This window comes from Saccoglossus kowalevskii, chromosome 5, assembly GCF_978046115.1.
Source record: "Saccoglossus kowalevskii chromosome 5, keSacKowa6.1, whole genome shotgun sequence".
Lineage (NCBI taxonomy): Eukaryota > Metazoa > Hemichordata > Enteropneusta > Harrimaniidae > Saccoglossus > Saccoglossus kowalevskii.
The window spans coordinates 32,897,609-32,969,697 of NC_140645.1; the positions used below are offsets into that span (position 1 = coordinate 32,897,609).

The 72,089-nt window shown below is 37.9% G+C and overlaps 3 protein-coding genes across 3 annotated transcripts; 2 read left to right on the forward strand and 1 right to left on the reverse strand.

Moving 5' to 3' along the window:
• Positions 1-4,014: 4,014 nt before the first annotated feature.
• On the reverse strand, positions 4,015-11,692 carry LOC100378207 (uncharacterized). Its single transcript, XM_078006805.2, has 10 exons — positions 11,544-11,692; positions 9,743-9,876; positions 8,695-8,862; positions 8,438-8,584; positions 7,850-8,227; positions 7,428-7,537; positions 7,198-7,293; positions 6,159-6,443; positions 5,028-5,123; positions 4,015-4,352 (listed from the first exon to the last, which is right to left on the reverse strand). The coding sequence occupies exons 2-10, from the start codon at positions 9,870-9,872 to the stop codon at positions 4,191-4,193; spliced, it is 1,572 nt and encodes a 523-aa protein (XP_077862931.2). The 5' UTR covers positions 9,873-9,876; positions 11,544-11,692; the 3' UTR covers positions 4,015-4,190.
• Positions 11,693-13,292: 1,600 nt separating this feature from the next.
• On the forward strand, positions 13,293-19,993 carry LOC100377460 (pterin-4-alpha-carbinolamine dehydratase-like). Its single transcript, XM_002731912.4, has 3 exons — positions 13,293-13,364; positions 18,197-18,334; positions 19,505-19,993. The coding sequence occupies exons 1-3, from the start codon at positions 13,332-13,334 to the stop codon at positions 19,688-19,690; spliced, it is 357 nt and encodes a 118-aa protein (XP_002731958.2). The 5' UTR covers positions 13,293-13,331; the 3' UTR covers positions 19,691-19,993.
• Positions 19,994-30,781: 10,788 nt separating this feature from the next.
• Positions 30,782-54,466, forward strand: LOC100378057 (uncharacterized). Its single transcript, XM_002731916.4, has 4 exons — positions 30,782-31,003; positions 46,172-46,290; positions 52,825-53,009; positions 53,468-54,466. Exons 1-4 carry the CDS (start codon positions 30,853-30,855, stop codon positions 54,297-54,299), a joined length of 1,287 nt encoding a protein of 428 aa, XP_002731962.2. The 5' UTR covers positions 30,782-30,852; the 3' UTR covers positions 54,300-54,466.
• Positions 54,467-72,089: the final 17,623 nt, after the last annotated feature.

The window sequence follows — 72,089 nt, forward strand, 5'->3', positions numbered from 1 at the left end:
TTTTTTCAAAGCGTGTCGTCCGTTTTCTTTTCCAATGGAATGCTGAATGCTGGTAAATCACATTACCGGTAATAGTTAAAAAATAAGTATTCCTTGTATCGCAGATTAAATATAGCTCATGAATTTAATTTTATGAACGAGCCATGAAGCCCAAAAACATGAACGAAGCTTACTATAGTGCAAGTGTAGATTAAACAAACGACAATTGACGCACCCCTGACGGTGACGTGACCAAGTTTTTGTCCTACTCAACAAATCCTACACAGAATTAATGTAGCGAGAAGGGAAATTTTCACTTTTTTCTTGATTTTTCAAAAATTGATAAAACGGTTACTTTAGACCTTGATACATCACCCCAGGTTTACAAAAGATCGAAATTGCGAAATAATGTTGCTCAAATTAGTGTTTTAAAACACTAGCAGAAAAGACTACAACTGCCGTTTCGTGGATATTTGCATAGTGTTTATCTTTGGAAGGGATTAAATGATAACATCTTATCTGTATACTCTGTTGTTGACAATTCTGATATAACGGGTGATAAGCTTCCAGTTGCAAACAATGCGTGTTTATCTAACGTCCATTGTCAGCATTATTGTCAGTCGAGACTTCGTCAAAGAAACATGGTCATACAGTACTCATTTCGCCCAACCTTCCGCTTTTACATCGACCGCTTATCGCTTAATTTCCGACCACGCGGTCTTGTCCGACCGGAAACCGACCGCATTTTAATCGCGTTTTTTTTTTTCGCTCGGTCGCTCATTGAAAACATTGACCGCTCGCCCAAACACTGAAAACTGGCACATGGGTGGTCGAAATGGTGGTTTTGATAGTAAAGTGTGAACATACAACTAGTATTAACTATTATTACATTCTGAACGACACTTCAAAGCTAATAGCTGTATTACACTTGTATCGTGAAAGCAACTGAACTGGGACTTCTTGTTACGTGTTTTGGGTGCTTGTTCTAGATGTAATATTTTTATTTTAATGAGAGTTACGTGAAAAAAAGCCTAGGTAACTCCTTTTGACAGAGCAGAGAAACGAGGAAATGTTAGTGATTAATTCCAAAAATAACGATATCGAATCCACATCGGTCTACGTCTGGTAAAATTTGACATTCAATTTTTAAAATTAAGTCACGATCATTGAATGAGCTCGGTCTATACCGTATACGTACCGCAAAAGTGCTCCCACAAAAAATATTTTCGACTAAAAACGGCCACATGCCCTGAAAAAATCGAACAGAGCTTGACATGTATGAATAATTTATTGGGCTTAAATGAAAAACGTGTCAAATTTAGTTATAGCCATAACTATTTGGTGGCCAGTCGATGAACAATTCAAAGTCCTTCAGGGCTGAAAATCATCGACGCTACTCTGGTTTACTTTATTTCACAACTTGCAGAGAAAACTGATTCGCGTGAGCTCTAATGTATCTTAGCCTAGTATTTTCTTTTTGAACTAAGGTCAAATTCCATCAGTTTGTCAAAATATATGTTTTTCAGCGAATAATTTTGAAGCCTGTCACAGCACAAACAACTGTGTGAATCGACGCCGGTGATTGGATTGTACGACGACCCTTCAATTAGCGTCAAATATGCTTTGTTACAACATCATTGATTGGCTGAGAGTCACCTGATCGGAGCACGAACTGGGTCACAGAACCATATTTGTCCGTATTATCAACAGGACTTTGCAAAATAACCACACCCACATTTTCAATCATTTTTAGCGCGGAAGTTGCCAACAAATGTAAAAAAAATCGTGAATTTCTTCGAATTTTTATTTTTTTTATTTCAAGGTAAGAAATGGCTAGCTGAATTTGCATCGTCTTCAATGCGGTTGTTTCACCGCGAACAACTCTAGCTCTGTTTTGGGCGTGGTTTAGTTTTGCGATGTAAAATAAAATATATATTAAAATAATAATACTTGATTAATTATTTGGGGTTTCAGCCCACAAATTACGGACATGATCTCCATGAATTACGGTCAATGTTTGTCTTCTCGGCTGATTGACGTGTTGATCGACGCCCTTCCTAAACTCAGTATGGAGAAACCAACGGGGATCGACATTCCAAACAAACAATCGAAATTATCAACGAAAGACGAGATTTTTCTAGATATTTATTAACAAATACACAAAGAGGTGTAATATTAGGTTTTATTTTAGGCTTAGAAATATTTTCTTTCACTCGGCCCATGCACGTAACTGCCATTTAGCTTTACGGTCCTTCAGCATCGGGGGAAAACAACAATAATTATACAAAACACATTGCGAAGACTCAACAATCAGGAAAGAAACCCCAGACAACCCTGTCGTACTTGTGTTGAAATACATTTTGTATTTCACGTCAGAATATTGTTTAAAATAAAATATTCAGTCCAAGCCAAATCGAGGTTAAAGGGTCAGGTTGCGTGCATATAATTATATATAGTTAAAACAAAAAGTATTTGAACTTTTGTCAGCTGTTCAACATCTATAAAAACCAGAAAGACAATTATAAGACAATGTGAACCTCGGAAATTATTCTGTTAGTCCGAATTTTAAATGCGCGCGAGCGAGCAGGTGGGCGGTGATATTTCGGGGTTTGCGCGGTCGAAAATAAAGCGGAAATTGTCCGGTTGAATTCAACAAGCGGTCGCAAAAGCGAGAGAAAAAGGTGATTGGAAAGCGCAAGCGGGCGGGAGGTTGTGCGAAAGGAGTACTGTAACTTTGCACAAATTTCTTTTAAATCGTTTTATTTTCCAAGTCAATATTCTATTTTACTAATACATTTTTTTTCTAACGCAATGGCGAAGAAAAGAAAGAAAGCGTTGACAGACGAGGCAAAGAAAAATCTGCCACTCAGTGTGGCACTCTGACACAGCAATTTTTTTTCAAACATCGGCCATTTTGTTTCACCATGAAAACCGTTTTATTAGATGTCTTATCTGAGACACTTGAAGGATTAGCTTGTTTGTAAACTGTCAGCGTGTACAGTGGGACAGTAATGTTTGTCAGAGGATTATCCTTCGTTGTTCGTTTGCATAACAATGGAAAACCCGAACGTTCCTGGAGTACGGACTCAAATGCCAGCAGTTTTCTTCATTTTTCGCGCTCGAGCTTGAAATTATTCATTATCTGACACTCTTTATGAGTTCTATGATATCAGTGATTAATATGTTTGGCCATTTTTAGTGTATATTTATAATAATGCAGCAAATCTACAGTGTTTTATTAACCAAAACTGTTTTTCGCGTTTTTCTCGAGTTGAAGTTTTGATCGAGAACGACTCATTGGGACCGCCGCCAAATCAAGTGCGTTCGGACTAGGACATTCAAACTCGCAGTTATCGATCAAAAGATAATGATGGTGTGAAATATGTCTGTGTTTTTAAAGAAAATGCTTTGTCACAGAATAATAGTCTGTTAAAGGTGCCAAGTATGAAATAATTTGGGGACAAAAAAACAAACCTGCATAGAAATCGGAATAATAGGTCTTTTGATTATCGGAGACGCATTTCAATTGACTTGATTACGGACAATGCATAACTTAAATTTCACCAGGAAATTCCGCAGTGTGCTCTCGCAATCGCGTACTTAGTCATTTTTACAAGGTTCGCCATTTTTGATGTCACGTGATAATTATGTAAACAATGTCTGTCCAGTTTGTGCGAACTTGCACCTCTATACTTAGTCTTTTGATATATATAACCTAAATTACTGTTCTGAACGAGACAACAGACAGAGAATGTTTTATTTAAAAACGTCACAAAACCTTCTCGCTACCTTAAACTGCAATAGTAAACATTCCTTCTGTTTACTTATTTATCACTGTCTTCCATTATCTTGATGTTTGACTTAATAATATTCTTATCTATATCAATCGAAGAAGGTTAAAACAAAAACAGGCCGATGTCACGCGTGTACGTTGATTTTGAACAGCGGTGTCTTGTTTCATTAAAGTTTTGTTCTGTGTTAATTTTTGCATTGTGTTATTGTGTGTTAAAACCAACAAGGACAATATAATGGTAGTACAGTGGCCGACATCCTGTGTTTATTATAAACAAATAGAGTAGTGTCGGTTGATAACTTCTTCTCCTGGTCGGAAATTCTGAGTCCAAGACGCGGCCGTCCGGAGTGGGGAGAACCATATGAAGTGACTAATGCTCAGTGTAGAGGGACTGTGATCCGGGTTACATTTCCAGTAATCAGTTACTTGCAGGTTTCACTTCATCTGCAGTACACCAGGTGTCCCAGCTTGGCCCATAACAATCGTAGCGAACTTTGCACACGGAAGTCATGATTTTGAGAACAGTGGCTTCGTACCAGGTACCGCCCCATAACACCTGTAGTTTGTCGCCTTCGTTCACCTGTAAATACGTATGTGACCATGTGTTAAACGGAAGGTTCCTGGTGGGAGGGGAACAACCATTCCCTGTCCTGTCAATTTTAGCGGAATGTAAACATTTGAGCCACATAGCCTCCTCAATGTCGATATTTTAAAGTGGGAGGGTCGTCACCTGCACAAGCGCGGAAATTGAGTTCCAAGCGACAATAACAACACACGCTAAAACGCATGGGTAGACGCTTGTTTGTAAACATTGACACGCTATGGCCATCTGACGCATGCGCAGGTGACGACTCCCACGCTTTAACTGGTGATTCCCGGGATTGCAATATCATCATTACGAGCCCCCCCCCCCCCGTTTGTTGTTATGTTCTTCACATGTGACCTCTAAAAGTCATACACCACGATACTGGACAGGAAGTGTTTTATAGGAGAAACCCGAGACAGAGTATACATTATGATGTTTACTTTAGTGGTTTCGTACTGCAATTGGGTTTCCAATCCAATCGCCAATATACCCCCACGTCTTTGATATACGACTGATAGTTGTCTTATGTCTTACTGTATATATATATATATATATAATATTAGAAATTAATATTTATTCATCATTCACTCTGATTGATGTGTCACTTTGAAGGTATATTACTGAAAGTTCGTTACATATCTTCCTTGTTGTGCAATAACGTTCACTGACCTCGTTCTCGCTTTTAATCGCGATTCCATTGCTGCGCTTACACACTGACAGATCTACACTCTCGTCATAGGAGTTGTTCCAACCATTGTAGTGTATCTGTTATGCAATGTAGAACGAAAGGGGTTATTAAGATTGCGAATATACAATATAAGCCATACCATACACCATCTTTAAATCGCACCCTCTAGTGACAAGATATTTCAGTGATGTCAAAATGACGCACATGGAAGAAGTCAATGTCGTTCAACCTGACAAATGTGTTAGGTTTTGTAGTTTTCTGAAATTAGGTAAAATATCTCAAAAAAACAATGTTCATTGACAGATAAAAACGATATCGACGCACTGAACGCTCTTAGTGTCATCAATTTGCGTCATGGAAAAGCTTCGTCAATAGAGGGCGCGAAAAAAGATGTGTTCGCATAGCTCGGCTACTGCACAGTCAGTGATTCACAGTCTCACGCTAACTGGCCGAGATCAACGTGGGCTAGTGTAGATACTGTGTATCTATAATAAAAAACCAGAAGAATAAAGCTTAGTCCCTCTTATCGACTGAGGATTATGGTACAGGTACTCGTATTATTTAGATAACACACACTGCCATGTCTGCAGCTAAAACGTTATTCACCATTTACAATAAATCATTAAAACTATTCTAATATACTCAGAAATGCCTAAAGTTATCAGACAACATTAAAAATAATTACATGTTTCAATCAATATTGGACAGCGGTATGTTGGGCAACCACTAAGATCATGGATTATGTCATTTCATTCGGTATTTACTGGTATGTCTGTTTTTGTGTTGGTTAAAATGAAGCAAAATCTCTACACAATTCCTTTATACGGTGTTCTACTTATACGCAGAGCTGCATTCGTTATTTATGCATACTGTGTGACGTCATAAATGTTTCAAGAAAAAAAAACTCAATACTTATCATGATTGATCAGCTTACGCGGCGAATTACCAATAATCACGCGATCTTCAATGTCTACATTTTTATTCATATTTATTCATCAAATCTACTGAGAGACATTACTAGCACCGTATCTGGACACTATGTGGCATAGATTCTAGGCCAGCATCCCGTGTCAAACCAACCCACAAATACGTGAATGTAAGCGTACATTTACCTTGAATGAAACGTGTGGTCCTTCTTCCAGTACATATCCAGTATACCACGAATTAGCCCAACAAATCTTAACCCTGTCGTTAACTTTATAGACGTGTTTAGATCCCACACTGGCGGTCGAGTCGGGTGCACGTGTCTTCCTTATTTCATCAGGTAGTACCCACGTGTCCCATTCTGAACCGTAACCCTCGTATCGTATCTGGCATACTGCGAGTAATATATCTACAATCGACGCGTCATACCAGGTACTTCCTGACCTCACCTCCAGTTTATCGCCGACTTTCACCTGAGAATACAAACATAGCGCATTGATTTACTGGTATAATATTTGGTATAATAGGTTATTACGTACGTATTGGGGCGAATGTCGAGGGGGTATTTACAGTCATGCGGCTTTAGCTCGACAATGTACTATATCAGTTGGAACTAACATAAACACAGTGCTATTAGTTGTTTGCAAATTCTTAGTGCATGGCGATTGTGGTCGTCGCGTCGCGCATGTGCGACATTTGTGTTTATAAACATTGATTTTCCCATAGTTCAATGCGCTCTTTTGCGGAAATCAGAGTACGAGTTTTGAATCCTTCGAAACCTACCAATCAGCAAAAAAAATATCTAGTTGAAGTTTGGTAACGTCTTAGTTTGTACTCGTCAGTCTGCGCTCATAGTCAAAGTCCCCTTCTTTGTTCATATGAGACACATATCTCGCGCATGCGTGGCGCGACGACCACCGCGATTTGCCTGCATCGAGAAATACACAGCTAACGTGTAATGACGTTTTTATGAGGGCGAATCCATACATAGCTTACACACAAATCGAGATTTGTATTCGTTTTCTAATTAAAAGCAGAACAAAATTTCAGAGGTAGTATTCACCCTTAGTGCGACATATTGTTCGCAGTACATATCGCGTGGAGCCACAGAACGACTCATATACATGTATAAGTACATTGCATAATCTGCTCATCAAAAAAAGTTACAAATTCTATCAAACAGTTTTCCCAAATTGGGTTATTATTCATACAAATCATTATACTTACCTTTTCTGGGTTTTTAATTTTTGACTTATCTTTCCATCTGCAATCGTCTACATCAACCTTTTCATCGCTAGAACTGTCATAGCCATCATAGTTGATCTGGCAAGTTGTAAAAATCAATGGAATTTACGATAAATTGAATGAAACCATCTTGTAAGAAGGACAAAAACGCTCATATTTTATCTGATGTAGGTAAACCTTGACTCCAACGGAAATCATGAACCACCTTTTACCTTAAATGCATATCTAGGTCCTGTTTGTACAACTACCGATGGGAACCATGACGACGACCAGTACACTTCACAAGCATCGCCCTTTTTATACTTGGAGGCCGCGGCAATGGCTGAAATGAGAGACGTACGTTACAGTTTGTTTCAGATAGTTTTACAGCTGAGGACGTAAGAGTGTGTCATTTACATGCACGCGTACAGTTTGTTTCAGATAGTTTTACAGCTGAGGACGTAAGAGTGTGGCATTTACATGCACGCCGCAACGGAGATGCGGGTAATATACGAGTTACCAAATGAAAAAAATAAAGTGGACGAGACATTTGAAACAGTATGACGGGAAACAATGGATGAAATATGAAATCTCAGTGGCTATATGTGTCTAAGGTATGTTGACAAGGATGAGTCACCAAATTATGTTGTAATACCTTCCTTTGTAGAGGGAGTTTTTGGAACTGTCACGGTATGTGTGGTGGTTGCGGCGAGTTTGTCTTTTCTGGTTGCAGCCTCTCTTTTACTTGTCCCAGCGCTGTCATCCGGCATGGACTTGCCCATTTCAGACGGCGTACTACACCTGGCTGTTATGTTTAGTGGAAGCATCCCCATCGCTTCGTCTCGGTTGCGCAGAATCTTGGTAGCTACGAACGGCCTGATTTTGAAATCCTCGCCGATTAATTCCTCTTTCGAAAGTTCTGACAAATCTTTACCAGTGACGCAATTGTCTTTGAATATGTTCACAGTGACGGTGTCGATTTTGAGATGGCGCAGCCATTTTGCCAGGTCGTCGACGTCATATTCAAGAAATGCTGGAAGATCAAGATGGTAAAAATGCATTTTACTAAACATTTGGAGGGCGTCCTATTTTATTTTCGAACACTATCTTAAATTTAACATAATACCCAATACAAGCGGACCTGAATGTGTGATATTGAAAGTTTTTCGGGCCATGTATTATTATTATTTAAAATAAATTTTCATAAATTATAAAATATCAACAGTACGGAGAAGGGTATTACCTAATTGGGGCTCTCGATATTTCGCCTTCTCCTTTATTCCATTCAAAGCCAGCTCAGCGTCCAGTGCTTCGATCTTTTCAGTAAACTCATTTTTATTGGAAAAATCAAAATATAATCGACTTCCAACTATGGGACCAACCCAGCCATCTACAAATAAAAATAGTTGAAACATCCAACAACAAAAATAAAATAAAATTATAACTTGAATAATAAATACTCCATGACGCATAACTTTATAGTATACTGCACATACTTACCAAATTTACATCCGGGTTCTAGTCTCAGCGGTACTATGGGTTTACGTAAGGAATCTGCATATCCTGCTTCCTTCTCACAGTTAAATGATTTTTTATATGATTGCGTCACACACATCAGCATAGCGCATGCGCCCTCTACACCTTCTGCCATTGCTCGGTTTATATTTCCTACATGGGGATATACAGTTGTATTTTAGTTTTCGTAGGAATTTTAGAAAGACAACTATGTGGATGAATTTGGGTATTTGTTGCAATAATAATTAGTATAGCATTAACAATTATATACGCCACAATGTGATCTAACATATGACCCTGTTTTTAGTGTTTACTGTGTTTAAGTTATTCAACCAATGAAGAAAACATTTCAGAGATAAACATGATATTTCTGGTTACCGGATACTACATGATGTATTAGATAAATAAACTCAAATCAGATCACATATTTTGTTTCCCTAAGTTAAAATCAAAGACAGATTTTGGCGATCAGATTAAATAAAAAGTCGTTCTTATAGCTAATTTTCAAATATAAAGTTGTATTATAGAAAACGAAAACATAGTATTTCTGATTTGATCTGATCTTAGTATACCAAGTACGTACCAATAATGCACAGAACATGTGTTGTTTGTTGGACCCAGTAGCATACGCACTTGAAATTCCAGGTACGTACCAGTAATGCACAGCGCATATGCTATTTGTTGGATCCAGTAGCATACGCATTTGGAATACCAAGTACGTACCAGTAATGCACAGCGCATGTGCTGATAAGCTTGTTGGATTCAGTATCATATGCACTTGGAAGTCCAAGTACGTACCAGTAATACACAGCGCATGGGCTGCTTGTTGTTCATATAGTTGATTGTGCCATAGAGCGCCGAACTTTATATTTGGGGTCAAGATAACGTATTTGGATATAAATTATAAATAAAATAAATTATTATAAAAACAATAACACATCAAATATTCATAGTTATTCGTATCGTCCCTATAGGACACAAGTGAACATTGGTTGTATCGTAATTGTATGACGTCAGCATCCGGGTACTATACCTGACATGTTATCCAGGTCAATCCACGTCTTGTAACCTTTCTTTTCAAGTTCAACTTTGATCCGCATTGCTAATGGTTGGTGGTCCCAGTTATAAGATATCATAACGTGCATTTCATCGGAATCCGTCATCTTGCTAAAATAATATCAACATATAACATCGTTTGTATTCATCATTCATTATATCAACGTGTTCGGCCTGACTGACTCGTAAATAATATGGTACCTGACCCCGACCCATGGGACTTCAACTTGAATTCATGTATGAGCCACCGTCATGACCAAATTGAATCTTTTTTTGAGCTAAAATTATCCGGAAAAAGGGGCTTTGGTCGGTTAAAAGGGAAATTTCATTGTTTTATGTGATACATTTCTTTAAAACTGAACGAATTTGTATAATATCTGGTTCTGACGCGAAATTTCGTGTTGGACCAAGATTTTAAAAAGTAAGAATTATCATATACAAAAATGAAATTTACACGGCTGGGCCAGTCTAATGACTGATATCCATTGTTATTAGTACGTCACTATATTTAGATTTTTTATTGTGAATCAGTCAACACGGGGTTGTTTGCGTCACTTTCTCTGAGTGTTTTTTTTTTTTGCCAAGAAACACATGAACATTTTGTATTGCGTTGTCGTCGTCATATCACACAAGGCTCACGCAATGCCACTATGCGCTAACTGCGCATTAAGAATCCCACTTTACTTATACACATTCTAATAGTTTCCATTGCAGATAAGACCAACCATTAAAAAAGTTTGTGATAGAAGCAAATGAACAATAGATATATAAATGTGTATATCATTAATTTCGTTTAATTTTCCATAGGTTACTATTACAGCAAGTATTTGTTACTTAAAGCTGAAAAAAGGACGTTCGACCTATTTACATTGTCGTCGCACATTCTTTGTTTTCATGACCTACATCGAGGTCACCATATGAAACCAGTTATAACGTCTATTCATCGGACCGACATGCATTCCAGTTTGTATATGATTCTTCGTAAAGCGACAGCCTTTTCGATCAGTACCCTTCGCGTAGTTGACTACCAACTTCCTTTCTGTGCTTTCACATGGATAGTGGTACAGACCAATCCCAAAGTGACTGCTCTCAGTGAACGCACATAAGTAACACTTTTAGTTTACCTTGACATTTATGACCACAACACGGTAGCCAGAAGCACATATACAATTACATTGTAGACTCGGGTACTTCTTACAATATACTGCTCAAATGCTACCTGGGTTTATATTTTCGATGAGCGCTAATTACGCTAAATTAAAACCCAGTGAGTATGCAAATTTTATAATATAAAAATGTTTGCTTCATAAACCAGTGGATTTAAAAACAAGTTAATATCACAGCAACACCAAATCCGATGAAATTAAACGCAGCGACTGTCTGTCACTACAAGTACTATAAGTACATGTTTGACATGGATTAACACGTAATACGACAACTCTTGGTAAATGTCTAGCTAGTACGTTGTTCTTATGTTTTGAAAATACTTTAGTTCTTTTCACGTGGCGTACGACCACCGCAGTATGTTATACTATAGTTGTCTGGGATCATAGTGAACATGGCCGATACAACTGACGTGACGTGGTAAACCAACATCGAGTTGGGTCTATTGAATTACTAATATTAATCATTCGTCAATAATATTGATTGAATAGAGAATACGTTATGCCACAGTCGCCCTCCACATTGTGGGACAGTGGTTATGCACGCAATACGCACTCACAGCAGTCGTAAAAGTGAAAGTATATCATAGAGTCGACGAAACGCCACATACCCACCTTATTCACCCTTGCCCTGTCACTTGTGGATATGTAATCACGTGTTAACAATAATTGTAGTATAATTTGCAGAGCTACTGTGAAAACAAATGTCGCGTCTCGATTATATAATAAGGTAGAGGTAGTCGCAGACCTTAGCAAAAACCAAGATGGCGCAGTTACCCTGGCAACATATATCGCAATCACGTGACGATATCAGTTGTCCCAGATTCATGAATGATTGCGGAGATGACTGCGTTCAGTCCGGTCATGCCGTGCATGACGTGTACTCTCAGGCGGCCACTCCGGTAGCAGACTCCGAATCTCAGTGGTGCCTCCAACAGTGGTACCACAACAAGGTACAACGAAAGATTTACACAACAATCAGTTTGCAAAATTGACAATAAAGTAACTGGGTAAAATAACATAAACCGTTCTATACACCGTGACTCTGATTACCCCCACCCGCCCTTTCTTCGTTTTTTTTTAAGTCGACACTGCGGAGACACTATTGCATATTTCTATTAACCAAGTTAGGTACTCTTAATACACCGCTTGAACTTTGGAATAAGAGCTGTATGGAATGCTGAATTGTTCGAGTTAATTTAAATAAAAAAAGAAACCCACTTCTTATTTTAAAGGGGGAGCCAACACTTCTACGGGGGTGGTGCAGGTTAACATTTTCGGGCATATTCTGTAATTATGTTTTAAGTATGGGGCGGCTTTTTCACAACACAACTCACTAACTATATTATGTGAGTCACGGTTACCAGCTGAACGATTCTTATATATTACAGTCCAGGCATTATGCACCTTCTATATTTCCACGAAAGTGAAGTTCTTCATATCATTCACCACCCAAAGGTCATGAAAAAAACCTTTATAAACCAGAGGTTGAGCACAATCTAACGGCGGTGTAACACTCTGTACAGATCTGTGATTGTGTGGGTGCTCGTTATTACAGGGCCGTCAATTCTCAATGTAAATACACGGGCTAACAGCATTGTAGTAATTACTGATGTCACATTTGCACGCATGTGTGCACGGACACGCTAAATTACCATTTATGGGACTTTGTAGTCAATTTCCTCTCAGGCTGTTGCCCTGGGATAACTTGTATTATCAGAGGTACATTACTTGGGGTTTGCAACTCGCATAGTACTGTATGGTGACATCATGTGTCAAGATCCCATTCAAGTCTCTTCTCGTAGATAGCGAGACTGAGGCTACGACCTTCTGACATGACACATATCAATGTTCAAGGTTTGTAATGAAAAAATAAAACTTTTCTTGTCACTATCATAGTGAAAAATGTAATACATCGAAAATGTACAGAAAATATAGTTCTCGTAATCCGTCATATCGTGGGCAGCTATTTTGGTCCACCTGGACATCCCAGTATCCTAGTTACCTCGGGCATGCGCATTCGCATTTGCATTTTTTTGAGTTGGAACGCTTATGCGAGAGCGAGATTGTGACGGGATCTTGGTATCATGTCACCGTAGTTACAAACCCCAAGTAATGTACCTCTGGTATTATTTATAAATATGCAGCACCCATTTTTGGTTACAATCAGGAAATTTGAGAAAATTTTCAACAGAAACCCAGCCCGTATTAATATACACTAGCTCAAAATCATGGTACAATGGGGTAAGTAGGTAGTAAGTAGGTAAGTAATGGGATAAGTAGGTAAGTTTCAACGGCCGCACTACCCTTCCCGCGGAATATATTGATGGGGACATTACATTGAAGACAGCCGTATTGCATTTTAACCTTCGCTTAGGGGTGCAACCAACCCACGCTCTCGTTATGCGCTTGTACTTCCGGAGTTTAGGCAGAATGGTAAGTGTGCTCTTTTCTAAATTTCTGTATTTCTGTGAGTAATGTGGGCAAAATTTCCCGCACCAATATATCTCCGGGCACGGGTTTTCGACTAACGTTGTCGAGGAAGCTTCTACCCAGTTGTATCCGTGCACACTGGCGGCTGTCACGTCACGTATGCGGCGTAAACTGGGTCGGGTTCCTTTACTAAATAATACGGCTCACGCGTTCAAATACGTATTAATCAAGTACGTGTGCAATCATCCCCAAAACAGCCATTGACGGCTATACTATTATGTTATTTTACCCTCTGGACTGGAAATACTTCCATATGCGTTCACTAGTAGTACCCGTAAGGCAGTAGTCATATTTGCAATGAACCCCAGACTAATTATATATTCAGTCGGAGTACTACGAACGCAACACGTGATAAGGGATCTGCCATTTGAAATCAAATGGGGGTGGTTGGAAGATTTGTTGAAAAAAATTGCTTGTTAGACACCGACAGAAAAAATGCATGAAAGGTCTTGGAAGGAAAATATGTAAGTACATTCGTGAAAAATAAAAATGACACTGTACAAAAAAAAAAATATTTCACTGGCCCCCATAATTTCAAATGGTGACTTCTAATGCAGGTCTGCAACCATGTTAGGGTCAAACCATTATTCACAGGGAGGGAGGACTTTTATTAAATGCACTAGATGTTACCCATTAGAACTATGCCTGTGATGGGAGATTATAGCTGTACTGTACTTTTTTAGCTCCGCTGTCGACTTTGTCGAGCGGAGCTTATCATATGAGTGATTGTCCGTCGTCGTCGTCGTCCGTCGTCGTCGTCCGGCGTCCGTGTCAACGTTTTACTTTTTAGCTCCGCTGTCGACTTTGTCGAGCGGAGCTTATCATATGAGTGATTGTCCGTCGTCGTCGTCGTCCGTCGTCCGTGTCAATGTTTTACTTTTTCGACTTCTTCTTGAAAACTACAAGCCTGAATGCTTTGATACTTGGTGTATATGTACCTTGGGTAGACCTCTCTCAGATTTGTTCATTTCATGATGATATCTTCAATTCTCTAATTTTGGTGAATATTTTTGTCATTTTTAGTAAAAAGTGATATTTTCGACTTCTTGTTGAAAACCGCAAGTGCAATTGCTTTGATATTACATATATAGGTACTACATGTGGACCTCTCTCAGATTTGTTCATTTTGTAATGATATCTTTAATTCTCTAATTTTGGTGAATATTTTTGTCATTTTTGGTAAAAAGTGATATTTTCCACTTCTTGTTGAAAACCGCAAGTCCAATTGCTTTGATATTTACATATATAGGTACTACATGTGGACCTCTCTCAGATTTGTTCATTTTGTAATGATATCTTTAATTCTCTAATTTTGGTGAATATTTTTGTAATTTTTGGTAAAAAGTGATATTTTCGACTTCTTGTTGAAAACCGCAAGTCCAATTGCTTTGATATTACATATATAGGTACTACATGTGGACCTCTCTCAGATTTGTTCATTTTGTAATGATATCTTTAATTCTCTAATTTCGGTGAATATTTTTGTAATTTTTGGTAAAAAGTGATATTTTCGACTTCTTGTTGAAAACCGCAAGTCCAATTGCTTTGATATTACATATATAGGTACTACATGTGGACCTCTCTCAGATTTGTTCATTTCATGATGATATCTTTAATTCTCTAATTTTGATAAATATTTTTGTAATTTTTCGTAAAAAGTGATATTTTCGACTTCTTGTTGAAAACCGCAAGTCCAATTGCTTTGATATATTATACATATAGGTACTACATGTGGACCTCTCTCAGATTTGTTCATTTTCTAATGATATCTTCTGTTCTTTAATTGCCATGTGCATTGCTAACAGCGGAGCTATCTCAGCCGACAGGCTGCTTGTTTGACTTCTTCTTGAAAACTATAAGCCTAAATGCTTTGATACTTGGTGTATATGTACCTTGGGTAGACCTCTCTTAGGTTTGTTCATTTCATGTTGATATCTTTAATTCTCTAATTTTGGTGAATATTTTTGTCATTTTTGGTAAAAACTGATATTTTCGACTTCTTGTTAAAAACCGCAAGTGCAATTGCTTTGATATTACATTTATAGGTACTACATGTGGACCTCTCTCAGATTTGTTAATTTTGTAATGATATCTTTAATTCTTTAATTTTGGTGAATATTTTTGTCATTTTTGGTAAAAACTGATATTTTCGACTTCTTGTTAAAAACTGCAAGTCCAATTGCTTTGATACTACATATATAGGTACTACATGTGGACCTCTCTCAGATTTGTTCATTTCGTGATGATATCTTCAATTCTCTAATTTTGGTGAATATTTTTGTCATTTTTGGTAAAAACTGATATTTTCGACTTCTTGTTAAAAACCGCAAGTGCAATTGCTTTGATATTACATATATAGGTACTACATGTGGACCTCTCTCAGATTTGTTCATTTTGTAATGATATCTTTAATTCTCTAATTTTGGTGAATATTTTTGTCATTTTTTGGTGAAAAGTGATATTTTCGACTTCTTGTTAAAAACCGCAAGTCCAATTGCTTTGATACTACATATATAGGTACTACATGTGGACCTCTCTCAGATTTGTTTATTTCGTGATGATATCTTCAATTCTCTAATTTTGGTGAATATTTTTGTCATTTTTGGTAAAAAGTGATATTTTTGACTTCTTGTTAAAAACCGCAAGTGCAATTGCTTTGATATTACATATATAGGTACTACATGTGGACCTCACTCAGATTTGTTCATTTCGTGATGATATCTTCAATTCTCTAATTTTGGTGAATATTTTTGTCATTTTTGGTAAAAACTGATATTTTCGACTTCTTGTTAAAAACCGCAAGTGCAATTGCTTTGATATTACATATATAGGTACTACATGTGGACCTCTCTCAGATTTGTTCATTTTGTAATGATATCTTTAATTCTCTAATTTTGGTGAATATTTTTGTCATTTTTTGGTGAAAAGTGATATTTTCGACTTCTTGTTAAAAACCGCAAGTCCAATTGCTTTGATACTACATATATAGGTACTACATGTGGACCTCTCTCAGATTTGTTTATTTCGTGATGATATCTTCAATTCTCTAATTTTGGTGAATATTTTTGTCATTTTTGGTAAAAAGTGATATTTTTGACTTCTTGTTAAAAACCGCAAGTGCAATTGCTTTGATATTACATATATAGGTACTACATGTGGACCTCACTCAGATTTGTTCATTTCGTGATGATATCTTCAATTCTCTAATTTTGGTGAATATTTTTGTCATTTTTGGTAAAAACTGATATTTTCGACTTCTTGTTAAAAACCGCAAGTGCAATTGCTTTGATATTACATATATAGGTACTACATGTGGACCTCTCTCAGATTTGTTCATTTTGTAATGATATCTTTAATTCTCTAATTTTGGTGAATATTTTTGTCATTTTTTGGTGAAAAGTGATATTTTCGACTTCTTGTTAAAAACCGCAAGTCCAATTGCTTTGATACTACATATATAGGTACTACATGTGGACCTCTCTCAGATTTGTTTATTTCGTGATGATATCTTCAATTCTCTAATTTTGGTGAATATTTTTGTCATTTTTGGTAAAAAGTGATATTTTTGACTTCTTGTTAAAAACCGCAAGTCCAATTGCTTTGATACTACATATATAGGTACTACATGTGGACCTCTCTCAGATTTGTTCATTTTGTGATGATATCTTCAATTCTCTAATTTTGGTGAATATTTTTGTCATTTTTGGTAAAAAGTGATATTTTCGACTTCTTGTTGAAAACTGTAAGTCCGATTGCTTTGATATTACATATATAGGTACTACATGTGGACCTCTCTCAGATTTGTTCGTTTTGTGATGATATCTTCAATTCTCTAATTAATTTATTTTGGTGAATATTTTTGTAATTTTTGGTAAAAAGTGATATTTTCGACTTCTTGTTAAAAACTGTAAGTCCGATTGCTTTGATACTATTCATATTGTTCATTTTCTAATGATGTCTTCAGTTCTTTTATTGAAATGTGCATTGCTAACAGCGGAGCTATCTCAGCCGATAGGCTGCTTGTTATTTTCACAGATGATGTTGCTGTGAAAATTTATTTTCCTCACCTATCAAATGTGCTTTTTTTGTTTTAACAAATATTTTTTGTGTTGTTTTCCCTGTATGATATTTTTCACTTTTTTTTTCTCTCTGCTTATATTTTTCTTTCCAGTTTATCTCTCTCCCTCATGTTTCAAGGGGGTAATCCTCTCATTTTAAAATTGTCAGCTATTTATAAGTCACTGGTACCAGCCAAAAATGATTTTAATAAATTGAATATTGAACTGGTTCAGTACAATATGGCTATGATATGATATACCCCAAGATATCACCTGACATAAATATGTTTTTTTGTGCAATTTTTAAAGAAAGTTATGGTTGATCACCAGTGAAAAACAATAGATACTGATAATTTCAGCCAAGTAAGAATGCAACTAAAGTATAAAAAAAAATGTGTAGACTATGTAAACATGTTTTTAACATATTAGTATTTTTGTGATTGTCATAATAACTGAATGAACAAACACATGACTTTTATTTATGCAAATCATTATAAAGAGAGATAACATTACTGTAAAAGGATTAATTATTCACTGAGTTTTAATTTTGCTTATGTCGCTGACTGGAGAATGCGCTAAATTAAAACCTAGTGAATATGTAAAATTTACCCAATGAATATACCTGAAATGGTAAATCAGCTAAATTTAAACCCAATGAAAATTGGTCATTTTACATTATATAACTGTGTATTGTTTTTTGTTTTGTTTTTTAACCAGGCATCCCAAGCAAAACGTGTCAAGTTGAGCGGTGATGATCGCACTAGCAAGTTGTCTAATCTGAAGTCCACTGGATGGTCAGAGGTGGATGGCAGAGATGCTATTTATAAAGAATATTTATTCAAAGATTTCAATCAAGTAAGTCTAAAAGCCTGTCAATGTGGTTTCCCCATTTTGATCTTAAAATAGGGTGCTATCGCATTCAAATATTGTGAAATTGAACAATGTATTTTACATGCGTTACAATACATGGCATGAGACCCATATATCACATGATATGACAACTATCTGGTACCTTTAAAATTAATTGATTCTCAGTTTTGCAAGTTAACAGATTTGTATTAAATATGGTATGTACAATTTATTTTGAAACAGAGCGAATAAAATCCCTTCTTTCTTGTAGTTTCACAAATGTCCACCATTTTGTATTTTAAAATGACCACTTACAAATCCTATAGAAATGGGTTTGATAATTTCTTCTATTCTTTCGCTTTTTCAATGAACTTGACAATACACATAAGGAGTGCGAGTCACTTTTAAAAATGTTTTCTAGAAAATGAAAATGATTTAATGCATTGTTGATTGTCACACAAATTTTATGGCCATAATGCCATAAAGTAAATATTCATGTTTCTGGTCCTAATTCTTATCTATCTAAGAGTCCCTAACTGTATCATTATTCCTAGTATGAGGGTTCCTAACATAATCTTTATTTCTATAATGAGGGTCCCTAACATAATCTTTATTCCTATAATGAGGGTCCCTAACTGAATCTTTATTTCTTGTATAAGGGTCATCAACTAAAATCTAATTCCTAAAGGGAAGACCGTATCTAAATCATTATTACTAGTATGAGGGTTCCTAACTGAATCATTATTACTAATATGAGGGTCCCTAACTGAATCATTATTACTAGTATGAAGGTCCCTAACTGAATCATTATTACTAGTATGAGGGTCCCTAACTGAATCATTATTACAAGTATGAGGGTCCCTAACTGAATCATTATTACTAGTATGAGGGTCCCTAACTGAATCATTATTACTAGTATGAGGGTCCCTAAATGAATCATTATTACAAGTATGAGGGTCCCTAACTGAATCATTATTACTAGTATGAGGGTCCCTAACTGAATCATTATTACTAGTATGAGGGTCCCTAAATGAATCATTATTACAAGTATGAGGGTCCTTAACTGAATCATTATTACTAGTATGAGGGTCCCTAACTTAAGTATTATTACCAGTATGAGAGTTCATAAATAACTGAAATGTTATTTATTTTTAATATTATTTTTTTCTTTTATAGGCTTTTGGTTTCATGAGCCGTGTGGCACTAAAAGCTGAGAAGATGGATCACCACCCTGAGTGGTTTAACGTCTACAACAAAGTTCAGATAACACTAAGCACACATGACGTAGGCGGACTCTCTGATAATGATGTAACATTGGCACAATTCATCGAATCTGTTGCCGCTACAGTGCCAGAGAAATAGATAGCGCCCTCTACAGATTTCATTGGTGATCGGAGTGATGCCATGTGATTGTGGTTTTGTTTTAGAATTAGCATATGAACTGCTATATGAAGTTAACTGTCTTTTTTCACAATATGTTGGTATAACAAATGACGTCAAAATTGACCTATGATTAATTTTGTTTTTGATTGAAAATAATTTCCATGTCAGCTGTAAGGCTCTGAAAATGTTTCTGGTTGTTATGCTTTCCCAAATTGTGGTGTTTTTTATTTTTCAAATTGTGATTAAAATTAGACCAAATAAAATTATTTGGTGTTTCCAGTACCGGTAATGGTCTAAAACAATACTTGGTTAGGTAGGTAGGGATTTTTTTTTTAATTTTTGCCAACGAGTTGTACTCTTGATTTTGTGTTAAAATGATAATGCTTCAACTACAGATGTGAAAAATGATATTCGAGTTAGTTTTCATGATGTATTTTCTTAAGTGATAGTGATTCAGTAGATGGAAGGTAGAAGAAAACAAACTCAAAGTATACAATTTGATGAAATGCCAAAGCTAATTTGCATAAAAATAAGTAATAAGTAATCATCTGCATAATTGGAACTTTTGAATTTTCCCAAAAGTGTGGGTGGGTAGGAGGTAGGGTTACCGGAAACACTCAATTGATATTAATTGACTTTTATTTTATTTTTGTTATGATTTTAATCTGAAGTTGTGACATACTCATTTTTAACTGCCAAAAGCAATGACCAGAAACATGAATATATTTTTTTCTAGGCCTAAAACTTTTTTGAACAAGAAACAAAATGGTTGAAATGTTCATAGTAATGATAATTTCAGTTGAAATACAGTTTCTTTGTTTTAGTAGAACACAAGTATATGTATATGATAGTATTTTGAGTAATGTCATTTAGAAAACTCGTGTCGAACTTAAAGGGGAACCACTCAATCACATGGATTGCATCACATGCTCATGGGTAATTAACTCCGCCTCCATCCACTAAATAAATGAATGCTTATTATGCTCGCTTACTAAAACTATGAATGAAAGGCATTTTGCATAAATTAGCCGCCATTTTAAACTCAGGATTTTACTTGTCGCGGCACATTTCGACCGAAAACAATAACATTTTTGCATCAAAAGCCCAACCAGATGAGTGTAATCGCTAGCGTACATATTCATGCCCTCGTAGAAATGTATTTGGAATCACCTCTTGATCTCTATATATCGTAAATGGCATATTTCTTGGAGCTCCCGCCACGATATGAGCGGCTTGGTTCGGATTAGCATACTAATTGCGATGGCCATCTTGCCCCTATTTATAGTATCGGTTCCCCTTTAAGTACTGTAATAGCAATAACAGTTAAACTGGGGTTTGTGACTGTATGGGACTTTACCATGCTGTGATTCTTTTTGTTTTGAGATGTCTCTTCTATAGAAATGGATGGTAAACTGCTCTGATGTGGACTTGTAGAGAAGTTAGAGTCAACTAAAAATAGGATAGTATGCAGTGATATATGTAAGAACTATAACATTTAAAGGCACTGGAAATCTGTTCAGTTTTCAAAAGGTGTTCAGGAATTGTTAGAATTTTGCTGGAGTGACTCCTGATAAGAGAAAATGAACTGAAACTTGTTTTATTTTCTGTGTACAGATGTGGACCTCTTTTTGTATTTAGCTGAGGACTCCTTTTTAATATTGGAGCCCGGTTGGCAGAATGGAGCTGCTGATCTGCACTGGCTCGGAAGATGAATTCTGATTGGCTAAAAAAACAAAAGACTTGTGGCGTTGAATGCACGTTCATTCTCAGTAATGTTATGCAAATTAGAAATTCAAACTAGCTAATCATTTACAACCTTCCGAGCCAGTGCAGATTAGCCCGAATGGAGGGTTAACGTCAGGGATTTTTTTAAACAAGGAAACAGGGGCACAGCGCCTTCATGCCATGGCCATGCACCTCCTTACCCTGGGTAGCAGATCTTCTGGCAACCATAAAATTCTGATTGACTAGGGATCATATGTGGCAACAGTCTTCAACTGTGACTTCAACTGTCTCATAGTCATTTTGTCATTTTAGTCACCCTTAGAAAGCCATAGAACGCTCCATTTTAACTTAGAATTATCAAAAAATCTACACCCTGGTAGGGAGAACCCCATCTCCCCCACTTAGTGGTGCCACTGAATTGCAGTGCAGTGCTCCCTCTTTTTTTTCTTGAAAAAATCTTGGTTATCATAATCCCTTGTTTCACCCCTTTAACACTGTACAGATACTTTTTTTATCCAAACATCACCTTGAATATAAACATTCCATTTTTGTTGCAAGCTTTGTATTGCGATAGAGTTAATGAAATGTTTGTATGATATATTTATAACTATTCTATCACGCACTAGAATTAAAATACTATCTATGCATATCACCATGTGTCATTGTGTAAAACTGATTCACACCTGCAAGTTAAAGTGTATTGTTTGATGTTTGAAAATCAATTTTAGGTTTTACTCGCCTTGTACACAAAAGGGGGAACATAAACCCAAAATGTATTGTATGCTCGATGCATGGAGCCCAGAACAGCCACTGGTGGCACTGTATACATTTCAAAATTTATTTAGGCTTGCCTACTCTCATGCAGACTACAGTGTAAAGGCCAGAAACACTTGTTAAATTTGGTGACCAGTTTAGTATGATAGAAAGCGTGCACAGTCTTCAAATTATTACAATACACAAGAGTGATTGAATATACGTGATTCTAAGTCATAACCTGGTTAAAAGTTATTAGCATATTGTGCATGCAGTACGCATGCTTCGGTCCCTGATAACATATTCCACAACCAATGCATCACAGTGAGTCAAATTGCAATTTACGTTTTATGTAAGTGACGTTCAGCACTGGTCACTGGTTGGCAATCAAACCTCATTGATGGTACTGAATGTTGTCCGTATTCGTGTATTATACATGAGCTATCAAGCTTCACCAACCCAAGGACTGCTCAGATAGCAAAAGATTTGTACACACTCCCACCATGTCATACTTTGTAATATGAAATTACAACTCTGGTTCCCCAATAACTCTGGATGATTTAATACAACTCTCTGGGTAAGCACATGCACTACTCTTAAACCATGGACGTTACACTATTGTATTGTGTAGTATAATCATCGGATTTCTAGAAATACAAACTCTATTCTGAAAATCCCTTCAAGTCTTTTCTACTGGATTTTCGACCGTGAAAGGTGTTTAAATATTCACCACACTCAGTTTACCCACGGTTACTATTAACCGTGGTTTACCCACGGAAATTGCGAATAAATGTATCGCCCTCTATGGTAGTCTTCTTATTTGTCTTTGTTTAATAATCACTAACAGACTAAGTATCGCTGTAGTTATAAAAGCTCAGTTTACAAATTAAAGTTGGTTTTATTGTTCTTTTCATATTATAAGCACTCTAGAACACTGATCTGTTCTATTGTCTTGAGCTAACATTATTACGTTGAAAGTGGATTTCCTTTTATTTGGATTCATGTTACGGACTTTGTTAACCATATTCACTGCAGCAGTCTGCTCATGTGTTTACATTGTCATCTATGGAAACCCCTTTAGCGGCTTCATTTTTGACAAAACTCTAGGTGTTACAAATTATGTTTAAAATATTGCGTGAATATCTCCCAATTGGAGACTTTTATTTGTTTCCCCCGCATATAAAAACAGACTAGGAAGTAAATTCGAACATTGGGCAACCATCTCTCAGTATGGACGTAGAGTGCGCTGCTTGTCTACATCGAGTGATAAACTGTGTTTTTCTCCTTCTCTGGTGAATTCTCTCGATTTAAATATAGTTATAATTTTGGTGACAGTTTATTGATGTGAAGTGATCGATTGATGGAACAATATGACCACCTGTCTGACACAATTACCAAAACTACAGTAACAAACTTAATTTTATGTTAACTGTCAGTCATATCGATCCGATGGGAACGATATTTAATGGATTAAAATTCCCACGTGATTAAAAAAATGTGAGAACATGCTTGGCTTCACTTTTTGGCGCGCCAAGGTGAATTCCGTGAGTGACACCACTTTATGCTTCATTACACGCTTTATACAAAACCAGCATCCGGGGAATCATTTATGTTGTTTATACCTTGTTGTTACTATGCAACAAATAGCTGTTCAAGATATTACCAGTTTTCGAATGCTTGCTAAATAGAGAGTAACACTTCACGTATGTACGAAAGGCAAATTGATATAAAGAACATATTATGGGATAATTACGCTTTTGCTTCGGGACATTTCCCCACTCTGGTTTAAATTTCCATACACGGGATATTGCACAAAAGTTCACCCCAAACATAAACATACAGTTTTAGTGGTCCAAAAACTCATAGTCAGCCGAGCCGATATTTTGCTGAGCAAAAATTCCATTCAATCATTAAAAAGAAACAAAAAAGGGGTGGTACCCAAACTTGTTTCCATGGAAACAATGATTTTGTGATAAAGTGTCGGCCAATTTAAATCGCTCGAAAAACATACAATTCAAGTTGACAGTTAAAAATCATGTTCGAGTACCCCAATATTATCTGTCTTTCAAATAAATACAGTACTCACATGGAACAATTCTCAGCGTCGGAATTGAATTGACTGTTTCCACACTTAGTTACCGGTAGCAACGTCTTAATAAATCGAACATTGGATTACATTCACTGGGTGTCAGCTACTTATCACATCCCACAATACACCTGGACATGTGTCATGCCATTTAATGTAGAGAATGCAATTCCGTGGATTTTTTTAGAAAAAGGGTTTAAAACATATATCCTACACAAATGAAGATTTTACATGTGCCCGGGACTATGTGTATCCCAACCTCCGAAGTTGTGATAATTTTTGTCGGATTTGTTATTTTTGCTTGTTCAATAAAATGAATATATGCAGTAATCCCGGGTGTTCGATATTTAGTATAGCCAAAGTTCCCGCATGCAACCACAGTTCTTGCATATACTAGTAGTAGATATAAGGTCGGTTTATGTCACGTCAGTAGAGTGAATGGAACGCCCTGTACTAGACGGCATGCTGCGTATAGTAAGTACTGACAATACGTTATGTATGATAGTGAGAAAGATAAACGGGAGCAAGAAAATTTCAACAGTAGAAATTTATTCTGGTAAAGACATCGGACAGGCAAAGCATAAATTATAAATTTTGTCTCTGGCTATCGGCTAAACGACCGAACAAGGAAATCAACGTCAAGTTCCACTCCAAGCTAGTGTGAGTTCCAGAGGTTTACTTGCATTTTGTACTCAGAAAAAGCACAGGACACGAGTTGACGATATACTTGTTTATCACCTTCGTTCGTTAGTGTAGTAGGTATTTTGCGCCTGTTCATACGTGAATTCCAAGGAAGCGCTAGCCGTTAGAAAATTAACAAGCCCATATGACGGGAACTGTTGTTGTTGCTGTTGTTGTCAGAGGTGGCGGCATGGAGGGAGGGGCGAGATCTGCTCATCAATCTCGCGCCGAGACGCCCCCTGGTTGTTGCGGGTGTTATTATATTGTGCTTACCGACAGTGGCTGGAGATTGTATTTCTCGTTTTGTCCCTAAATGAAGGCACTCCCCAAAGAGTGATGGGTGCTGGAAAACAATGCTATGGCATACCTGCCTCAAACCAACATTTCTAATATGAGTTTGTATGTGATAATATTTGTTTATATTATATGGATTGCGTTGTCTGACAATGAGACAGGTTACAGCTGCATTGGCACTGTGCCTCGGAGCGATGATAATGCAGAGGTTGAAACTGCACAATCACCATGGAAACGCATCACCTATTGATCATCGATACACGACTTATTTGTTGTACAAGATGTAGTATTTCAGTAATGAGAAACGTAGAGAATGTTAATGGATTGATGTGGCATCTGGAAATAGGATTACTGCGAATACAGTCGTTTCTATTATTAATGGGCATCCAGGACTTTCAGCATACAAGCTGACATTTGATGTGTCGTATGGCCATTATTGAATTACACTGGGTGAAGATTATATATGTTTTATTTGTTCAGATTCGATGACTTGTAATGCTTCGTCGTGACACGTTTGAGGAAAACTGACACGGATTTGTGTCTGCTATAAAGTGAAATATTTAGACAATAAAATAAGAATAGATCGTAGACTTGGGTAGCCTGATATGTGGGCGTGAGTGGCGCTCTCGCCGGCCGAACAGCATCAGACCCGTGTGTTGGGCTTGGACCACCGCGGAGGGCTCATCTCACGCGACCTTGTCAGGCTAAGATTTGGGGTTTCCCCTCAAATACTATTCTATCCTGACATCACCGTGGTGTAAACTTTTTCAGTGTCAATGAATATACGAGTATCCCATGTACGAGGCATCTAACATTGGTTTGTAACCATAGAAACATAATATTTCCGATTTCAATCATTTTCACTTCTTTTTCTGCGGGTAAATGAATATCTTGTAATTGCAACGTCATTGATCTCTCATTGTTAATCGATACTTTTTGGACGAGGAATATGTTTTATGGATGTTAATGAATATGCAAATTATGTGTTTGCATAAAATGTTAATGTACAAATCGCCACACCTGTACTTGTTTCAGTTCAAATATATTATGGACCCCGTCTTTTTAACCAGCATACAATATGTAAAGTTATACACGAGAATATTTAACAGCGGACTGTCACCATGGAAACAAAATACCAGATGTTGATAAATTATTTTCATTCATATTTTTATCCAAACAAAGTGTTAAAACGATAGTTTTTGGGTGAGGGAAAATATAGACTCCATATATAAGATAAATATGCAAATTGCGGAATTATAATGGCACGATCTAGCATTCAAATCTAGTAAAATTTCATACAGTTATGAAAGGTTGCCATGGAAGAATGGGAGAAAACAACCCCTACCTACCATTTTCGCTAACCATAACGCTCTTTCTACGAAAAAACGACTTTGTGTTTTGTTCTAAGTTAGGAAAGGATAATCCCTTAAATAAGGCCAGTTCAGGAATTGGCCTGTGTACGAGTTGGCCAGTACGACATACTTTGCTTAAAGGATGGCAGTCGTCGCGCTGCGCATGTGCGACATTTGTGTTGATAAACACAATTCAATGCACTCTTCTAATGGAAATCGCAAGTATGAGATTTGACCTGGGTGCGACTTGCACTAATTACCGCTGAGGAATTCTTCGATACCTTCCAATAATCTAAAAATACTTAATCAAAACTTTGTAACGTCTTAGTTTGTACTCATTGATCTGCGCAACAGTCAAAGCTGCCATCTTTGTTTATATGAGACCCATATATCTCGCTCATGCGTGGCATACGACTACCGCCCTTTAAGCCATGAAAACGTGCGCCCTCTATTACATCAATGGGAATTCAGACGCCTATCATGACATTAAGATGGTGCCAAGGATAATTCTGATACGATATCCAATATGACATCGCGCAAGGCATATTCCTGAACATGATGAACTATGAAATATTATATATTTCACAATATAAGAACAAACACGTTTTGAGTTTTGCCGATACCTTAGAACCTTGTGCGTTTTGCTGTAGAAACGTTCCAATTTTGTCTGCGTAGGGGAGGGCGGGGGTGATATCGTCGCGTAAAAGTTCGATAGTACATCAGAACGCTTGAAAACAGAGAATCCAACGAACTGACCGAAACACGCCATAACTCGAAATATCGTTTTCATTAATTAAAATATAAACCTTTGAATCAATTTTATAGGGTTTTCATATGATTACATTTCAAAAGTAGCTGTAGTTTAAATGTACACTTTATGAGTTCTCAATCGATAAAACGAGTTCATCGGGTTAATTGTCTTATGATGTCGTTTCCATTTTGATGTACTAAATATTCATCTTCAGATTCGTGACTCTGCTGTCAGTAGACGCGATGTGCATGTTGTCTTGATCAAATTGCATGTCGGTTATATATCGGGTTCATATGCAACGTCAAACCTTTGGTCTCACGCTGACATGAAATATCACATTTACAGTTGCAAACTCCAACACGTGCTATTAATTATACTTACATCACACTTTGTCATGTGTTCCATTGTCCTGGTCGTCGGATTATTTTAGTAAATCCACACGTGTCTCTTTGTGTTTATGCTAATTGTAAACCAGCCACACTTGTATTCATATGCAGAGTGTGATTACTACAAATGCATTCATATGCTACGTGTAATCGCTACAGATAACTGTGGCATTTTGAAAACCGGCATTGTCTTAGCTACGTAACAGCGGCATATTTTGTAAACAGCTATAATTGTAAATCACACCTTGCATTTTGCTGGGAGTGATCAGCTTTAGTCGCAGTGCAACGTCTGTATGGTGTTGAGGAGATAAACCTCTTCCTCAATTATTGAAAAAGTTGGCCGATGACTGAGATATTTCCGATGGAAGTTTCTGAAAATGGGTATTAGATAGGTTATGCCTGTGTCACATTGTAAGTATTAAATTATTCATGAACAAAGGACAGCGCATACAATATATCTTTTGTGTGTATGTAAATTAACATACGTTCGGTGCAGTGCACTGGCAATGTAAGTGATTGCTTAATCTGTTAATTTTAGTAAATGTAACTGTCATAGTTTTTATCAGTATTTTGTAAACGCGAAATACAAAATATCTCTGTATTTAGTATTAATTATACAAATATACCTAAAATACTACGTAGCAGCACGATACACAATCAATATGATTAAAATCCGATTATTATACGGCTTTATTTTGTTTTATATGTGTTTTGTTATGTACTGTGACTCGGTATTTCTCCAAATGAGTACTCCGTCGGCCAAAATAAAAGGCTAGCTGTGATTGGCTGTAGCTAATACAAGATCTGAACGGGATTCATTTGGGCCGGTCTTAGGCCAGATCCTTGTGGGTTTGCGCGATTACCAAAATTTAAAAAAAAATGCCAGTAAATAACAAAATAATTTAAATAAAATAAGTGAAAGAATATGTATAATAAAAATAAATAATAAAACACAAATTAAAAAAAGCCCAAACTAAGATCTTATTTTAATCAGATTGAATACATAATCATACTAGTAGTATAGTATCATACTTGTGGAAAAGTAGAAAAGCTTTCCTGCTGAATCAGTATCTATTGAAATCGTAATAGAACAGCATGTGTCGCTTGTTACCAAAGGCATGACTGATTTGTCGCTTCACCATATAATTGTTGATGTATATTGTGCGGCTGGTGGCGACTGTGATTGCACTGTCAGCAACGCCTGGGTTACCATGCCATGTTCCAAGGATGACTCATATCCCAGGGGTACTGTATATAAATGCTTCGGACCTGTTGGGCTTATCTCTACATTATTACCAATTATCGCTTTTGTTGCACACTTTCCAAATGGATTCCCCACGTTGTTGAAACATAAGTGTTTTTCCGTGTAGTGAAACTGTAAGTTCTTTTTAATGGCGTTGTTAAATGACTTGCCACTAGGACATCCTGCCTCAGTATGGCAATTACGATAATAAACTACTCCGTCGGAAATAATCGACACATGAAGAGATAATAATGATCGACGCTAGACAGACAAAGACAAATTAGACCGTCTTCGTTATTAATTGGCTTTGTGGAGTCGTATTTCGTCAATGATCTCTTTGCCAATGTTTCTCGGGTTACAGTTTCTTGTTTCAATACGGCGTATTTCTTTGTAATGCACAGATACATTTCCGAGGTGATGTAGTAAAAGTCTCTGATCCCGTCGAACAATTATGAAAAGAACCGAGTACATTTATTATTTTGCTTAATGTTAAAGTCACATCATTGAATATCATATCGCGATATTTCGTGCTAATTAAAGTAGACCAAACGGTACTTGTGTTATGACCGTACTCGTTCTGCTGATAGCTCCCCCTCATGTCAGCGCAAGCGACGTCGTAATATTACCATGACAACGCCCGCATACTCGTATTTGTCAAACTAGCGTGTGCGATCCGAGGAGCTTTATCACAATAAAGTAATCACAGTAAATAACGTTTATCGACGAGTTCCCGCTAATAAAACTAATCCCCATGGCCTTGCAAAGCAATTATAGAAAAATATTGACCGTGCTATAAAAAATGAGGAGCCATGTGATCTATACCAATTTGACTTTTATAAGTCTTTGTTCAGGTCACGGGGACAGGGCGACCACGCGATTAAGAGTGAATAAGTACTGAGAAATAATTTTTAAACTCATAGTTGCTGTCGACATAGGAAGTAAAGTAAGCAAATAACACCGAATAAACGGCAAGGTAAAGACTATGTCTAATTATAGTAAATACGTACTGCGTGCGTGACTCGAACCGGCGCTCGCGTGGCGATTAGGTGCCGTACGCGAGCGCCGGTTCGAGTCACGCACGCAGTACGTATTTACTATAATTAGACATAGTCTTTACCTTGCCGTTTATTCGGTGTTATTTGCACGCGATTAAGATATGATCTGTGCAGTTTTTATTTCATTTCATCGACATGCACGCGGCGTGCATCTAATGCGCGTGCGTATGTATAATGACATTTAATAAAGGGGGATCTCTGCGCATTTCAGTATAACTTGTCCTCATATTGATTTGATTCTCAATGAAATAATTTGAACGACATATTAATAATATTAAGATGGTGATAGCTTGTTGTAGATTTAATTACTCATCAACAGAAAGCAATGTCAGCGCTTGATATCGCTACTTAGAGAGTCAGGGAATATTTTAATTATTTTACCAGAAATACACTCCATACATCATTACCAAAATTTAATCTTCTATAGTCGGCGTACTTAGAGATGATATGCAATTTAGTAAGGCAGTCTCTCTGTGAACCCATCATACCAATACACGGTACTTCTAGCTGATCGCGCATCGTCGCTCGGATCGCGTCTTTTTCATCGTTCATCATTGAAAGGCGGCGTCGAAAGAAGTGCAGAGTCGATAATTTGACTCAGGGGTCTACCTGGCGATACGGCGCCACTTAAAATTAATAGATACGCACCGCAGTGAGCTCAGTCGTAGCGGCGTGTCAAGAGTTCCGAGTCGACAACAAGCTGGGTAGTTATTTTGTGAATTTGAATAAACCTAAGGAGTCTCCGTAACGACAACGGTTGTAACTCCTGTTACATCGCACGTTAGTTTCACTCTCCGTTTCCGACTGTGACTACTATGGCAACTCAACGTGCACATGTAAAATATAAAATTCCGGACGGATTTGAGTCACTCCTAGAAGGTCTGACGAAGGAGATATTGAGATCCCAGCCAGAAAATATATACACGTTCGCAGCCGACTATTTTGATTCACTTATCAACATCAGAGGTAAGCCCCAATAATTCACGTGAACTGATGCACACACAAACGTATCATGAATTCCGTAAACATTTACAAAAATCAATGCATTGCTTTGATATTGTCACATGTCTCGGGAAAGTATTTACTGGTAATATGTATGTAGTCATTGCCCAATACTGCATATATGATGTTTTACTCGTGTTCAGTTTATTTTTTTCAAAAATATCTATCTATTATTTGGTTTATATACAAGTTCACATCGTATTCCATACCATATCTTTGTATGTCATGTCCATATCTCTGTATGTCATGTCCATATCTCTGTATGTAATGTCTATATCTCTGAATGTCATGTCAATATCTCTGTATGTCATGTCAATATCTCTGTATGTCATGTCCATATCTCTGAATGTCATGTCAATATCTCTGTATGTAATGTCTATATCTCTGTATGTCATGTAGGTATTGCATGTACTACTGATTCTGGGGATTGTATATTGAATATTAAAATGCATCGTTGCGGTGTAGTACGAAAAACATATTTTAAACGCGAGAGATTGCCCAGCATAGATGAAAAACATCGTTCGTGGAAGGTAATATATACCGCAGCACTGGTCATTATTTGGGTGATGAGATTTTTAATTGAAAGCAGCGATGAGTGTTGATTGACCAGTTTTTAATATGCTACTTTTACAATGGACATCGTATTGGGACATCATTAATATAAAATCTATGCTATGAAATATACATGAGGAGCATAAATATATACTCGTGTCATATGATGTAAATTATCTGAAGGTGATTCACGGCACCCCGTGCCTCATCAGGTTTAGTTTATCGAAAGCGAAAATGTATTGACATTCGTGATTCAATCCCGCTGCACCATCTGCTACGCACTGCTTTTACAATCATTGCGTTGTACCGAGGCGTTTGCGTTACACATTAGGACCGTATTAACGTGATTAGTCGCCTCGACTCAATTGCGGCAATCTGATTTCATCATGATATAGAATGAAACCCACACTCTGTAGATTATAATAAGAAAACTGCAATGAAAATAATTATATTCCGGTGTCGATTGCAAGCGTATCTTTCCCGGTACCGTGACGCATATTCGATGGAATATAATCCATCACAATATTATGTTATCGCGTATAAACGTATCACCATGCTTACGCATTAAAAGTCGGGTCACTGGTTTTGAAATCAACTTATAATAGCTTTTTTTACCTACTAGCTATAATACATTCTTTGAGTTCACCGATGTTGTATCAGTCTGCAGCGCACACGGAATACCACCAATACCATTCAAATAAAGCTTAGTTTGATCGGCTTCGGGATGTGTTTGGTGACTTAAAATATCATGTATATAAAGCATGTACACCGCGGTTTTAGTCAAGTCACATTTGCCGTACCGCTTCTTGATATTCCCGACACGTCAATATGACAATATCGTGAGTTCTCACTTTGAAAGGAAAATACAAAATGTACATACAGTCGAAAGCTGACTGAAATCGTTAAACTCTCGCACAAGTAGCGTGAGGAATACTATGGTGTACTGTGTTCTGCATTCGAAAATTGACATCGATGTCACTGTATTGTCAGGCAACGCACACATTGATATTTATATAATTGTGTACCGTCGTTCACAGATGAGAATTAGAACATTTATAATATCCGGTCACGGTTGCTCAATCTTGTAATGACTTTCACTGACGTGTACTATTAACCAATCCATTGATATAGCGTCATTATTGCGTTGTTTCGTTGCCATGGTAATACATTATTGTTTGAAATGTTGGCATTAATACAACGTATATTAGGGAAAGCGCGCACAAGTTGTATCAGAGTGCATTATTATGAAGAATGTACGTCCAATATTCATACTGTAGGTGTATATTGACACATAGACTGATAAATATTCACCTTGCGTTACAGATGTATAGTTTATTTGACCTCCAGCTTTTGTGGCCAACGATCTGTCATTATTTCACGCATGAGTTCTTCTAATATGTTTTAACGCGAGTACAGCTACGACGCGGTTTCTGTTATTCGCGTCCACATCCTGTTTCGGAAGCCATTACAACGCAGTACATCCGGGGACCTACATAATGTATTTGCATATATTTGCATATGCAAACATATCGTATCCATATATTGTCTATAATACAAGGTTCGTCTCAAAATTAAAGACTATTCTCGTAATAAGCATTCCGTTTTCCTAACCTAAACAATGATGGAAAATATGACCAACATATAACAACAACAGAAAAACAGACACGAAATACATCCTTTATATAGATAGCGCCCTCTAGCGACACACACTTCTGTGACGTGAATGAGTGAAAAAATGGCCGTTCAGAATGTATTGATCTATTGTCGTCCATCAATAAAAGTTATCTTTTTCGATTGAGAAATTTAGTATTTTTGCGAACGACCTACCACAGACAAAGACATTCTTCATTATTTCACGTCAGTTACGAAAGCTTAATTTAGCGCGGAAGAACACATACTGCAGTTTGTCCATGCCTTGGATTCAATATCCAGGTACTGCAGTGGCAGTAAACTAGTTTCAATGTCATTTATTACCATTTACAGTTTAGTCTGAACTTGCACACCATTTCACATTTATACGAGATCATTACTTTTTGTTATTACATTTCACATTGTGAATAAAATAATCCCTACCTCACTTAATACACCTGAGAATATCTCATACGGACTAAATCCGAACCTGTTATATTGTGGCATTGTTGCCACGGCAACTAACCATCAATTATTTCGATGAAAGTGTAAACGTCTTAGAAAACGGTATGCGATGAGAGTTGACATAGCAACCACTGCACAGGTTGTTTTGTTTTCATGTAATGATCAACAAATGACGTAAGTGGGATGTTACCACGACAACGTCATTTTTCAACAATGAAACACTAATTTAATTCAGTTTGAGCGACCGCATAAAATATTATTATTTGTTACCTTGGCAACAAGTAGCCGTCGTGCATTATAAAAATGAACTGCGAATGACAATAATAATGGCATTGACGGTAGGCTAAATATGGGTGTGGTTGACACAAGGTCACGTGGTTAGGTCAAATATTCATTCGAAACACCCAAGAATATTCAATATTTTTACCACCTCGTGTACGGTTTTTTAACCAGTTTGAAATTTGACATTTGTGTAAAGCATGGATAATTTAGACTGATAATAGTACAACACAATTATATGCATATAGAAACGCCACACATGAACTACCTGAAACTGTAAGTGTATTAGGTACATAAACACAATTTATGCTTGGTATGGTTCTCGTATTCGTCAATATCGCTCGCCCCTGCCATTGTTCAGTGCTACACGCGGCCTTAATTACGCACACAACGCGGCTAAACGATGAGTAAGAGGCGAAGTTTACGAAAACACACTCCACACACACCTCAATAAGGTCGGAAATGATCATGCGGCAATTGCAAGACGGAGAAACAACATTCAATACATGACTCTTCACATACACATTTGTAAATTATCACATAAATAAACTGGCGATAAAAAAGTTACATTTTATAAATTAACAAGCGTAGTATAATAACTGAAAGCCCTGGACTAACTAGTATGAGTGTGGGAATGTTTGGTGCCAGGAATTTCGTGTCAGTTCAGAACGGACATTTCATGTAGACATCGAATAGAGTTCACAAATGAGAACGTCGTACTATACCGAAGTGTATCACTAAATATCTTTTCCAATTTGACTTCAGACTGGCCCATAACATCTGTGACATTTGTCACCCAAAGTTAAGTCCTAGGGCAACATCGGGGACACATATTTGTTTGTGTCGTGTTAAATGCGTCTAACTCTGGGTTATAAGTCCTAATTCTGAATGTGGGCTGTCTTTAGTGTATTCTATGATAATAATTAAGTTAATAATTACATCAGTCTCTTGTGTACAACATGTGATTTGTTTATTATATCTCCAATCTAGCAGTAAAAAAGACCAGGGTTTGATTTCCAAATACCAGTTAAGAAATATTTGTCAAAAATGTGCATAAAATACATGTATTATGACAATATTAACGCTAGTAGCAGGTGTGATAATGTGATAATAGTAATACTTTACTGCTCAGTCCCCCTTTGAATTCTTTTATTAACGTCTCGTCTATCGACCATAATTACTCAGATCGTTAATAAAATAATCCATAGTGAACACTGCAAATTTGCATTTTCGACATTCTTTTGTTTTTACACAGTACAGTATTTTCATCAAGTAGAATCATATTTATCAAAGTTATTGTTAATACATGAGTTGTTGAACACATTACATAGTTTGTAATATCATTCAGCTTCTGTCAGTTATCAGGGAGGAATTCTTCTCCTTTGAGGTTCTCCACACGTGTCAGGGGGCGGGGAATCTCGTCTCGTCTCTCTATCGCGTCCCCTTGAGGTACGGGATCGGGGAAGTCACTTAAGCTTTACAGTCAAATAAGACACACACAGCGAAATACGTTTCAACTCTCGTCTTTGTCGATCAGTCGAGCACTCTATAAGACACAGCGCCCTGGGGAAAAGTCCCCAAGACTACCGCAAGGCTGACTCAAGACTCGCCCAAGACTGCGTCAAGTCAGCCCAAGACTCTCTAGGACTGGACTGCGTCTGTCGTGGAGTACTCGCCAAGACCAACTCAAACAACTTTATTCATTTTCAAAACATTAACCAATTACAAAACGGTATCAAGACTCTGAGGCGTGGCCTTCACACGTTCAACTAATCACACTAAGTACTGAATACGTCATATCTTTTGATTAATCGTTCACTACATTAATAATTACGAATACCAACTGTCAGAAATAGTAGTCCAAATAGCAACGGTTATCTCGTAATTAGTTCCAAATCACTGAGCCAAGTTCCGTCCAAAACTTCACATGGCCTAAACGGTGCCAGACATAACACAGCAATTTGCTAGTAATCAACTAAATAAGTCGGTCAACAGATACGCAAAAACAATTTCATCATACAGTCATAATGCAAAACAAATATATAGAGAATATAGCATTTTATCTTTTTTTCTGTAATATTCTTGTGTAATCGGTAATTATGAAAATTATTTATGGATGTATAGAGAATACATATCGAATCATTCTTAATATAAATTTCTGAATTATCTTGTCAAAATCAGTTTTTTCATGTTTTTTCTCCCCCAAAAATGAAAGAATTTCACAATGTCGAACCGGAAAGTCTTTATCGTAGTGCTATTATATATGTCCGTCTTATCAAGTTGAATGAATACATATTTGGTTTCGTAATTCACTATTATATATGAAAACATTAAAATAATGATAACTGTGATCTGTACTCAGGTCAGGTGCTCTATATTTCACATCAGATAGTGACGATGCCGCAATCAACACACTTTTAGATTTTTTTGGAAATATTGGTAAATTATTCTTTGTGATTGGCTGTTTTAAATTCCGGTGAAAAATGCGGGTACCTGTAATGCATTTTAAACTGGCCACTAAAGTAGGACTTAACTAAAAAAAACGGTGAAATAAATACTTGCCGTTTCAGCGAATTCAGTGGCTCTATGTATAGATTGGCACTGGTAGACACAGCTATCAGTTGTGACAATGAATTGTGAATGGGTAAAGCCGGGGAGTCGTCACCTGCGCATGCGTCAGACGGCCATAGCGTGTCATTGTTTACAAACAAGCGCCTTCTCATGAGCCTTTGCGGTTTTTAGCGTGTGTTGTTATCGTCCCGACCCTCGCGCTTTAAATGCAATTCCAATCCCAAAACAAAATAAATCGGCTGAATTAAATGTTTGTGGACGGTCGAACGCTCGGCGCTTTTCAGCCTACCCCGCCTCGTAAAATGTGTGTGGCTCTCATCAAAATACTCTTTTTAGATAAACATATAAACTGAAGTAAATTCCCATACAAGTTTACTTACTTTTGTTATCTTATGATTGCGTGTTTGTTACGGCACCTGAACCACGGGCGCAATACGGGAGTAGTTTATTACGTTCTGTAACCTTCAAATGACAACGATTCGATTAATTTGTACCACTACTACTGTAGTGAAATGGGCGAGGTTTCGGCCAATCAAATTGTCGGTATGTATTACGTGTTGCTTAATTTGTAGTCAATTTGTCTCCTATTGGTATATGATTCTCATATAACATGTCACGAATAAGTATATAACCACGGCAACTCTAGAAGATCTATTTGACATTTTGAGACAGCAGTGATACAATTGGTGACACATTATGCTCACGTTTTTGGAGATCCGCGGTATTGCGTTTCCGTTTTGATCTGCGTGCCCGTTTATACTCGCACAGAACGTTGCAAATGTACTCTGGCAGGTCACTCTGTTAATCCGTTTACTCGTGTGTTATCTGTAAGTATATGCATCGATAAAAAACACACCAAAAGCTATACCAATTTAAATCATTCAAAAAAGAATGTGAAACCAACAATGGTAAAACATGTCTTTTTAGCTAGCATGTTATTTTAGCTAATTTAGCTAATCTGTAATTTCGCTAATTCAAGATGTAGCTAATTTAAAAGAAAGTATATTCTCACAGGGAGATAATCAACACTTTAGCTAAATTAAGATTCTGTTAATTTATACCAAGAGTCAAATACGTTAAAACTGTGTGCAGCTATTTCAACGTTTTCTACAGTATATACTCAATCGCGAAAATGGCGAGAGGTTTTAATTAGGCTACGTGTCATGGGTTACGTCACATAGTACCGTAAAATGCCCCTTTCCCTAGCAGGCGTTACACTTGCGTTTAAGCTAGTTCAACAATATTTCAAAATTCAGAAATGTCTATAATCACAGTCGGGGTCTGATAATTCATACACCGAGTCGCGGACTTCGCTGGAGCGTTAAATAGCTAATTCACCGTGTTTTACGTCACCCAACACTACGTACGTCAAGCCCATCCTACATTTAAATATGTTATAACAAACGAGAATAATACTTAGTTTAATCAGGATCACTATCGATTTACATGTCCAAAGTGGCTAATTATTCCTAACCCAAATACGTAATATGGTTTATCGCGAGAGATTATCCCAACATCGGCCACATCAAACCCAATTAATGATTCCGTATCCCATTTGACGCTGAACAGAAACTGACAACAGCCTACTTATCGGATTAGACGAGATATAATAACTGATAACAGCGCGTCAATATGCCATTACATAATTTGTTTAAATTCAATAGACAGACTACTCAAAGACACGGTAAAAGAATGTTTGTGATGTACGCGTGTATTTTTCTAGTTACTGCGAAACCGTCATCATCATCGAAGACAACATCTCCAGATTCGCTGATGAATCGGTCCGGTTTCTCTTACAAAGACGGATACTTCGGTCTTACGCTTCGAAATATGCAATAAAGAAAACTGTGTATTTTCAAGCATGTTAATAGTGAGTTCTCAGTCGCATTCACTTCGAATTAGCTGTGCGTACGTGAAAACGTTTCAATTTTTATTTTAAGACAAACAACGAGCAACATTTCATTTTTTCTCATGATTGCCTCTTTACAGGTCAGTTGAAAATTGAAATCATGTTTCAATCTGAGACAGAGCTCATAAATACTGCAGCTGGATTTGACACATTCGTTATGTATAAGTCAAACCCAGAGCACAATATGAACGTGCGGTGAAGTGGCAGGGGTTATCACACGGAGGACTGGTATATGAACGAATTGTATACATACAGAGGTACATTACTTGGGGTTTACAACTACGGTGACATGATACCAAGATCCCGTCACAATCTCGCTCTCGCATAAGCGTTCCAACTCAGAAAAATGCGAATGCGCATGCCCGAGGTAACTCGGATACTGGGATGTCCAGGTGGATCAAAATAGCTGCCCACGATATAACGGATTACGAGAACTATATTTCCTTTACATTTTCGATGTATTACATTTTTCACTACGATAGTGGCAAGAAAAGTTTTATTTTTTCATTACAAACCTTGAACATTGATATATATCATGTCAGAAGTTCGTAGCCTCAGTCTCGCTATCTACGAGAAGAGACTTGAATGGGATCTTGACATGATGTCACCATACAGTACTATGCGAGTTGCAAACCCCAAGTAATGTACCTCTGATACATACTATATAGTTTTTACGTGACAGTTAAAAACGCGCGAGTCAGTTGTTCGTTATAGATAATATAAAAAAAAAACATAAAATTAATGACCATTTAACAACAATAAAAACACTTTTAACAAATTACTATTATTCAAAAACTACTGTTTTTTGTGGCTTTTAAAGTCATGGTGTCATACTGTCAATAGCACGACGTCTACTAAAGTATGAAGCCCACAGGGCCGAAGACGTTTACTAGAATCAAGACCCCGAACAGACGGCTAAATACCGTTAGCGTCATTTGTTGCCGCATTTCAACGATGTATTACGTTGTTTTTTTTGGCGGCCCATTCCGGTTTGTGCGTTGTCACGGCGAACATTGTTACGTAAAGTTTTTTGTATAGAAGTACAATGGGACAATGTAGAAATTACACCTGACTCATGTACGTATCATGGTAAACTAATTTGCTTTCAAACACAAACCACCAGCTCAGCCATTCACACAGCTCGTCGATCTGTCCAGGGCGTTGCTAATTTAAAATGTACCATTTTCAAATTCTTATTATGAACATTATTCAAAGCAAAGAAAGAATATTTTCCCAGTAAATGCTGACAAAAAAGAGTACTTTCCTAGTAAATTCCGACAAAAAGTACTTTCCGAAAACTGTCCCCCTACCAGAAATAAACACCATAATAATGGGCATGAGGCAAAGAGTGGTATAACTGTGAATAGCATGGCATTTACTGGAAACATCACTACGTTAACCGCGAATATCGTAACGTTTGCCGTGAACGCGAGGACGTTCACCATGAATATCAGGATGTTTACCGTGAATATATCATGACGTTATCACCTCGTTTACAGTGAATATCGGGAAGTTTACCGTAAATATTAGGTCGTTTACCGTGAATATAAAGATGTTTACCGTGAATACCAGGTCGTTTATCGTGAATATTAACCATTTACTGTGAATATCAGGTCGTTTACCGTGAATATCAATCATTTACTGTAAATATCAGGTCGTTTACCGTGAATATCAACCATTTACTGTGAATATCAGGTCGTTTACGGTGAATATTAACCATTTACTGCGAATATCAGGTCGTTTACCGTGAATATTAATCATTTACTGTGAATATCACGTCGTTTACCGTGAATATTAACCATTTACTGTGAATATCAGGTCGTTTACCGTGAATATCAACCATTTACTGTGAATATCAGGTCGTTTACCGTGAATATCAACCATTTACTGTGAATATCAGGACATTTACTATACCATACCAACGTTATAACTGAGTTAATATTTGCCACGGTGATACGATGAACGTTAGTACACAATTTTACTCAGAAGTGTTATTGCGTTGATGTCAGGGTCTATTGAACAATTCTTCAATAAGGCCAAGCAATTCAATGAGATTCAAGAGCTGTGTCGTCACGATGACGTCATATTTTAACAATCAAAATGTGCGACCTCCTTTCTTGGTTCGAAACACTAAATAGCTGTGGCAAGTACACCTAAAAGCTGAATATTTGTGATGACGAATACGCTGAATTTGAATTCACAAACGATGTCAAAATCCCTCCCCCTTAGATTAGGTTAGCAGTATAAATTGAAAAAAACATCGGCGGCGTTTGATCCACGAAAGCCGGAATTCGATTCCCATAGTGCCGCGGTCTTTATCCTATGTTTGGCTTTTTTCAACTCAAGTTAATATTTAATTGGCTGTAGACACAATTCGTTAATAGCTAATATTGTTTCTGTTGAGTTAATTGGTCGTATTGGGACGATATCGATGAAATCTAAGTATATTTCAATATTATACTCTATATTATTTATGTATGTACAGACACGGAATAACGACGTATCATAGAGACAGTGTCATTTAATTTTTCAGAAAAAAGCGAGACAGGCATTACGGAAAATATGCATTATTGTCTATTTTATAAATGCAATATGGATAAAAACATATTGTTTAATATTGCTGTTCAATACTAAAGACCAAATCGCACTATAATTTATCATAAACTGAACATGTTGTTTTTGCAGGACACATATTCGTTAGATGAAAAATGGAAATATGCATGCGTATTATAGAATGTCATTGTTGCATCGAACAAATACTCAGATGTGTTAAAAAAAAGCTTCTCATAGTCTGATTCATTTCATAAATGAAGCAGTTACATGCTAATTCTTATAGTCTAGAATAAACACCATTATATATTTACGTATTGAGCATATTTTCATCGTTCAGCAGGGTACTTGTCGTACTTTCTCTATCTATCTAGATATGTTCGAATAGTTATTAGCGGAGATCTGAAATCGAAATTACACGTGTGTGTGTATAAAATCACACTTGTATTGTCAGTACATTACTTTTATAGTAACTTGACATTTCACTTTAAATGTCACCGAGAAATAAACTACAGAGTCGGTCAGTCGGTTCATCGATCCACGGCACGTAGGCTTGTCCAATTACCGTCAACACCACGAGTACGTGCACGCACGCCTCCACGCATATTACGCAAACGTTAATACAACGTCACTGCGTTGATCTTTTTTGATTGGATTCTGCCAACATTCTTTATGTTTTCTGCAAACTCGGAACTCGTGGAATGTTCCCATTAAAAGAACTCGCTCACATTTACGTAATTCTGTCTTTGCCGTATAATTGGAACACTTAGTCGGCACCAAAAGTGACTTACTTAACCAAACATCCTGTGTACTGTAGTCAACTCAAGAGGCGCCGCTGCCATTTCTCCTGTCACGGGTAATTTCTTTAAATAAAAAAAAACACACTTTCAATTATAACACAGCGTATAAAGTGTGCAAGGAGTGTGACTGTTCTTCAGTCACGCATGCGCACATGTTGCTGTGAGTTTTTGTACATAGCTACGAACATATGACGCCATACACTTATTTATACAGCGATAGAACCTAAATACGACAACACTGTTACAAAGTTGATCTCGATGCTTGATGTAGAACAGCAATCTTTTTTAATTACGACACAGGTGAAGCAGAATGTACTCGCTATTTTTGAAAAACCTCACCGACGCCTTTTGCTCAGACACCCTGGGTCTATGATTCATTATTTCTCTGTACTGGTTGTCGTTTTTCCTTTGTGAATGTTACTATTAGATCACATGACAGATACAGAAAACGACATTGGAGCACAGACATGCACAATGTCTCGACTCACTGGTTTATTTCTCTGTGTTTTTATTTCCAAAATTCTCCGAGATAGTTATAATAGAGCAACGTCTTAAGCTGACCATACATTCTCCCAAGATGCATTGCGTGTGAGTATTTTTTGAATGTAAATATAATCAGACACGTGGCCTTTGACTTGTTAGTGAATCTTCACTTATTTATATTAGTATATGTTACATGTATTCATATCTTTACTAACGATTCATGGTTTTACCAGCGAGAGATCGTGATGCCATGTCTTTCGAAAAGAGTAGGCACATCATTCTCAGCGGGGACATCTATCCTGCTCATATAAACATGAATCTTAAACCAGACAAGTGACATTGATGACCTCCGACGTCTTTTTTAATAACTTACGTAACGTCCAAGCCCATATCTGTGACAAAAACAACCTGGTTGATGCCGGAGAGAGCAGATGACGTCTCTCTAGAACACGACGTGTACTACCCTCACTGGTGCAGCGATTAAGCTGGGAACACATGTCAGATGTAAATAGGAAGCATCCACATACTGCTATGTGGTATATTATTTTTTATAATCATTGAAGCACACCATCGAAATGTGAATATGAAAGTGAAGGATTTGTCTCCATTTTTTTATCTGACGACGAGGATTTGTACATGTATATCGAGTTGAACGAATTGAGTTGAACATAAAAATATTCATAGTGTTTTTTTATAGACCGGCGACGCCGTAAATTGTTTTCCTTTTTTGTAGAAATGTTCGGAACACTCGTCAAATGAATCAACAATCACGGTAGAAAAAGGCTCAATTTAGCGTGCTTGTTTCCGCCAGTCTGTCAAATGTCATTTCCTGTACCAGCTTTTCAACGTTGATTTGCTTGATTGAAGTCCTTAAAAGTAGACGACATTTGCGAAACACTTAAAGTTGGCATCTATCCGCTACCATTGAGCTGTCAAATTGAATCGGCACCGAGGCCAAATTTATCTGGTAAATGAGAGCGTAAATATTAAAGAAATTTTCAACATAGATCAGTGAGCATTGATTGGTCAGTGTGTATTAATACAGTATTCAGCCTAATAGATGCGGTATCCTGGTAACAGTCACCATGGCAAATAGTATTATGTGTATTCGGAGGTAGATTAAGTGTTGTTTCGGAGCGCGTCACAGGGAGTCACAGAAAGCAGAAGTAACAATCAGTCAAAGTAAACGAGTGTTACTTTATCGTGTCTGTCGTGTTTATTCGGTCTCCATATGACGCAATGTTCACGTGACATTAGGAAGACGGCCGGCTAGTACGGATAATTGTACCAAATCGGAATGCTTTTACGGTTATTAGTTTAATATATGCCGTTAACTGAAGTTTTAAGAAAACAGATTTAAAGACTGTATTTGTAATTACCTTTAGTGACTGCTGTAGAAAGAAAACTGAAATAAATGAGACATCATAGATATTATGTTCAGAAATGTCACAATTGTGTTGTCTCTCGAAAAACACACACAAACAAATGCTATACAAACCGTGAGAGAATCGTGCACGGCTTCACTGATCTCACTGCAATAGCGTTAACTCAGAATCCATTGATAGTACCGCCAACTTTACTTTCCGAGTCTCGTCACAGACACGCTGATAACACTTCAAGCTATGCTTCCAATTTCAGTGGAAACGAAACGTGACTTTTAAATATCAAAGCTGTTTGCGAGAGTTTTTCGCTACACTGGATGCTGACTGAAATAACACACAGACAAATAACTAATATATAACACAAACATTCAGAACCTGTGCACGAAACATCTTTATATAACTTGACTATATAATAGGAAACAATATGCAGTTATTAAAGCCGTGGTTCGGTGTAATATGGTTCAGTACACTGAATTATCATTAAAGCTATTGATACGGATAAACCATATTTATTTTATTTTGTTGTTCTTGTATAGAGGCTACCGGGCATAAATGAATATATATGTTTCACTTTTCAATTTAGCAAATGATAAGCTATTTTTACATATCGCGCCCTATAGCCACATAGCGCTTCTATGACGTCATTAGGTGGCAGGAGCGGCGTCGATATTATTTCGTTCTGGAGTCTGCCCGTCAAAGAAAAATATTTTTTTTTATAGATTTATTTAATTGTAAATGACGGACGACGGCACAAGAAAGAGACAGTATCAATATAATCTTGTAGTCTTAAACGTCACAGGGTTCCGCCATCTCTGATTAGACTTTATTTATTTATTTATTTATTTATTTATTTATTTATTTATTTAATCTGTAAAACACACTGCGTGATCTATCGGCTACATTAGCACAATCTGGTCCAATGTAATCTGGTCAGTGATGTAAGTAAGTGAACACTTTAGAAACTTCATGACGTAACTAAAATAAGTCATCATGTAGAGTATGATTTAAGACGCCATACAAGTATAGTAATTGAAACCCCAACAATAAACCCATGTTGACCACATTTCCTGGCAAAGTTTGATGTGATTGTAATTACTTGGTTGCTGGAATTATGAAGCATTGCATTTCTGTGTTTGCAAAATTGCGAATTTCCTAATCTATACAGTTATTTATATCCTGTAGTCACATGAACTGATTTCCACCAAATAAAATGTACATGGTTGTTTCCCCTCACCGTGAAATGACTAATTTTACCAAAATAACAAATTTTATAACAAAGTTTTGGTTTCTTCCTCTATATCCTGCCCTAATATAAATTTTTACATTAATTTTGAACACCCTGGGTATGTGACAAATGTGTGGTGCTCTGTGTGACGACCGTGATGCTTTGCGTGACGGCGATTTTATGTCGAAATAATCCACGCCACTAAACATTCTAATAAAATCACATATTGGACTTGTATGCGTCGAGTTAGGAATTCTTGAAATACAACTCAGTTATCAGTATTACCCGTCGGTGCATAGTGAGAAAGTATAAGAATTACAAACGTGCTCCATCAGTCAGTTTATGACTTCAGTGGCAATAATTACTATACATTTGAAATGCCAGATGTCACGAGCTGTTGCGATAAAAATGTATAGGAGCAATATGGATGTCTGAAACCCAGAATTCCCTTTACAATTTACAATTTATTGTTCTCCTCGTATTTGCGTGACAATTTGTTGATTAATTAAATGCGTTTTGAGGATGAGGTATAATTATTCCGATTTCGGGGCCAATAGCAGCGAAACATTTCATTTCACATTGATGTTTTTTTTTCATATATAAACGTGGCACAATCACAATTATTGATGACGTCACAATATAACTCAAACACACTTTAGGCTCCATATATTGCTTAGCCGGGGCGCTTAGCTAACGCCTTTCTTATCCATGTCGATAACGTGTGTGCAACTGTATTTGTTATTCGATTTGTCATTCTCGTTTGCTATAATACTGATTGATTGGGAACAATTGACCGTTTTGCTGTGTTTGATGCGCCCCTGTGGCCACCAGAGTTTCACCACATCATGCAGACCTTGTTTGGTTTTATAACACGCATACCTTCATTGACGTACTTGTCCTCTTTAACCAGCCATTGTACTCTTCTGAAGACGTATTTTGAACCCAGATACTGTCCCTGAGTTTTGGCAGCACACTGTGTGTTAGCCATTACCTACAGTTCACGTGCTACATAACAAACCAACGTACTCTTCTCAGGTTGACTGAGTGATACTCGTACAATTAGTATATATATACATGCGGCTACACATGTAACACTGACGTCACGTCACATAGTTCGTTTACAATGAATAGACGGTTTGCGGGTTTCAAGTGCGCGTTTCAGGTTCATGCATGGTGCACGCTATCAACAGTTCATATTTATCCGAATTTACAGAATGAAAATAAAATCTTTACTTGCAAACACATCCAATAAATACTTACAATATATCACTTATTTACATTTTTCAGAAACAACCAATACCCGAAAAATCGAAACATTGGTGACGTCATTCACGAGCAGCAAAGCAAAGCCCCTTCGGACTGCGGCTATCAGTAGTTATCAAAACGAGGCAACCAATCACAGCAAGGTAAGACGTGACGCATTCGAACTACTGCACGCGTTACTCAGAATATTACAATGCATTATGGGAAACAAAATCCGGTTGAATATAATGCAACAACAAACATCATATCACTATGGAAACGAAAAGTAATTGTACGCTAATAAGTGAATATATGATGAAAGAACATTTTATCTCATGTCTCTAAAACAATTTATTAATATACTGTTACCATGGAAACTAATGTAAAGATAAAGATAGATTGATACATTTGTCATTTTCCACAATATATAATTCACTCTCATTTATCGCAATATTTTCTGGTGACCCTATTTAATTTCCAATTTGGTCTAAACCTCGATAAAACATATTTATGGTTTTTGTTATTTATTGTCTTTATAGCGAATATATGACGCATACATTTATTTCAGTGAAAATATTAAAGGCGGCTTTAATCTGTCCGTAGCTATTAATTTTATAGAACTGTATCGTGTTTAAATATTATTTATATGACTGTTATGACGATTGTTCTAAATTTTTCTAATGCAACGAGATAACAAAATCATACTAGGAATGGGTTCCACCATAGCTGCCATAAGCTACTAGATTTTTTGTAATTTGGAAAAAAAACAAAACATAAAATAATTATTATTATTATTATACTGTATTACACCGTTATGAATGCAGTAGTCGAATCTGTAAGCGTCGGGGCTTAGTTATACTCAGCCACCTGTTGATTCAGTGTATTGCGCATAATATTTGCGCATACTAGAGGGCGCACAACCCCAGAATTCTATCATACCATATGATCATTCCTTGTTGTTATTTCCTCTTTGTTGTCTCACTCGATTGACTCGGAGTGCTTCAATTTGATGCAGATTGACAGGAGCAAAATCGTTTTAATTGTTCTCTCGTTCGCATGGATCCGATTATGCATTCAACCCGGGAAGCGTTCGTTAAATATCGTTAGCTTAGCAGATATCCTCCCGTTGAGTGCTTCAAGTTACAAATCAGAGAGTTGTGAATTGTGAGTAAAGGTGGCGTCATGTCACTTACGGCTTTGAAAAAGTGCCGACAAACTTTGGTATTTCACAGTTTGGTGCTTAATTTTTAAATCTATGCATTTGGCAATTCTCAATTGCGTACAAATAGGCGAGTAATTGAACTATAATGACACTGAAAATCGAGATTTGCCTAAGTGGGCTGTTAGATTTTTCTCCCCTCACGTAATTTGAAGATAAGAAGGTATACAATTCATGTTGATACATTCATGAGAATAAAAACGTGATAGATAAAGCATTTTCAGTTACAAGAGCTGACAATTGCGGGTAAATCAAGCTTGGTTTAAGATTTAAGTTGATCTCATATTTGCGCATATCTGATAGACTTCAATGCGTTCACGCACGGGAGAACACGGAACAGTAACCATGATGCTATACATGTTAGGTATACTGTTATAAAACAATACCTGAACAAATACAGAAGATTGCACTGAGCAATTCACACACACTCGTTAATTCGTGCTAAGGATCTATACCGGGTCTTAAAACGGATCAGATTTAACCCGCGTTCGTGCACGTTTTCTTAGCACGGGCTAACGTTTTTTCTCTTAACCCGTGCCAATCTGATTAAAATAAGATCCTGGTTGGTTTAAGTTTTTTAATTTTATTTTAATATTTTTATTATTAGTTTTTATTATTATTATTAATATTATTTTTTATTATTAATATTCGTTTTAATATTTGCTTTCACAATACATTTCCTGGTGGCTTTCATAAACGAACCAATTCTTACAACAAAATAATTGTAACGTCAAAAAATAATTGAAATAAATAATAATTATATATGAAAAAAAAAAAATAAGCCAACCAGGATTTTATTTTAATCAGATTGAGTCCGTGCTAACGTGCTGTGTGCGAACGCAAATAATCAAAATCCTTAGGAAATGTTTGCTCCTATTACCAAACGGAACCAATCAGAATGAATGAGTAAATGACGCAAAAGAAAATGAATTTGATTCAGCTCTAGTGCTAATGTGAAGCTAGTAACAAGATTGTACCTGATTGGCTGCCCAATCCTAACACATACCAAGTCAAACCAATCAAAGAGTCGCTTTTATATTGACAGGTTCTTTCGACGTATCAAATTCCGCGTAGTATACGTGCTTTGACTCAGTGCTACCCACTCACTCGCATTTAGAACCATATATTCAGTCTTCATTAGAACTACTTCATTCCTAATTAGAACATGTTACAGTAAACACAATTATGGCATTGAATTGATTCATGTATGTAGTGTATAAGCTCCCCTGTCGTGTAGAACTCATAGTAAACATGATTTATGTATCTTCATGTGATTCTTCCACATGAGTACTTCAGTGTTCGACACTATTTCCGATCAATATGATACAATACACTTTTTCTATAAGTAGCACAGGCAGTTACGTCATAAAAAGAAAGCTTTGGCCCCCTCAACAAACTGGTCTTGGCGATTTCGCCCTGGTATCTAATTATAAACATCTCTGGTCACTACTGAGACCAGTTAACCCTGAATCCATGTCTACCCAAGATTGCTAAGGAATATTTCTCATGTTCACTTAAGACCTTGGGATATGACGGCGTCGAATTTGATGACTTTCAGACTGAAATGAGATAATTTGTTTTGAATTTAAAAACACTGTATAGTCTAAAATAGCATTAAACTAATTTAAGGAGATAGCAAAATGATATTACGCTAAAGATTTGTTTACCTTAAAATCGCACTAATACTGAATTACAGTATACAGAATATTGAAAAAATCTACATCCCTTGAGTGTTGATTGTTAGTGATAACACTTGTAACACCGCTGCGCTGGGTTAGTTCTGCTAAGAACCCTTGCAATGGCTCGTATTGTTAGATACTGGTTAACAATCCTGGAACGTATATTGGTTGTTTTTATAACTATACAAATTTGAAATGACTGAAAATTATTACAGGTGCTGGGCATGTAATGTGAAATATAATTGTTAGTTTGGATATTGGTATGGTCTGGAATGTGCAAGGGAAAGCAATGTAAATATTTATGTGCCCAAAATGAATGGTCGATATGACTGCATTCGTTTTCCAAGCTGGACATACATCGACTAACATTAATCTTGTAAAAAAGATTTTATTTGAAGAAGCCTATGTAGATTCTGTGTTTTCAGTCATAGAAACATTGAGAAGAGTAGGGAAGACGATATTCTCTGGGAAATGAGATTTTGCGTTTTATGCGTTTTACAGAAAGTTTATATATTTTTTGTTTCGAATGTCATATATACAATGTATTACTATTAAAAATACCAACCATTTAAATCACTCTTAAATCCCCAGTTTCCTTTCAAGTATATTCAGTAGTATTTCTAATTGATGGCATGATACTTTTTTTGGTTTTGTGCACTTTTTGTTGTTATATGTGATAGAGTATTGGAATGGTCATAGATAATGCCTGCCATAGCGTGGACAACACCGGTTGCTAAAGACACGTAGTAGATTGAGTTTATTTACTAGTGTAACTATTTGGACAAAAAAAATGACAGTCCGACATTAATATCTGTATTTTATATATATGAAATTCGGAAAGGGGCTTCACGTGGTCGCGTGGACTAACCAACACAATAGTTTACCACGCGACAATTCTGGCCACGTCATCAATTTAACGAAAGTGTCTATGATTGGTTCAATGTTGAGAATATGATTAGTCATTATCATGTGATTGGCTAGTGAAACTTTAGAGGGTGATTTTTTTTTGTCAGATATTTCCAATTTTATTACATGTATATGCTTTTGCTGAGTGGTTGAAATAAAGGACGTGCTAGGGACTTCGGCTCCTAGCTCTGCTACGCCCAGAGCAGACATTGAACTAATCCTACTTGTGTCTGGTTACGACCATTCCTCAAATCATATATGCGTAATTACACAAAAAATAAATAGACAATACACTATCTCATATACTAAAAATTCACCAAATACCATCACATGCAGAAAATTCCCACGAATTCAAGAAGCAAAACCTTTCATAAACACTTTAAAATACCAATGCAGCCATATTTTTTTGAAAATGGCCGCCAATCTTAAACATTAAATTGATGAAATTGATTTAAAATATGTTAGCATAGCTTGGGGCTTGATAGTGTAACAGTTATGGCTTGTACCATTTTTATAAATAGCATTTAGAGAGATTCAGTTTATCCGTGTATTCAAATTTGTGGTCATAGTCCGCCATCTTGGAAAAAGACCGCCATTTTAATTTATTTTGTGGCTATTGTGCTTTTTTGTTAAAGATATAGTTAAACTCCAATCATGCCAACTTTGGTGCTTGTATCATTAACTGAAACAATGTTTTCACTATCCTGCCGCGCTATTAATGGAGCGAATGAGTTTTAGCCCTACGGAATACTCCCGTGGGTGGAAACAATGGATTATCCGTTCCCAAGTGACCTACTGTCACACAACGGAATACAATACTCGTTTGTGATAAAACATGATCAATAAAAAAAAAACTTTGCGAAAATTGGTACATTCTTAATGAATATCGACTACAAAATTTAACATAATTTGTCTGATTTAGACGACATTTTTCCACGATCAAAGAACAGGCCAAGGGGGTGCGACCTATTGGAATGAATATATTCTATGATTAAAATCCTCTATCACGATATGGTCCACGTATTACCTCCAGGATTCAGTAAACATCAGCGTTACTATAGTCTCAGATACTTCTCTCAAATCGCACTAATTCAGACAATCAATCATTTTCACATAATAAACTGTAAAACTTTAGGAATTATTCAAGACGGCAACGTTTAAGTAGCTGTATTGCGGTTAACGATATGACAGGGCATCCCTCTCTAAGTCTGATGGTTAACGATATGACAGGGCATCCCTCTCTAAGTCTGATGGTTAACGATATGACAGGGCATCCCTCTCTAAGTCTGATGGTTAACGATATGACAGGGCATCCCTCTCTAAGTCTGATGGTTAACGATATGACAGGGCATCCCTCTCTAAGTCTGATGGTTAACGATATGACAGGGCATCCCTCTCTAAGTCTGATGGTTAACGATAGGACAGGGCATCCCTCTCTAAGTCTGATGGTTAACGATAGGACAGGGCATCCCTCTCTAAGTCTGATGGTTAACGATAGGACAGGGCATCCCTCTCTAAGTCTGATGGTTAACGATAGGACAGGGCATCCCTCTCTAAGTCTGATGGTTAACGATATGACAGGGCATCCCTCTCTAAGTCTGATGGTTAACGATATGACAGGGCATCCCTCTCTAAGTCTGATGGTTAACGATATGACAAGGCATCCCTCTCTAAGTCTGATGGTTAACGATATGACAGGGCATCCCTCTCTAAGTCTGATGGTTAACGATATGACAGGGCATCCCTCTCTAAGTCTGATGGTTAACGATAGGACAGGGCATCCCTCTCTAAGTCTGATGGTTAACGATAGGACAGGGCATCCCTCTCTAAGTCTGATGGTTAACGATAGGACAGGGCATCCCTCTCTAAGTCTGATGGATAACGATAGGACAGGGCATCCCTCTCTAAGTCTGATGGTTAACGATATGACAGGGCATCCCTCTCTAAGTCTGATGGTTAACGATAGGACAGGGCATCCCTCTCTAAGTCTGATGGTTAACGATATGACAGGGCATCCCTCTCTAAGTCTGATGGTTAACGATATGACAGGGCATCCCTCTCTAAGTCTGATGGTTAACGATATGACAGGGCATCCCTCTCTAAGTCTGATGGTTAACGATATGACAGGGCATCCCTCTCTAAGTCTGATGGTTAACGATAGGACATGGCATCCCTCTCTAAGTCTGATGGTTAACGATAGGACAGGGCATCCCTCTCTAAGTCTGATGGTTAACGATATGACAGGGCATCCCTCTCTAAGTCTGATGGTTAACGATAGGACAGGGCATCCCTCTCTAAGTCTGATGGTTAACGATATGACAGGGCATCCCTCTCTAAGTCTGATGGTTAACGATATGACAGGGCATCCCTCTCTAAGTCTGATGGTTAACGATATGACAGGGCATCCCTCTCTAAGTCTAATGGTTAACGATATGACAGGGCATCCCTCTCTAAGTCTGATGGTTAACGATAGGACAGGGCATCCCTCTCTAAGTCTGATGGTTAACGATATGACAGGGCATCCCTCTCTAAGTCTGATGGTTAACGATATGACAGGGCATCCCTCTCTAAGTCTGATGGTTAACGATATGACAGGGCATCCCTCTCTAAGTCTGATGGTTAACGATATGACAGGGCATCCCTCTCTAAGTCTGATGGTTAACGATATGACAGGGCATCCCTCTCTAAGTCTGATATCAACTTTTGTCGCCTTAAAAAACTAAAACAAAGCTTTTGTTCATGTTTTTGTTGTAAAGTGTTTCCAAAATAAATAAATAATAAACTGGTTTACCAGTCAGCGATTGTGGGCGAATGTGAGGGCGCTACTGATTCTACAATTATTAAAACAAATACATGAAAATAAGCAAACAACATGTTTTTTATATTATTTTAAGGATGGAAGCTTAAGGACGCGTAAAGACGATGACGGGAAAAACATGGCTGCTGTGAAGATACAATCTCAATATAGAGGATATAGAACGAGAAAAAGAGCCAAAGCCGCCACTAAAATACAAGCTAATTACCGTGGACATCGAGCGAGGAAATACCGAGATGGGGATCACAAAGGTGGCGACAAAAGGTGTGGCACGATTGGCAGGGATAAATTTCTACTCTGAATTAAAAGTCGCGACATTTAACTACATCGTCTGATTTGAGTCTAAATTTACATATCTGTCGCCATCCTCTGGACACGAGTGATTACACACGAGTACTAAGACGCCACGTTCTATCTGGCTTAGTTTCATTATGTAAACGTACTGTAATCTGAGATTGTTCACTGTATTATAGTACGTAAGATTGATTGGAATTTGGCTAACATCTGAAGTCAATTTAAATTTCCTGCTTATTTACGAGAGATTTATTTGACGACATATTTTAATCAGGCATTTATTTTCCGTTCACTCACCATTTTAGCAGTTTATATATACTCTGTCTGGTCATAGTAGGATAGATCTCAGATTTGAAATATTTGTTCTCAGAAATATTAAAAGACGCACCTTTTTCGTGGTAACATTTCATATACGAATTTTCTTTCAGAGAGTCACAAAAAGGTCACCATGGTATTAGATCGGAAAGATATTCAGTTGAACTCAGTAGTTTGTCTAGCGAAGGTTCATTGGTTGAGTATGGAGATCTGGAAGCTGTTTCGCTGAAAAAGAAGCCAGAACACGAAACGCGCCGAATTCGACAACAATCGGAACATTCGTCTAGAATGTCTACGGACAGTAAAGATTCCCGCTTCGCTGATGAGTACAGTTCCCGCTCTGGTGCGACAAGTGTAACAGATGTTGAAGGCGTAGAAGGAATGCATTTGTACTACGACGAAGCAGACGACAACGACGATATGCAAATTAGTTCTGGAATGGAATCTGCGCAGACGAGCGAAACGGATATGACATATGGAGAACCGGAAACTGACTACGATACTGGCCCGGATGTTGACTTTGCAGCGAAGACGATCCAAGCTGGTTATAGAGGGATGGTGGCGAGAAAGAAAACGAAACAAATGAGACGGAGGATGAAATCGAAACCTAAGAATGACGATGATGCAGCCGCCAAGATTCAAGCTGGCTATAGGGGAATGAAAACGAGGAAATTAAAAAGGCGGGAAACGAACGCAGCTATCACGATACAATCCACATTCAAAGGATATCGCACAAGGCAAGAACTACAGAATAAAAATAAACATCCTGTTACAGCGGGAAAAGTTATTGACAATACTTCCGACGAGAACAAAGCAGCAGTGATAATACAGTCGACGTACCGAGGATTTAAAACTCGAAAAAAACTCAATAAAGAAAAAAGTTCAGCCACAACCATCCAAGCTACATATCGCGGTTATCGAGCTAGGAAGGGTCAAAATAAATAGAAGCATAGAAAAAATTGTATTTGGATTATGAAAGATTTAATTTGTAAACCCGTTTGGTCAACACTAGTCACCCGTGTGTTGTGCACATACTCGACATGGCAATGTATATGCTGCTGTAACCTCGGGCTAAACTGAGTGGAATACTGAATTACAAATCACCAAACATCGTTTTGTCTTTACTGCATTATCTATTATCTCTCATCGTTCTATATAATTCCTTCCATCTTTGTTAATCTCTCATCGTTCCCATACAACCCCTTCCATCATTTCGTCTTTGTTTAGCTCTCATCGTTCCATACACCCACTTCCATCTTTTCGTCATTGTTTTTACAAAATCGATACCAAGTACATATGGCAAAATTATATATATATTCGGACCAAAGTCAGATGGCTATCATATCCTAATTATCGGTAAATTGATCGCGTCTATTTTATTATTAACGTACTATACGAGAACTGACTATGATTTGGACAAACCAATACATTATATAGAATCGATGGCGATGGCAGTGTCGTGTTATATATTAAACAATTTCACAAAATTATTCCAAAAGAAAGAGATGATGTCCATATGAATATTTATGCTACAATATTTTCATATATCACACTGAGTAGAATCACATGTCAGTGATGTAGACGTATTACACTGATCAATAATTAACCGGACCGCACTAACTTGTCACAATTTTTTTTTTGTTTATTTTATGTAAAACAGTAATTAATATCGACGCCATGCGTTAATGAATCAGGTCACGTGACCCATTCTATTTTGCTTTGTACAATACATGGATTAAAATCATGTTTTGCACACGTGGTCGTAAATCAATGCACGCTGGCTATATTAATTGATATATTGTTTTCGTGATACGTTGCTTTATATTAGCTGAAATAAAACAGATTTTACTCATTGCAGGAATAATATATTGCTCTATATCAAAATTTTGGAAGTTCTTCGATGAAATATCCTTCTGTCGTTATGGAACACATACATGCGAAGGACGCAGCTTAAGTGAGTCTTACGCGTGCCGCCCTCAACGTTAGCTGTGAGTAACATTTCACGTGTGGCTTGCGGGCGCACTCTTGTCAAAACCTGAAAGGAGTATGCATACACACTTTATACATACACCTCTGAATACAGTCCTGGAAGGAGTATGCATACATAATTTACAGATACGCATCTGAATACACCCCTGGAAGGAGTATGCACACATAATTTACACATACGCATCTGAATACACCCCTGGAAGGAGTATGCATACACAATTTACACATACGCATCTGAATACACCCCTGGAAGGAGTATGCATACACAATTTACACTTACGCATCTGAATACACCCCTGGGAGGAGTATGCATACATAATTTACATTTACGCATCTGAATACACCCCAGGAAGGAGTATGCATACACAATTTACACTTACGCATCTGAATACACCCCTGGAAGGAGTATGCATACACAATTTACACTTACGCATCTGAATACACCCCTGGAAGGAGTATGCATACACAATTTACACTTACGCATCTGAATACACCCCTGGAAGAGTATGCATACACAATTTACACTTACGCATCTGAAAACACCCCTGGAAGGAGTATGCATACACAATTTACACTTACGCATCTTAATACACCCCTGGAAGGAGTATGCATACACATCGTACACTTACGCATCTGAATACACCCCTGTAAGGAGTATGCATACACAATTTACACTTACGCATCTGAATACACCCCTGTAAGGAGTATGCATACACAATTTACACTTACGCATCTGAATACACCCCTGGAAGGAGTATGCATACACAATTTACACTTATGCATCTGAATACACCCTTGGAAGGAGTATACATACACAATTTACACTTACGCATCTGAATATACCCCTGGAAGGAGTTTGCATACACAATTTACACTTACGCATCTGAATACACCCCTGGAAGGAGTATGCATACACAATTTACACTTACGCATCTGAATACACCCCTGGAAGGAGTATGCATACACAATTTACACTTACGCATCTGAATACACCCCTGGAAGGAGTATGCATACACAATTTACACTTACGCATCTGAATACACCCCTGGAAGGAGTATGCATACACAATTTACACTTACGCATCTGAATACACCCCTGGAAGGAGTATGCATACACAATTTACACTTATGCATCTGAATACACCCTTGGAAGGAGTATGCATACACAATTTACACTTACGCATCTGAATATACCCCTGGAAGGAGTTTGCATACACAATTTACACTTACGCATCTGAATACACCCCTGGAAGGAGTATGCATACACAATTTACACTTACGCATCTGAATACACCCCTGGAAGGAGTATGCATACACAATTTACACATACGCATCTGAATACACCCCTGGAAGGAGTATGCATACACAATTTACACTTACGCATCTGAATACACCCCTGGAAGGAGTATGCATACACAATTTACACATACTCATCTGAATACACCCCTGCAAGGAGTATGCATACACAATTTACACTTATGCATCTGAATACACCCTTGGAAGGAGTATGCATACACAATTTACACTTACGCATCTGAATATACCCCTGGAAGGAGTTTGCATACACAATTTACACTTACGCATCTGAATACACCCTTGGAAGGAGTATGCATACATAATTTACACTTACGCATCTGAATACACCCCTGGAAGGAGTATGCTTACACAATTTACACTTACGCATCTGAATACACCCCTGGAAGGAGTATGCATACACAATTTACACATACGCATCTGAATACACCCCTGGAAGGAGAATGCATACACAATTTACACATACGCATCTGAATACATCCCTGGAAGGAGTATGCATACACAATTTACACTTACGCATCTGAATACACCACTGGGAGGAGTATGCATACATAATTTACATTTACGCATCTGAATACACCCCAGGAAGGAGTATGCATACACAATTTACACTTACGCATCTGAATACACCCCTGGAAGGAGTATGCATACACAATTTACATTTACGCATCTGAATACACCCTGGAAGGAGTATGCATACACAATTTACACTTACGCATCTGAATACACCCCTGGGAGGAGTATGCATCCTAAATTTACACTTACGCATCTGAATACACCCCAGGAAGGAGTATGCATACACAATTTACACTTACGCATCTGAATACACCCCTGGAAGGAGTATGCATACACAATTTACACATACGCATCTGAATACACCCCTGCAGGGAGTATGCATACACAATTTACACTTATGCATCTGAATACACCCTTGGAAGGAGTAAGCATACACAATTTACACTTACGCATCTGAATATACACCTGGAAGGAGGTTGCATACACAATTTACACTTACGCATCTGAATACACCCTTGGAAGGAGTATGCATACACAATTTACACTTACGCATCTGAATACACCCCTGGAAGGAGTATGCATACACAATTTACACTTACGCATCTGAATACACCCCTGGAAGGAGTATGCATACACAATTTACACATACGCATCTGAATACACCCCTGGAAGGAGTATGCATACACAATTTACACATACGCATCTGAATACATCCCTGGAAGGAGTATGCATACACAATTTACACTTACGCATCTGAATACACCCCAGGGAGGAGTATGCAAACATAATTTACATTTACGCATCTGAATACACCCCAGGAAGGAGTATGCATACACAATTTACACTTACGCATCTGAATACACCCCTGGAAGGAGTATGCATACACAATTTACACTTACGCATCTGAATACACCCCTGGAAGGAGTATGCATACACAATTTACACTTACGCATCTGAATACACCCCTGGAAGGAGTATGCATACTAAATTTACTCTTACGCATCTGAATACACCCCATGAAGGAGTATGCACACACAATTTACACATACGCATCTGAATACACCCCTAGAAGGAGTATGCATACACAATTTACACTTACGCATCTGAATACACCCCTGGAAGGAGTATGCATACACAATTTACACTTACGCATCTGAATACACCCCTGGAAGGAGTATGCATACACAATTTACACTTACGCATCTGAATACACCCCTGGAAGGAGTATGCATACACAATTTACACATACGCATCTGAATACACCCCTGCAAGGAGTATGCATACACAATTTACACTTATGCATCTGAATACACCCTTGGAAGGAGTATGCATACACAATTTACACTTACGCATCTGAATATACCCCTGGAAGGAGTTTGCATACACAATTTACACTTACGCATCTGAATACACCCTTGGAAGGAGTATGCATACACAATTTACACTTACGCATCTGAATACACCCCCGGAAGGAGTATGCATACACAATTTACACTTACGCATCTGAATACACCCCTGGAAGGAGTATGCATACACAATTTACACATACGCATCTGAATACACCCCTGGAAGGAGTATGCATACACAATTTACACATACACATCTGAATACATCCCTGGAAGGAGTATGCATACACAATTTACACTTACGCATCTGAATACACCCCTGGGAGGAGTATGCATACATAATTTACATTTACGCATCTGAATACACCCCCGGAAGGAGTATGCAAACACAATTTACACTTACGCATCTGAATACACCCCTGGAAGGAGTATGCATACACAATTTACACTTACGCATCTGAATACACCCCTGGAAAGAGTATGCATACACAATTTACACTTACGCATCTGAATACACCCCTGGAAGGAGTATGCATACTAAATTTACACTTACGCATCTGAATACACCCCTGGAAGGAGTATGCATACACAATTTACACATACGCATCTGAATACACCCCTGCAAGGAGTATGCACACACAATTTACACTTACGCATCTAAATACACCCCTGGAAGGAGTATGCATACACAATTTACACTTACGCATCTGAATATACACCTGGAAGGAGTTTGCATACACATTTTACACTTACGCATCTGAATACACCCTTGGAAGGAGTATGCATACACAATTTACACTTACGCATCTGAATACACCCCTGGAAGGAGTATGCATACACAATTTACACTTACGCATCTGAATACACCCATGGAAGGAGTATGCATACACAATTTACACATACGCATCTGAATACACCCCTGGAAGGAGTATGCATACACAATTTACACATACGCATCTGAATACATCCCTGGAAGGAGTATGCATACACAATTTACACTTACGCATCTGAATACACCCCTGGGAGGAGTATGCATACATAATTTACATTTACGCATCTGAATACACCCCAGGAAGGAGTATGCATACACAATTTACACTTACGCATCTGAATACACCCCTGGAAGGAGTATGCATACACAATTTACACTTACGCATCTGAATACACCCCTGGAAGGAGTATGCATACACAATTTACACTTACGCATCTGAATACACCCCTGGAAGGAGTATGCATACTAAATTTACACTTACACATCTGAATACACCCCTGGAAGGATTATGCATACACAATTTACACATATGCATCTGAATACACCCCTGGAAGGAGTATGCATACACAATTTACACATACGCATCTGAATACACCCTTGGAAGGAGTATGCATACACAATTTACACTTACGCTTCTGAATATGCCCCTAGAAGGAGTTTGCATACACAATTTACACTTACGCATCTGAATACACCCCTGGAAGGAGTATGCATACACAATTTACACTTACGCATCTGAATACACCCCTGGAAGGAGTACGCATACACAATTTACACTTACGCATCTGAATACACCCCTACAAGGAATATGCATACTAAATTTACACTTACGCATCTGAATACACCCCTGGAAGGAGTATGCATACACAATTTACACATACGCATCTGAATACACCCCTGCAAGGAGTATGCACACACAATTTACACTTACGCATCTAAATACACCCCTGGAAGGAGTATGCATACACAATTTACACTTACGCATCTGAATATACACCTGGAAGGAGTTTGCATACACATTTTACACTTACGCATCTGAATACACCCTTGGAAGGAGTATGCATACACAATTTACACTTACGCATCTGAATACACCCCTGGAAGGAGTATGCTTACACAATTTACACTTACGCATCTGAATACACCCCTGGAAGGAGTATGCATACAGAATTTACACATACGCATCTGAATACACCCCTGGAAGGAGAATGCATACACAATTTACACATACGCATCTGAATACATCCCTGGAAGGAGTATGCATACACAATTTACACTTACGCATCTGAATACACCACTGGGAGGAGTATGCATACATAATTTACATTTACGCATCTGAATACACCCCAGGAAGGAGTATGCATACACAATTTACACTTACGCATCTGAATACACCCCTGGAAGGAGTATGCATACACAATTTACACTTACGCATCTGAATACACCCTGGAAGGAGTATGCATACACAATTTACACTTACGCATCTGAATACACCCCTGGGAGGAGTATGCATCCTAAATTTACACTTACGCATCTGAATACACCCCAGGAAGGAGTATGCATACACAATTTACACTTACGCATCTGAATACACCCCTGGAAGGAGTATGCATACACAATTTACACATACGCATCTGAATACACCCCTGCAGGGAGTATGCATACACAATTTACACTTATGCATCTGAATACACCCTTGGAAGGAGTAAGCATACACAATTTACACTTACGCATCTGAATATACACCTGGAAGGAGGTTGCATACACAATTTACACTTACGCATCTGAATACACCCTTGGAAGGAGTATGCATACACAATTTACACTTACGCATCTGAATACACCCCTGGAAGGAGTATGCATACACAATTTACACTTACGCATCTGAATACACCCCTGGAAGGAGTATGCATACACAATTTACACATACGCATCTGAATACATCCCTGGCAGGAGTATGCATACACAATTTACACTTACGCATCTGAATACACCCCTGGGAGGAGTATGCAAACATAATTTACATTTACGCATCTGAATACACCCCAGGTAGGAGTATGCATACACAATTTACACTTACGCATCTGAATACACCCCTGGAAGGAGTATGCATACACAATTTACACTTACGCATCTGAATACACCCCTGGAAGGAGTATGCATACACAATTTACACTTACGCATCTGAATACACCCATGGAAGGAGTATGCATACTAAATTTACTCTTACGCATCTGAATACACCCCATGAAGGAGTATGCACACACAATTTACACATACGCATCTGAATACACCCCTGGAAGGAGTATGCATACACAATTTACACTTACGCATCTGAATACACCCCTGGAAGGAGTATGCATACACAATTTACACTTACGCATCTGAATACACCCCTGGAAGGAGTATGCATACACATTTTACACTTACGCATCTGAATACACCCCTGGAAGGAGTATGCATACACAATTTACACATACGCATCTGAATACACCCCTGCAAGGAGTATGCATACACAATTTACACTTATGCATCTGAATACACCCTTGGAAGGAGTATGCATACACAATTTACACTTACGCATCTGAATATACCCCTGGAAGGAGTTTGCATACACAATTTACACTTACGCATCTGAATACACCCTTGGAAGGAGTATGCATACACAATTTACACTTACGCATCTGAATACACCCCCGGAAGGAGTATGCATACACAATTTACACTTACGCATCTGAATACACCCCTGGAAGGAGTATGCATACACAATTTACACATACGCATCTGAATACACCCCTGGAAGGAGTATGCATACACAATTTACACATACGCATCTGAATACATCCCTGGAAGGAGTATGCATACACAATTTACACTTACGCATCTGAATACACCCCTGGGAGGAGTATGCATACATAATTTACATTTACGCATCTGAATACACCCCCGGAAGGAGTATGCAAACACAATTTACACTTACGCATCTGAATACACCCCTGGAAGGAGTATGCATACACAATTTACACTTACGCATCTGAATACACCCCTGGAAGGAGTATGCATACACAATTTACACTTACGCATCTGAATACACCCCTGGAAGGAGTATGCATACTAAATTTACACTTACGCATCTGAATACACCCCTGGAAGGAGTATGCATACACAATTTACACATACGCATCTGAATACACCCCTGCAAGGAGTATGCACACACAATTTACACTTACGCATCTAAATACACCCCTGGAAGGAGTATGCATACACAATTTACACTTACGCATCTGAATATACACCTGGAAGGAGTTTGCATACACATTTTACACTTACGCATCTGAATACACCCTTGGAAGGAGTATGCATACACAATTTACACTTACGCATCTGAATACACCCCTGGAAGGAGTATGCATACACAATTTACACTTACGCATCTGAATACACCCATGGAAGGAGTATGCATATACAATTTACACATACGCATCTGAATACACCCCTGGAAGGAGTATGCATACACAATTTACACATACGCATCTGAATACATCCCTGGAAGGAGTATGCATACACAATTTACACTTACGCATCTGAATACACCCCTGGGAGGAGTATGCATACATAATTTACATTTACGCATCTGAATACACCCCAGGAAGGAGTATGCATACACAATTTACACTTACGCATCTGAATACACCCCTGGAAGGAGTATGCATACACAATTTACACTTACGCATCTGAATACACCCCTGGAAGGAGTATGCATACACAATTTACACTTACGCATCTGAATACACCCCTGGAAGGAGTATGCATACTAAATTTACACTTACGCATCTGAATACACCCCTGGAAGGATTATGCATACACAATTTACACATATGCATCTGAATACACCCCTGGAAGGAGTATGCATACACAATTTACACATACGCATCTGAATACACCCTTGGAAGGAGTATGCATACACAATTTACACTTACGCTTCTGAATATGCCCCTAGAAGGAGTTTGCATACACAATTTACACTTACGCATCTGAATACACCCCTGGAAGGAGTATGCATACACAATTTACACTTACGCATCTGAATACACCCCTGGAAGGAGTACGCATACACAATTTACACTTACGCATCTGAATACACCCCTACAAGGAATATGCATACTAAATTTACACTTACGCATCTGAATACACCCCTGGAAGGAGTATGCATACACAATTTACACATACGCATCTGAATACTCCCCTGCAAGGAGTATGCACACACAATTTACACTTACGCATCTAAATACACCCCTGGAAGGAGTATGCATACACAATTTACACTTACGCATCTGAATATACACCTGGAAGGAGTTTGCATACACATTTTACACTTACGCATCTGAATACACCCTTGGAAGGAGTATGCATACACAATTTACACTTACGCATCTGAATACACCCCTGGAAGGAGTATGCATACACAATTTACACTTACGCATCTGAATACACCCCTGGAAGGAGTATGCATACACAATTTACACATACGCATCTGAATACACCCCTGGAAGGAGTATGCATACACAATTTACACATACGCATCTGAATACATCCCTGGAAGGAGTATGCATACACAATTTACACTTACGCATCTGAATACACCCCTGGGAGGAGTATGCATACATAATTTACATTTACGCATCTGAATACACCCCAGGAAGGAGTATGCATACACAATTTACACTTACGCATCTGAATACACCCCTGGAAGGAGTATGCATACACAATTTACACTTACGCATCTGAATACACCCCTGGAAGGAGTATGCATACACAATTTACACTTACGCATCTGAATACACTCTGGAAGGAGTATGCATACTAAATTTACACATACGCATCTGAATACACCCCTGGAAGGAGTATGCATACACAATTTACACTTACGCATCTGAATACACCCCTGGAAGGAGTATGCATACACAATTTACACTTACGCATCTGAATACACCCCTGGAAGGAGTATGCATACACAATTTACACTTACGCATCTGAATACACCCCTGGAAGGATTATGCATACACAATTTACACATATGCATCTGAATACACCCTTGGAAGGAGTATGCATACACAATTTACACTTACGCTTCTGAATATGCCCCTAGAAGGCGTTTGCATACACAATTTACACTTACGCATCTGAATATACCCCTGGAAGGAGTATGCATACACAATTTACACTTACGCATCTGAATACACCCCTGGAAGGAGTACGCATACACAATTTACACTTACGCATCTGAATACACCCCTACAAGGAGTATGCATACACAATTTACACTTACGCATCTGAATACACCCCTAGAAGTAGTATGCATACACAATTTACACTTTGGCATCTGAATACACCCTTGGAAGGAGTATGCATACACAATTTACACTTACGCATCTGAATACACCCCTGGAAGGAGTATGCATACACAATTTACACTTACGCATCTGAATATACCCCTGGAAGGAGTTTACATACACAATTTACACTTACGCATCTGAATTCACCCCTGGAAGGAGTATGCATACACAATTTACACATACGCATCTGAATACACCCCTGGAAGGATTATGCTTACACAATTTACACTTATGCATCTGAATACACCCTTGGAAGGAGTATGCATACACAATTTACACTTACGCATCTGAATATGCCCCTAGAAGGAGTTTGCATACACAATTTACACTTACGCATCTGAATACACCCCTGGAAGGAGTATGCATACACAATTTACACATACGCATCTGAATACACCCTTGGAAGGAGTATGCATACACAATTTACACTTACGCATCTGAATACACCCCTGGAAGGAGTATGCATACACAATTTACACTTACGCATCTGAATTCACCCCTGGAAGGAGTATGCATACACAATTTACACATACGCATCTGAATACACACCTGGAAGGAGTATGCATACATAATTTACACTTACGCATCTGAATACACCCATGGAAGGAGTATGCATACACAATTTACACTTACGCATCTGAATTCACCCCTGGAAGTAGTATGCATACACAATTTACACATACGCATCTGAATACACCCCTGGAAGGAGTATGCATACACAATTTAAACATACGCATCTGAATACACCCCTAGAAGTAGTATGCATACACAATTTACACTTACGCATCTGAATACACCCTTGGAAGGAGTATGCATACACAATTTACACTTACGCATCTGAATACACCCTTGGAAGGAGTATGCATACACAATTTACACTTACGCATCTGAATACACCCCTGGAAGGAGTATGCATACACAATTTACACTTACGCATCTGAATACACCCCTGGAAGGTGTATGCATACACAATTTATACTTACACATCTGAATACACCCCTGGAAGGAGTATGCATACATAATTTACATTTACGCATCTGAATACACCCTTGGAAGGAATATGCATACACCATTTACACATACGCATCTGAATACACCCCTGGAAGGAGTATGCATACACAATTTACACTTACGCATGTGAATACACCCCTTGAAGGAGTATGCATACACAATTTACACTTACGCATCTGAATACACCCTTGGAAGGAGTATGCATACACAATTTACACTTACGCATCTGAATACACCCCTGGATGGAGTATGCATACACAATTTACACTTACGCATCTGAATATACCCCTGGTCGGAGTATGCATACACAATTTACACATACGCATCTGAATACACCCCTGGAAGGAGTATGCATACACAATTTACACTTACGCATCTGAATACACGCCTGGGAGGAGTATGCATACATAATTTACATTTACGCATCTGAATACACCCCAGGAAGGAGTAAGCATACACAAATTACACTTACGCATCTGAATACACCCCTGGAAGGAGTATGCATACACAATTTACACTTACGCATCTGAATACACCCCTGGAAGGAGTATGCATACACAATTTACACATACGCATCTGAATACACCCCTAGAAGGAGTATGCATACACAATTTACACTTACGCATCTGAATACACCCCTGGAAGGAGTATGCATAGATAATTTACACTTACGCATCTGAATACACCCCTGGAAGGAGTATGCATACACAATTTACACATACGCATCTGAATACACCCCTAGAAGGAGTATGCATACACAATTTACACTTACGCATCTGAATACACCCCTGGAAGGAGTATGCATAGATAATTTACACTTACGCATCTGAATACACCCCTGGAAGGAGTATGCATACACAATTTACACATACGAATCTGAATACACCCCTACAAGGAGTATGCATACACAATTTACACTTACGCATCTGAATACACCCTTGGAAGGAGTATGCATACACAATTTACACTTACGCATCTGAATACACCCCTGGAAGGAGTATGCATACACAATTTACACTTACGCATCTGAATATACCCCTGGAAGGAGTTTACATACACAATTTACACTTACGCATCTGAATACACCCTTGGAAGGAGTATGCATACACAATTTACACTTACGCATCTGAATACACCCCTGGAAGGAGTATGCATACACAATTTACACTTACGCATCTGAATTCACCCCTGGAAGGAGTATGCATACACAATTTACACATACCCATCTGAATACACCCCTGGAAAGATTATGCTTACACAATTTACACTTATGCATCTGAATACACCCTTGGAAGGAGTATGCATACACAATTTACACTTACGCATCTGAATATGCCCCTAGAAGGAGTTTGCATACACAATTTACTCTTACGCATCTGAATACACCCTTGGAAGGAGTATGCATACACAATTTACACTTACGCATCTGAATATGCCCCTAGAAGGAGTTTGCATACACAATTTACTCTTACGCATCTGAATACACCCTTGGAAGGAGTATGCATACACAATTTACACTTACGCATCTGAATATGCCCCTAGAAGGAGTTTGCATACACAATGTACACTTACGCATCTGAATACACCCCTGGAAGGAGTATGCATACACAATTTACACTTACGCATCTGAATACACCCTTGGAAGGAAGGAGTATGCATACACAATTTACACTTACGCATCTGAATACACCCCTACAAGGAGTATGCATACACAATTTACACTTACGCATCTGAATACACCCCTAGAAGTAGTATGCATACACAATTTACACTTTGGCATCTGAATACACCCTTGGAAGGAGTATGCATACACAATTTACACTTACGCATCTGAATACACCCCTGGAAGGAGTATGCATACACAATTTACACTTACGCATCTGAATATACCCCTGGAAGGAGTTTACATACACAATTTACACTTACGCATCTGAATACACCCTTGGAAGGAGTATGCATACACAATTTACACTTACGCATCTGAATACACCCCTGGAAGGAGTATGCATACACAATTTACACTTACGCATCTGAATTCACCCCTGGAAGGAGTATGCATACACAATTTACACATACGCATCTGAATACACCCCTGGAAGGAGTATGCATACACAATTTACACTTACGCATCTGAATACACCCCTGGAAGGAGTATGCATACACAATTTACACTTACGCATCTGAATTCACCCCTGGAAGTAGTATGCATACACAATTTACACATACGCATCTGAATACACCCCTGGAAGGAGTATGCATACACAATTTACACATACGCATCTGAATACACCCCTAAAAGTAGTATGCATACACAATTTACACTTACGCATCTGAATACACCCTTGGAAGGAGTATGCATACACAATTTACACTTACGCATCTGAATACACCCTTGGAAGGAGTATGCATACACAATTTACACTTACGCATCTGAATACACCCCTGGAAGGAGTATGCATACACAATTTACACTTACGCATCTGAATACACCCTTGGAAGGAAGGAGTATGCATACACAATTTACACTTACGCATCTGAATACACCCCTACAAGGAGTATGCATACACAATTTACACTTACGCATCTGAATACACCCCTAGAAGTAGTATGCATACACAATTTACACTTTGGCATCTGAATACACCCTTGGAAGGAGTATGCATACACAATTTACACTTACGCATCTGAATACACCCCTGGAAGGAGTATGCATACACAATTTACACTTACGCATCTGAATATACCCCTGGAAAGAGTTTACATACACAATTTACACTTACGCATCTGAATACACCCTTGGAAGGAGTATGCATACACAATTTACACTTACGCATCTGAATACACCCCTGGAAGGAGTATGCATACACAATTTACACTTACGCATCTGAATTCACCCCTGGAAGGAGTATGCATACACAATTTACACATACGCATCTGAATACACCCCTGGAAGGAGTATGCATACACAATTTACACTTACGCATCTGAATACACCCCTGGAAGGAGTATGCATACACAATTTACACTTACGCATCTGAATTCACCCCTGGAAGTAGTATGCATACACAATTTACACATACGCATCTGAATACACCCCTGGAAGGAGTATGCATACACAATTTACACATACGCATCTGAATACACCCCTAAAAGTAGTATGCATACACAATTTACACTTACGCATCTGAATACACCCTTGGAAGGAGTATGCATACACAATTTACACTTACGCATCTGAATACACCCTTGGAAGGAGTATGCATACACAATTTACACTTACGCATCTGAATACACCCCTGGAAGGAGTATGCATACACAATTTACACTTACGCATCTGAATACACCCCTGGAAGGTGTATGCATACACAATTTACACTTACACATCTGAATACACCCCTGGAAGGAGTATGCATACATAATTTACATTTACGCATCTGAATACACCCTTGGAAGGAATATGCATACACCATTTACACATACGCATCTGAATACACCCCTGGAAGGAGTATGCATACATAATGTACACTTACGCATCTGAATACATTCCTGGAAGGAGTATGCATACACAATTTACACATACGCATCTGAATACACCCCTGGAAGGAGTATGCATACACAATTTACACATACCCATCTGAATACACCCCTGGAAAGATTATGCTTACACAATTTACACTTATGCATCTGAATACACCCTTGGAAGGAGTATGCATACACAATTTACACTTACGCATCTGAATATGCCCCTAGAAGGAGTTTGCATACACAATTTACACTTACGCATCTGAATACACCCCTGGAAGGAGTATGCATACACAATTTACACTTACGCATCTGAATTCACCCCTGGAAGGAGTATGCATACACAATTTACACATACGCATCTGAATACACCCCTGGAAGGAGTATGCATACACAATTTACACTTACGCATCTGAATACACCCCTGGAAGGAGTATGCATACACAATTTACACTTACGCATCTGAATTCACCCCTGGAAGTAGTATGCATACACAATTTACACATACGCATCTGAATACACCCCTGGAAGGAGTATGCATACACAATTTACACATACGCATCTGAATACACCCCTAGAAGTAGTATGCATACACAATTTACACTTACGCATCTGAATACACCCTTGGAAGGAGTATGCATACACAATTTACACTTACGCATCTGAATATACCCCTGGAAGGAGTTTACATACACAATTTACACTTACGCATCTGAATACACCCTTGGAAGGAGTATGCATACACAATTTACACTAACGCATCTGAATACACCCCTGGAAGGAGTATGCATACACAATTTACACTTACGCATCTGAATTCACCCCTGGAAGGAGTATGCATACACAATTTACACATACGCATCTGAATACACCCCTGGAAGGAGTATGCATACACAATTTACACTTACGCATCTGAATACACCCCTGGAAGGAGTATGCATACACAATTTACACTTACGCATCTGAATTCACCCCTGGAAGTAGTATGCATACACAATTTACACATACGCATCTGAATACACCCCTGGAAGGAGTATGCATACACAATTTACACATACGCATCTGAATACACCCCTAAAAGTAGTATGCATACACAATTTACACTTACGCATCTGAATACACCCTTGGAAGGAGTATGCATACACAATTTACACTTACGCATCTGAATACACCCTTGGAAGGAGTATGCATACACAATTTACACTTACGCATCTGAATACACCCCTGGAAGGAGTATGCATACACAATTTACACTTACGCATCTGAATACACCCCTGGAAGGTGTATGCATACACAATTTACACTTACACATCTGAATACACCCCTGGAAGGAGTATGCATACATAATTTACATTTACGCATCTGAATACACCCTTGGAAGGAATATGCATACACCATTTACACATACGCATCTGAATACACCCCTGGAAGGAGTATGCATACATAATGTACACTTACGCATCTGAATACATTCCTGGAAGGAGTATGCATACACAATTTACACATACGCATCTGAATACACCCCTGGAAGGAGTATGCATACACAATTTACACATACCCATCTGAATACACCCCTGGAAAGATTATGCTTACACAATTTACACTTATGCATCTGAATACACCCTTGGAAGGAGTATGCATACACAATTTACACTTACGCATCTGAATATGCCCCTAGAAGGAGTTTGCATACACAATTTACACTTACGCATCTGAATACACCCCTGGAAGGAGTATGCATACACAATTTACACTTACGCATCTGAATTCACCCCTGGAAGGAGTATGCATACACAATTTACACATACGCATCTGAATACACCCCTAGAAGTAGTATGCATACACAATTTACACTTACGCATCTGAATACACCCTTGGAAGGAGTATGCATACACAATTTACACTTACGCATCTGAATACACCCTTGGAAGGAGTATGCATACACAATTTACACTTACGCATCTGAATACACCCCTGGAAGGAGTATGCATACACAATTTACACTTACGCATCTGAATACACCCCTGGAAGGTGTATGCATACACAATTTACACTTACACATCTGAATACACCCCTGGAAGGAGTATGCATACATAATTTACATTTACGCATCTGAATACACCCTTGGAAGGAATATGCATACACCATTTACACATACGCATCTGAATACACCCCTGGAAGGAGTATGCATACATAATTTACACTTACGCATCTGAATACATTCCTGGAAGGAGTATGCATACACAATTTACACATACGGATCTGAATACACCCCTGGAAGGAGTATGCATACACAATTTACACATACCCATCTGAATACACCCCTGGAAAGATTATGCTTACACAATTTACACTTATGCATATGAATACACCCTTGGAAGGAGTATGCATACACAATTTACACTTACGCATCTGAATATGCCCCTAGAAGGAGTTTGCATACACAATTTACACTTACGCATCTGAATACACCCCTAGAAGTAGTATGCATACACAATTTACACTTTGGCATCTGAATACACCCTTGGAAGGAGTATGCATACACAATTTACACTTACGCATCTGAATACACCCCTGGAAGGAGTATGCATACACAATTTCCACTTACGCATCTGAATATACCCCTGGAAGGAGTTTACATACACAATTTACACTTACGCATCTGAATACACCCTTGGAAGGAGTATGCATACACAATTTACACTTACGCATCTGAATACACCCCTGGAAGGAGTATGCATACACAATTTACACTTACGCATCTGAATTCACCCCTGGAAGGAGTATGCATACACAATTTACACATACGCATCTGAATACACCCCTGGAAGGAGTATGCATACACAATTTACACTTACGCATCTGAATAC

Coding starts and splice junctions, on each gene's coding strand:
- LOC100378207 (XM_078006805.2), bottom strand. CDS start 9,872: ATGACGGATTCCGATGAAATGCACGTTATGATATCTTATAACTGGGAC. Junction 8,585..8,694: donor AGAACCCGGATGTAAATTTG/GTAAGTATGTGC, acceptor TTTTATTTGTAG/ATGGCTGGGTTGGTCCCATA. Junction 5,124..6,158: donor GACCACACGTTTCATTCAAG/GTAAATGTACGC, acceptor ATTGCATAACAG/ATACACTACAATGGTTGGAA.
- LOC100377460 (XM_002731912.4), top strand. CDS start 13,332: ATGCGCTTGTACTTCCGGAGTTTAGGCAGAATG. Junction 13,365..18,196: donor TCCGGAGTTTAGGCAGAATG/GTAAGTGTGCTC, acceptor TTTTTTAACCAG/GCATCCCAAGCAAAACGTGT. Junction 18,335..19,504: donor TATTCAAAGATTTCAATCAA/GTAAGTCTAAAA, acceptor TTTCTTTTATAG/GCTTTTGGTTTCATGAGCCG.
- LOC100378057 (XM_002731916.4), top strand. CDS start 30,853: ATGGCAACTCAACGTGCACATGTAAAATATAAAATTCCGGACGGATTT. Junction 31,004..46,171: donor TTCACTTATCAACATCAGAG/GTAAGCCCCAAT, acceptor TACATTTTTCAG/AAACAACCAATACCCGAAAA. Junction 46,291..52,824: donor AGGCAACCAATCACAGCAAG/GTAAGACGTGAC, acceptor TATTATTTTAAG/GATGGAAGCTTAAGGACGCG.